The following is a 59,932-nucleotide window of genomic DNA, read 5'->3' as shown; positions in this document are numbered from 1 at the left end:
TAAATTGCTGTAAGAATGAATGGAAAAACATGCAAGTTATAACAGGGAGATGTTAACCACCCTACTCAGTCCGTGATTTTTTTTTTTTTTTTTTTGATTGAAGATCAGGTTATACGGAACAACTGCAGTGAAACTGAAGCCCTTAGCCATGGGAAACACTTGCTTTTTTTTTTTTTCCAGCTAATAAAATGAAGTCATTGCTTATAAAAAACAGCAAACATTTTACAGATGGATTTCAGGAATCTGACTGTCACCTCAAGAAAAGCAAAGCCTGCCCTGGCTGCAGAGGTACATGTGCCAAACAACAGCAAGAAGCCTGCATTTTTGAAAAATTCCCTGAATCAAAAGTTCATTTGTGCCATTTTGCAATGCCACCAAACTGCTCTTGATTTCCTTGCAACTTCCCCGCGGCTCTGCTGGCAGACAGGATGCCAAACTCTGGCAAAAGCACTGGCTTGTGTATGATCTTTTCATGTTAACCAGATTATATTTTTTTGTTATACGGGACCTGAAGCCCGGTGAAAGAAACACATGGGCTTCTCCAGCCTGCTCTGAACGGGGCTTACTGCAGGGTCTGATTCAGCCAGGAGCTTCCACCCTGATGTGTCAGTACGGATGAGTTCAATATTAACCCAGGTTGGATCCAGTAAGTCCCCAGGGTATGGATCCTTACTGTGACTAAAGCAAGGAGCAGGTACTTCATCTCTTCTTCCTAGCTCAGAGGCAAACACACCGCTATTTTGCCTCTTCTCCAACTTTCATTTTCCTACCTGTAAAGCAGGAATAACAAATGCACCTGTTTGAAATGGTGGAAGACACACGGCTGGAGGAGCTCTCTCTTCCCCACCCTGCAGAGCTCCCTCTCCGCAGGTTACCTGCTGGACCCCAAGCCCCCACTCTGGGTCTCCACCGTCCCTTCCCATCCATTTCTGCCCTCGCTGGTGCCACCATCCAAGCCAGGCTGAGCTGTGGACCCCGGGATGGAGGGGACCACAGTGACATCAGGCTGCTGGCAGGCAGGGAGCCTCCGGCACGCCGATGCCTCTCTCCCGTTACTCGCCCAGGGAAGGAATTTGGAGACAGCAACACATGGAGTATGTGGTGAGTATTTCCAGGGCCTGGAAAATGGGGGGGGAATGGATGGGGACACACGATGACACACACACCACTTCCCGCTTGCCCCAGCTGTGTGCTCAGAGGGGATTTGGAGGTTAAAAGGCAGTCGGAGATCCCCTTATTTGTACAGGAAATTTTAAACGTAGTCACTCTAATTAAAGGAAAAAAAAAATTTACGCAAAAAATCCCTGCCCCATGTTTAAATCAGCACAACTAAAAATGGGGGTTTGGGGGGCACTGTGAATTATTTCCACCCTCCACAGCCACAGTCTGGGGACATTTCCTCATCCCAGAGGGCAATGCTGTCTCTGCGCAGAAGTGCTGGCAGAAGCAATGTCACCTCACGGCCCACTCACTGCTGGACACGCGAGCGGTGCCAGGGACAGCCCTGCAGAAGAGACCAGCGACCTACCCGAGGTAGCCAGCTGCAGGGAGTAAATCTGTCCCACAATCCCTGAGTGCTTTACTACTTAAAGCACCTAAAACAGACTTAAAAAAAATAAAAAAAAAAAAAAAAAATCAATCACATTCATCAAACCCTTTCTGTTCTCTCCTGGAAATCTCCTGTATTTCGGTTCCACTATTGAACAAAAAGTCCCAATTATCCCAGCACCAGCCTCAAAAAAGTAAGGCACAAGTTTCACTTCTAGGCTGAGCCTTTGCAGCTCCCCACAGCCGCGGCAGGTTTAGTAACATCGCCTTGATGCAGACCCACACCACACCTCCAGGGGGGAAAAACCCACCCAGACAACTGCCATTGCTAACAAACCCTTCCAACTACTGTCCTCTCTGGCAGCAATTTCCCACAGGTTTTATACTATTAACCACAAAACAGAAGGAAAAAAACCCAAACCAACAAGAAAAGTGCATTTCTCACAGCCATCACTCCAAAAGAATTGCTAAAGCAGTCCTGGCAATATTTAGACCTGACCCGCAGTGAATGTGAGTCTTGAAGCTGCTTCACCGTAAGAGGATGAGACCTGCCGCCCCTGTGCAGCATCGGCAGCGCTGCCCCGAGCCAGCTGCAAGTTTCCCGGAAAGCAAAACCCTGCAGAAGTTCCCTGCTCCGCTGATACCCACGCACACCCCAAAACAACACAGTCCCTCCTCGGCATCCCTGTGAACCAAGCCCCAAAGGGGAACGAGCCACAGACCTCTGCGGAGCGGCGCGGCTTTCCTTGGAGTCAGCCAGGAGGTGCGACAAATCCAGCTACGTTCTTAAATTGTGGGAGAAGCAGCCCCGGCGCCTCGTCTGCTCCTCGGCGTGATTAGAGATTTCAATTCCCAGACGTCAGGAAGGATAAGGAAGGGGAGGGAGAGCAGGGGGAGAGGGACAGCGATTCCCCCACCTCCCTCTCACCACGCAGAGGAGAGCACTGCTTGGCCCCTACGTGCAGCTAAATAAAGCATGCACGAAAAGCAGTAGACTGCTTCTATGAAAAACAGTAAATGGCTTTTAGTGTTTTTGCTAACTAAATATATGTCTAGGAAGCTGCACGCTGATTTCCTAGAGCGCAGCAACAAGTCGCGGCTCCCGTCCACTGTCAGACTCCCAGGGATGAAGTCAGTCTGGCCCCATTCACATCCCATTAAATATTTTTGAGAGCCCGACGTTTGCACTGAAGGCAAATTGCGTTGCATTTGTTTAAGGAAATTAAGCACATCTGTAAGTTTTGCAAGGCCAGAGGCCGAATCGTGAACTGGAGCTCGACGGTGCTGCAGACTTCCCAGCTGTGGGATACAGCCCTGACCTCCACCGGCATGTGGTCCCCAGCCCCGGGAGTGCCTGGGAGAGCCGCCCAGCTCCGCGCCAAAACTTTTTCGGAAAGATTTTGTCCTCATTGCCAGGAATGGAACAACTGACAGTGGAATTTCTCATTACAAATGGAGGCCAGATTTTCAGCTGCATCTCCGGGGATTGTCAGCATCAGTCTCCCATTGCAACAGAGCGAGCTGCAAGAAACTCACAGTTGCTGTTCTATAGGAGACACAGGCACCTTTGAAAGCATCAGCTCAGATAGGTAAAAAAAAAAAACAACAACAAATCATAGTTTTTAAATATTTGTGCACACTAAAGAAACATTTGGTAGTTCATTGCCATTTTGCTTTATAATCTAGTAATTATTTAAAAGCATCACAATAAAGAGGCCAAAGGATAACACCAAAAGGAATCACTTAAATCTTGTTAAGACAAACACGGAGCATTTGGTAGCCTGTGGAGAGAGAGTTGTTGCTGCCTTACATGTAAATACCACAAATTACCTCTTCTGTCATTCCTACTGGATTTCAGTAGTTGCTCAGATTTGCTACAGTTTACTTTAAAACTGGGAGGAGGTGAGAAAGGAAAGAGCGCAGCATCCCCTGCACTTCACTTTCAGGGAATTCAGATCCAGAGCTAAAATTCGTGCTCTGTTTACGTCAGAAAAATCTGGAGCTGCTCCCAGTGCTTATGTTCAGGTTGTTGCTGTCTGACCTACCTTTCCCAAGGTGCCCACAAAATGCTGTGGTCTCCTGGCTTTGACTTCAGTTCAAGCTCAACACCCTGGATTAAACCTTGGGGCCACCACAGACACCCAAGCCCTCCCTGAACAGTAACACAAACCAGAATTTAAAAAGCAAAAAGGCAGATGGATGCTGCTTTGCTTGCGCACTGAATGGCTAGAAGTAACAACTGTGAGTATATTGACAAATGGCTTAAAAGATTGTCTGGTTTCACTTAGGGGCTGGAAGGACCTCAGTGGATTATCCATGCAAACATCTTGCTTGGACCATATTCCAGGAACGCTGTGCTCCAAGTAGTCCTATTACCTCTGCACCAGCGCTGGGGGAGCACATATCCCTTTATACCAAGGAAAAAAAAAGGCAGCCAGCAGTAATGCAACACCTAATACACAGCTGGCACCAGATTTTCCAAGAAAGTCAGCTCCCACTTTAACATTAACACAAATCAAAATTACTTTTTTTTTTGTTTGGGTTTTTTGGGGGGGTTTTTGGGTTTTTTTGGTTTTTTAAGACTTGGTTGGTGGCCAAAAGAGCTGCACTGAGGGACCTGCCCTAAGCAGGAGCGCTGGAAATCATCCTGCTGTATGCACAGCATTGCAGGCTGATCACAGGCAGGATGCTCTGTGAACTGGAAAGCAAGAAAGCTCCCCAGTTTCTTGTTGTTACCTGTTATTCTATATTTAGTTCACTTTCAGGGTAGTCTGCATATGAATATACTGCATTGCCTGCAAATGCAGTCATCCTGGGAGCAGCAGGACCCAGGGGGGCCGGATTTTGGTGGCTTTCACTCATTTCTGTTCCCTCCCAGAGTCAAACTCAGACTACGACACATTTCGCCTCGGGCAGGCACTGTTTAGGGTCTCTCCTTTCTCCCACTGCCTCCCGTCACTAGGTTGGTAGCAGCCTATGACGTCTGGGACCTCTGCCTGGCTCCATGCCGAGGTGAAGCTGGTTAATGAATTTAAGCATTATTAGGGGGTAGGAGCACAAAAAACGCCATCATGGAAGTCTCACCTTTTTAAGAAACAGCTGGGAAGAGCAACCAGTCCTGGCTGCGAGCGTGGCTAAGCCAAGAGAGTAGCAAGAGCCTTAGACTTTCTTTACAAGGAAGCATGCATCACTGTATTCATTTCCTTATTTTCTTGACAGAGTCGGTGGCACGGCTTGTTGGGCCATATGGAAAGCACATTGTGTTCTCGGTAGACTGCACAGACAACTCAGGGGAGCTCAGACACACTCACTTGCTTGGTATCAAACTTCTTGCTGCTTACCAGCTTGTACCACCTGCCTTGCAGCTTGGCTGGGCGAATGGCTTGTTCTAAGGCTTGGTTTCATGACGTGCTGAACTCTCCCACTGGCATTAGAAAGGAGCTGCAAGAGCTTAGACCCTCTCAAGATCAAGTAGAGCCAAATATTTCAACACCATCAAAATCCGAGACTTGTGCCTTAGAATGTATTTATTTGAAAATATATTAAGATGCCTGGCTAACATTTCACAGTGAATGGTCAGGCTTGGTCCCTCCCCACAGACCATCCTTGCTTAGCGGAGCGTCCTGCCTTTCCAAACAGCGTGGGATGAGACTCCTTCGCTCATTCAATGGCTTCCATGACTTCCATCATGAGAGTTCGTGGTCCTGTCATGATGAGGCTGCTGATGGTCTGATAGTCCAGATGCAAAACGTACATACCATTCACTGAGAAGACAAACTGGCACACCTGCAAGGAGAGGAAGGGCAGGTTACCTTCAGCCGATGTCTTCACGGCAACTTCTGCCTGTGGTTGACTAGAGCCAGAGGCCACAATGCAAATAACTTGCTACAAAATCCTGCAAACCCTAAAGCATTACCACTCCATAAGCTATACTAATAATCACTGTGCAATGATCACTATATCATAAAAAAGGGACCTAAGGGATTTAGACTGTGAGCTAACAGAGAAAAAAAAAAAAGACTCATTTACGAGCAGTGGTTCATTTCACGGATGGAAATGAAGCACAATATTAACATCTAGCAATTTGGTAGCAAATGAGATTAGGTAAGGAGAAATTAACTGGGCTCTTGAGTAAATGAAACAAATTCATCCATCCCCTTCCAATCCTGCCTGAAGCAAACAAGGAGTCACACTCTGCCTCTGAAGAATCCCAGTATTTCAAATATCCATGTGACTTTAGACTTATATCAGCTTGTAGAAATGACTCCCTCGCTGCTGGGGTTTTTACAGCGAACTGTGAAACTCAGCATTTCTTTCATTCACGCCTAAAAGTCTACACACAAAACCCATACATGCCTGGGTCTAAAATGAGTTTCAAGACCTCAGCTCATTTCACCTGAGCTGGAAATACTGGAAGTTACTTGATGAATCAAATCAAGGCATCAGTCTAAGGTTATTAAGCTTTCATGTACATGGAAAATAGTTCCACACAGAACTGCATTGTTAATAGCAGAGAAACACAAAACGCGTTACATCTCAGGAGCTGTTAGAGCAGGTGATTCAGGATAAAGCTCTGCTCCTTCCCTGCTTCACTGGGGTTATATACAGTTACTGGAGTTGAACTGGGAATTCTCTGCTTTGTTTTTAGCAGCTCAAACAGTTTCGACAGCTCCAAAGTCTACCACAGGGACAGCTTAGTTTTGACAGAGTTTTTTCAGTTTTAGCTGCCCGCAGCCCCTGTGCTGCCCTGGCAAAAGGCAAACCTGCCGCCATGCAGCCACACACGGTGCGCTTTGCCTGCGGAGAGCATCCCTCCCTCCGCCTCTCTCAGCACTGCCAGAGCTCCACGTGCCGACTCGATCAGCCCGATCTCCACTGCAGGAGGTGGGATTATCACGGAGGATGTGTTCAGCCCAAAAAGCTCAAGCAGGACGTAAGTCCTGCCTCCTGTTAAGTCACCACGAGTAAGAAGTACCTTCATCCCTGCAGCAGCAGCGGGTCCTCCTGGGTCCACTGCCTGGATGTGGCAAGGTCTTCCTCCTCGGACCACAAACCCCCAGCCCACCGCATCCCCCACAATCTACAAGCAGAAAAAAACCAGGTTTTAAAAACCAAGGAATGGGCTGGATAGAGGAGATGCAACAGTTCCTAGTGAGATGGAAAGCTCTGCTCATGATCCTAACCTGTCATGGGTGGGAGAGAAAGGGCTGTGTACCAAGTGAGACGCAGAACCACAGATTAATTGCTCTCTGCAAAGCTGCTTTCTGATTAATATGCCCTGCCAGCAAGTGCAGAAGAGTGAAGCACAGGCAGCATGAAGTTGAGGCGCAAGGCATGCACCAAGAGCGTGTTGAGAACATTTCCAGAGCACGCACACGGTGCCTTTTCCTTGGCACAGGAGAGCATTTCCAGGGTGGAGGTAGCCACTCTTAATTTTTCCCACTCTGATCTCAGTCTGTCAGAGCAGTTTGCTGTAATACTGTGGCCATCTGATGTGACTAAAAGAGAAAAGGAATTCCCAAAGGACTTTGCACATTACCCGTATAAATAAATAACAGCAACTGCACAGTTAAGCAGAAGGAGATGAGCCACGAAAGGGCCAGGCTGGCAGAGTTGAAGGGCAGGGCAAGAGCATTCAGGAGGAGAATGAACGGCACGTCCTCATACATGCCACGCTAGTCACCAGCTTTATTTTTCTTGCTCCTTCCTACCAATTTCTACAGCACAGTTAATTTGGGAACCTGATCCACAGCTCCTCTGTAACCTTACTTGCGTCAAACCAGTATGGCAAGACAGCCCTCATGCTTCCTAAACTGGCCACCGTGAGATTCTGTCTTTCAAATGCGGGCAGGAAAGAGAGCGGCCCTCGGATGCTCCCTGTTCAGTGCTGCTCCATCAGATGCTGATGGATCATATCAACATACCTGATCTGCCGCAGGAACCTGAAAGATGCACAAAGCCGTGCATAAAGGTGATATCTGTGTCACCGAGGATGAGCGTCAAAGTCTCCACTGTCACAAGACTTGACTGATTCTATCGTTTGTATGGAGCTAGATGAAACATAAATGGGAGTTTTTCTGTCCAGGAAACATTCTCTTTCCTGATCTACCCCTTTGATATACGTTAAACTAAAGCAGAGGCTGCGCACATTTTCACCCACAGGAATATCTGAAGACATCGACCCACTGAGACTCACCAAGAAAGAGCCGTGATAATATGACATGCAATCAAAGTTTCAACACAGAGAGGTCAGAGCAGCAGGCAGAAAGCTATCAAAGAGCAGTCAAAGAGCTCAGTACTGTTGGGTTAGCAATACCATTCGCAATGGTCACTTACAGTTAGCGTTTTCTTGATGTATGGGGCCCCAGGGGACAGGAGCTCTTCATTGGTGACGGGTCTTTTTAACACTAGAGCAGAAATTGACAGATCTTATCAGAATCAAGGGTTTCATACAGTAAAGTGCACAACGAGGCAGCCTGGGGATTACCATGGCCTGGAGAACAGATGTTAGAACCGGCCACAGTTACTGCACACAGAAATCTTTGCATTCATCTCCATGTTTTTCAAAACACTTGCACAACTTTTGAAATCAAGACTCAGAGGTGAGGCTGACCCTCTCCTCTTGCAAGTCACCAAGCTGACAGTGGATGGGTTTGGACCTGAGGCTTGAGCTAGCCTGTGCCCTGAAGGAATAGATGTATCATGTGCAACGACAGGGCAATGCAGAAGCCCAGACCTGATTTGGGGTTGCACTCAGCCACAGGAGGGAATACCAGCGTAGGAGTAGTGCTGAAGTAGGGGTTGGAGTTTCCAGCGAGGGAAGTGATGCTGCTCCTTCGAACCGCCGAGACAATTTTGATCTCCTTGTTGGTCTGGACTGAAAGAGGCAGAAATAACAATTACCTAAGGAAGGAACAGACTAGTTCAAAATAACAAACTTCCCCCACCAGCCTGACCCACATCTGAAAGGTAAACATGCACTGAAGATGGCATTTGAGCTTAGAAAGAATAAAACTAACTTCAAAGAAAGATCAAGGGCTGAGTTGATGGTAAGCTGAGTTATTTTCCTGGGATGGGGAGCTGTGATAGAGACTGCCACTGCATCATGACCTCCGCCACAAACCAGTGGGATGGGTGGTCACTTCATGGCATGCCTGGAGGAACACCCTACACTCTGCTGGAGCAACACCCTCAGCTCTGGGATACTCTGGTAATGTAATCCTTGCTTTTGCACCCCTCTACAAACACATCCACAGTTACCAGAGAGAAAGCTGGTGTTGCCGGGGTCCGGGTTGAGCTTGCGAAGACAGAAGGGGCTGTCTGGGCTCTCAGAGAGGGAGCGAGAAGAGTTCTCGTTGAGTAACTCTGTGAGACGGCGCCTCCTTCGAAAATTGATCCAGAATTGGTAGAGGATGTCACTGTCAAAGAAGTGATGCCTATTGGAGACTAGGAGAGAACAGGGGAGGAGGGAGAGGCTGAGGGGGTGCGAAAAATATATAGCAAATATACTGAGGGACCCAGATGAATTGCTTTTAATGCCTCTGTGTTCTACTGCAGTTTTTCTGACTATTTGAGAATGTTACCTGCAGGGAAGAAGGAACAGCAGGGCCACCTCCCCAAGAGATGCCATCTCCCAGGGGTGCACCATTGAGTCACAGCCCTCCACCTGCCCCTGTCCCAAGACAGTCGGAGGACTCCCTGCCTTCCGAATTGAAAGTAATTCCTGCAGATGGTTACGATCTCCAGCCAAGCAGAGCTGAACATTACATCCTCACAACCCAGCCCTCCAAACCCAGGGGTGGATCCCAGTCCTGCAGCCGGAGGCTTTGAAGAACTGAAGAGCAATAGCTCAGATTTCAACTCAAAGCCTTTGTGGGTGGTGGAAGATTGCTCCGATTTCAAAGGTCACCAGCTCCAAACATAGAACTAAAAGGCCCCATTGCCATCTCCAAGTGGGCACTTGACCAGCACTTGTTGCATGACATGAATGGTGATTTGTTCCTAGCACAGCCTTGACAACTACGCTCATCTCTTGCTTTCCATCCTGGCTGCAGCCGGACCCTCGCTCACCATGCTGAATGATCCCATGCTCCAGCAGCGCCCGTCCCAGCTCCACCGCTTCCTTTCGGTTCTCTGCTTCTCCCTCCTGAACGAGCCAGTCGATCATCTCGCAGCCCAGGAAAGTCCTCTGGTACTTCACCGAGTTCTCCTCTCTCACCTTCAGAATTGACTCATCCACGCTCACCAGCCTGGCACAGAGGTGGGACAAGGCTCCTGTGATGTTGCACAGCCCTGCCGTCCCATGCCGGAGCTGCAGCCAGCCGAAGCGAGGCCAAGAGAAGCGGGCAAAGTGTTACAGCCAAAACATTGCTGCCTGGGAGCAGTGGGAAGGGAGGTAGAAATGCAGAGCTGCAGTCAGGCAGCTTCGTAAATCTTCATCACAGCGGAGGAAGCAGCTTCAGCAAAACCAGTTCAGCTGCAACCTCAGCTAAAGCCTGCAGGGGAAAGCCAAGCAAGCAACCGAATGCACGCAACAAATGGCAGATAGTCCAAATTGATGGAGAAGGTGCGTTTCGGTAAACACATATTTCAGTTTGCAGCATATGCGAGAGCTAAATCCAGTGTCTCCACGAGAGGGTGCAGCAGGCTCAGCCCTGAGACGCGCTGGATGCTCTCCTCGGTCCCACAGCCACCACAGCCGAGCAGAAGCAAAGTACAAGGGATGCACATCTGCCAGAGGGTGACGGAGAGAGCCGAAATGACCGCCCTCCTGGCAGAAGCACTCGTCCCTCAGTGCCAGTTTGTGAATCTGATTGCCAGGGTTTGAGGATGGAGAAGATGTGAAGAGGCCGTTAAAGGAAACAGGTCCAGAGAGCAGTCTGTGGTTGAACCCAGTCTAACAAAATGCCTTGGGAGGTGCCTGGGAAGATGGCTGGGACTTAGAAACAGAAACAACCAACACAAAGAAAACTAAACACTTGGAGATGGAGGGAGTTTTCTTCACTGTCTGAGAATTAGTTTTTCCATTACAAATAGGCTAAGCGAGGTGCAGGGATTCAAGCCCATGAGGGCCCTGAAGATCCTATGCCCTGCGGATTCTGGTGGGACATAAGTCCTAATAGCGCTGGTGGAAGCAGCTCACGCAGGGAGGCTGGGGGAGTGCTGGGAACAGCCACTGGACGTGCCCATCCTGGGAGCACTCAAACTGCAGACCGGACCCTAGCGCTTCCCTGCACCGGATCCCAGAACCTGCGCTTGGGTTGGAGCCCTTGAAAGCATCCCTGAGTTCAGAGTACAGCTCCTGTCCCAGCCCCAAAGAGGCCGGTTGTCCTGCGGCTGTGACAGGGCTCAGGGAACAGCATTTCCCAACGCTACAGCATGGGGTACAGAGAAGGAAGGAAAAAGCCAGCTGTAGCTGCGGCTCCCAGCTGTAGAGCATCCTCAGCAAGCGCAGCCAACAAAGCACATTCCCAACGCCCCTTGCTGAGAGTTATTTTGCAGGGGAAGGACTCACGTACTTCTCATAAAGGCTCTGCCCTCTCATGAACACCTTCACGTCCTTACTGAGAGGGAAGGTCCCATCGTCCTTGCGGAAGCGGTACAGCAGCTTGGCGTCCTTGTAGTCCGAGTGCTCGTCGCAGACTGAAAGGAGTTCAGAGCAGGGACGTCAGTGCTGCAGGCATCTGTCAGTCCGTAAGGGACAGACAGAGCTGCACAGAGCACAGACTCAGCGGGGTGTTATCTCCAGGTTAAAAGCTATGGGAGCTGCGTGCGATGTCCTTCTCTATGCCCCTCATGCCATGGAGCAACCAGCATCCGAGCCTTCGGTCCCCAAATTAGGTGCTTACGAACGCCTGCAGCCGTTGGGAGAGGTCAGTCCCACTGAACGGACCTTGCGAAAGCTTGAGTTTGAGTCTACATTTTGATCCAGACACTAAAATATTCATTAGAACAAACAGCGATTTTTTTTTAATTTAAATGTTATTGTTCTCTTTTAATCTAAACCAAAACAAACTGCATTGTCTCAATCAGCTTTTTTTAGAAAGCTACTGCCACATGTAAGTAGGCTTGGAGGACAGGAGGAGAAAACCCCATACTGCATCCAAAACCCCATAAAATCACCTCTGTCTCTGTCAAAAATACTTGTAAGCTAAAATGTATAATGACACCAACTTTTCCATACCATTTTGTGCCAACCCTGCCCAACTCATTTGCATGGCAAACTGACCTCAAGAGAGAAATCTTTCTTCAAAGCTAGGTGCATACAACTGGAATAATCGAATCTATATGAAAAGCCTCAGTTTCATCTTGAGGATGAGCACACAATCTGTAAATGCATGGCTGTTAAGCGCATGCAACATGTAGCAGGTAAATATTTGGGATACAGTTTTGAGATAAACTCGCCTGCAACAGATTCCTAGACTACAAGTCAAAAAAAAACCAAAAAAAAAAAACCAAACCACCATACAAAAAACCAAAACCAAACACCAGCCCAAAAATCACAGTCCAGTTCTTAAATCAGTCAGCCTGCCTTTCTTCAGGTCCACTCATCTGAAGCAAAAAGTAGAAACTTCAGTTGTAAAAAAAACAAAACTAAAGAATATGCCTGGAAAACAGAGAAAATTAGTCAAAGGGAAAAAAAACCCACACAGATTTCCTCACTAAAGTAACATAATCCATTAGAGTGAAATTCAAAAGACATAAGGTATTTCTTGTGAAAATTTTAACACTTGTTCATTCTTCCGAGCAGACTGGCAAAACTTCATTCCTCTTTTGGTGAGCAGCTCAATGCTAAATACTGTCAGATGATCTGGAGTTCATCATTCCTCCCGAGCAGTCGTCTTGGTGTGAAATCAGGATGCTAAAGCCCATGACTCATCAAGCACGAAGGCAGGTCAAGAAGGTTGTTTTAAAAGGTGAAAGTTTGCATCTTAACAACTCCAAGGAGCAACGATTCAGATATCATCGCAATCAGGAATTAAACATAAAACCTTACAGGACTGCGCCCATAGAAAACCAAAGCATTTTTGCTATTTGAAGACCAATTTCAACGTGTTTCCAGCATGTAATAGAATAACAGCTCAAACCACATCAGACCATTAAGAGGCAGCACAGACAATGATCTTCATGAGATAATTATCGTTTTCTGGATCCCAGCGGAGAAGAGGGCAAACAGTTTAGACAGTCAATTGCAAAGCACTTAGCACAGTGCTGCGGTTAGCAGGCAGCCTCGTTTCCATAGGACTAACAAAAATTAAAGGTCATAAGGCAAGTTGGAAAGTCAACTTCTGTGTCCTGCCAGGAATTATCACAGAAGCAGGAGGGACGCGTCCTTGATAAGCAATCAAAACAGCACTGGTACCCAGTGCTGCACAGGTTTAATTCACTAATGGATTTATTTGAAACTATCGGCTGGAGAAATGGAAAATAATCAGTTTTAAGTGTTAATGGTTAACTGAGAACTCAAAGCTTCAGCTTTATGCTTTTGTGATAAAGCACAACAGCAAAGTTTATTTTTATTCAGGTAGCTTAACATAAAGGGCTTTAAGCTCAGCAAGTCGCAGGTGGCAACAGAGAGCGTTAGCATTGCAGTGGCCAGCGGCAGCTATTTCTGGACCCTAGAGAAGAGGGGGGGAAGAGAGGGCTGGATTCGGTCTGGTTGTCATCTGCTTCCATCTCCTCAGCTGCATCCTCTTGTGACAAAACTACCACCCAGCTCCCGGTTACCATAGCTCATGTCCCAAAGACTTGGAAGCAAGAGAGCTCCGCCAAGAGCCGGCAGCTCTGCCACAACCCTTCCCGCCGAGGGCCGTGGTCTCCCAGGCCTGTTTGATAATCCAGGACTTTCGTTCCTGATTGGGCCTGAAAAATCACACGGAGAGAAACAGCTCTTCGCCCATTTGAAGCATTTGTTTCCCGTTGTTATATCGGGACCAAGGGCTGGACCTCGGGGATCGCTCTGCAGCTCAGGGACAGGCACAGACCACAGTACCTGACCTGAGTTAGTCCAAAACTGCTGAAAATTCTGAATAATTTTTAGAAAGAACAAAGCCTGAATACTAAGAGCTGGGCTTGGGCACCAAGCTTCCCCCCCCGCCCCTTTTTTCTTTTTTTTTTTTTTCTTTTAACATGTTCCACAGAGAAGCCTTTGAAACGGCATCACACACTTAATTCCCAAGGCAGGCATTCCTACAGGATTGCTTCAGCCCCAGGTTTACAGGTACCAGATTACTTTTTGCTTTGAGCGGTGTGGACTCCACACCCCTACTTGTCCCACCCCAGCATGGATAAGGAAACTGAGGAACACTGGGCCCTTACGGTTAAAAAAATGAATTTCCCTGTAGATGTGAAGCGTGTGTTATCATTCAGCTCCCACTTCTGCACGACACAAACACAAGCTAGACCAGCTTCTGTAAAAATATCCACCACTGGCTGCTGATGCAATTGCTGTAGGGCAATACAGGTCAGGCGTTACTGAATTTGCTCTCAGGTAACAGGCACTTTCAGATGCTGTTTTACCAGCGCGCAGCCCAAGTCCCTTTTCTGTGGAGCAGGGAACTGGCACATCCCCCAAAGCGCTGCAGCTTCACACAGATCCAACCCCATACAGCCCCGTGCCTGCCCATCATCTCCCAGCTCCTCCAGGAGCCCTCACCCATAGGAGGGTGGTGAACAGGGACCTGACCACGCTTCCATATCCCGGGCTGACGGACACACGTGGTGACCAGATACACAGCCACCTCCCCGGGGAGACTCAGCGGGTAGCTGAGAAACCCACACACCGTGATGGATGATGTAATGGTCCATGAGCTTCTGCATGAGGCGGATGCCCGTCTCGCGGTCCGGTGCTTCTTTGTGGTCGATCAGCCAGTCTGTGAGCTCCTTCGCTACGAAGCAGTTTGGGTATGTTCGGAGGTGGTAACGTCTGTCCTTAATGAGCTTCCCATCGTGGAGGCGAAGCCTAGAGAGAAAGACAGCCATTGAGCATCGCTGGTGTTACAGGGGAATTTGGGTCTAAGAGCCCAGCGTCTGCCCAGCCTGGAGAAACTACTGATGATTTGGGATTTCTGGCAAGTACCCAGTGACTTACAAATTCAACCAAACCTCTTGGCTTTGCACGACTGCATCAGTCACTCCTGAAGAGCCTCTCCATCATCCTCTTCTCTCCTCCTATCACTATGCAGGTTATATAATTGCCTGCACCAGACTTAGTCTGAACCATACATGTCTTTTTGTTCTAAACAAGCCTCTAAAAAAAATACACAGCAGCTTACTGAAGCTTGTGAAGAAGGGTCAAAACACAGAAAAAAAAATAGTAGTGCATATATTTGTCATCTTGGCGCCATTCTGTGTCTAGTTCTCCTTCCCCATAACCATGAAAGCAGGAACGTAGCTGCCCCCAGGACAAAGTCTTAGTCATAGCTCAGGGCGGGAGCAGTGATGGGAGCACTCGTTTCTTCTGCGTGTGTCTAAGAGACGAGTGCCAGGTGGATCCCATGCACTACCTACTAATCCACGTACCCACTAATCCACAGCAACAGTGGACAACAGCCCTGACATTTTCTGGTTCAAACTGGGATAGACTGGGACGGAGTTTACCAAAACAACAACTGTCCTATCCTGCAAACCCTGATGTTATGGCTAGTCTGTGACTCCGACGGAAAGATATATATGGGTGAAGGTTACTCAGGTGAGTATGGCTCTGACTTTTAAAAGGACCTTAACAACTGAGCAACCACAAGGCACAGAGATCTTATGTGTTCAAGCCAAAGCCAACCCAACTTGGCAGGACATCTGTCCAGCAGCCAAACTTTTACCCTGTAGTCATGACTGTTCCCAAAATACTAACCCTGGAAAATGCCCAGTGCATGCAGCAGACTCAGAAAGGAGATATTAATTAAACATCTCCTCTGTAACTCCAGGATATTTCTGGTTTCAAATTATTCATTTCAATTCACAGTTTTGCCCTGGGCCTGTGTATTTCACAAAGGCATTAATCACTGCAGCCTTTCTTTATTTCATGCCTCAAGTTCTTTTGTTCTTTTTGAAGAAGCTATGTGTACAACACAGCATGTTGGACAACAGTTTCAGGCACCATACAAGAAGTTTTAAATATTCTAAAAATCTATCAGATAATAATGGATTATCCTATATTGTAGGATTTACAAATACTAGGGTCTCAAAAGTCTTAAGATAAAACCTTTTGTTGGATGAAGAATTAGTAATTGATTGTTGCAATCAATGCTGAAGCTACTACGAGCCAACATAATTCTTAACAGATATTTTCAAACCTTCCTGGTAACTAAAATATTAAACCAAAGATTTATGCAGAACCAGCTCCTGGCCTTGCCTTTGACAGGCCTCCCTCAGATAATAAGGTCTATATTCAGTATTTTACTCTCTTTACCTGGAAGGCTCATTCCCACAAGTGACCAGAGTCATTCTGCATATGGATTTTACCTGAAGAGAACAGTCCACAGACAGCTGCCTGCTATTTTTAGATTTTTTAGCTTTTTCCTTCCTTTATTTCACGGTCCACTGTCAAAATGCAATCAGACACAGTCAGCAGCAACTGCAGAGAGGTTCCCCACCCCGACATCCCTCTGCTATGGGAGAAGACAAGCAGTCATTTTTTATACGCTTTCTTTCCTTTGTAATCAGCATGTGGGATGCCACTGTAGAGGCATGTTTGGTAGAGATAAGAAATGTACCAAGAGTACCCTATTGCTATCAAGAGTTTGCAGGAGTCTATAAAGACTATATATGTATATACACACATACGTACAGATATATATACACACACATACACACACACAGACACACTTATCTTTACCCACAATAACACATAGACCATAATCACACAAGGCCTGAATGGAAACCGGTGGGGAGAATACTATTTCCCCTATAGGTCTTTTTTTATCACGTTTCAGAATACTGCAGAAAATGCACAGATCTTGGGGGGGGGGGGGGGGGGGGGGGGGGGGAAGAAAAGAAAAGAGATTTTCAGCAAACAATACCACTAAAACCTAGGATTTAAAAAAAAAAAAAAAAAAAAACCCACCAACCCAAAAAACCCCACTTATTCTGAAACTATTCTGTTGGGAACAATTGCCAGGACAGGAGTTAAGTGGTAGTTAAGCATCTCTGGAGCAGCACCTTCTTAGACCTTCATGGGCTGTTTTAAGTTTGTGACAAGTTTGCCCTCTTGCCCGCAGATCCAGGGCAGCAGAAGACGCACAGCTCGAGTGTCCTTGTGGTCTTTTCACTTTCCTCTTGTTTACTGTTTCCCATCAACCACGAGGAGACAAATTTTGTCCTTCAGACACGGGACGTAACACCAACTGTGTCTGTGAACCGCTCAGCTGACACCCTCTATAAACCAGTCCATGTATGATGTTGGAAAAACAAAGCCAGTGAAACTATGAGTGGTTTATAATCATGCTTCCAGATAAAAAAAATTTAAGGAAGGAAGTATAATGCAATATTATGAGTTTTCTAGATGCCAAAACCTACCCCGTGTATATATTACTTCTTCAAAAGGGGGGGGGGGAGGAAGGCAGAATAACGCAAGGATAAAATGCCTGCTGGAACACGAGGATCGACTCTTATGAAACACTCTTCGCTTGGCAGTCGGCACGCTGCTTTCACATGCATTTGCTTTGGGGAGGCTGCGTTGGGTAACCAGATTGTTTCTTTGTCAAGGTCGCTACAAAGACATGATTATTCATCTTGTGTAACCTTGTTGAAAGGGAGATCCGGAGCAGTGTAAATGGAAGAGAGAAAAAAAAAAACCACAACAAAATACAAACCTCTAGGGAATCAAGAGTTTAAGTCACTTCAGCTGTTACAAACACAACTTCCCTGCTCCTCCGGCAGGCCCGCATTTTCCCAGCCCTGTTACGGATGTCCACTGCTGGAGAGCAACCCAAGCAGCTCCCCTCTTGATTACTTCTGCGGGTTCACATTTCATGCAATTCCAGAACAGAGTCTGAATCAGGGGCATTTGCCGAAGCAAGGGGCTTTCTTGTATTGGAAAAAGTTGCTACTTTGACTGTGTGCCAGAGCAATCCCTGAAGCAATAACTATTCTGCACCAAGAACTCATACGTGCCTGCATGGAGCGGGAACATCTCCCTGCGGCACTCTCCATCACCTCCTACCCATATAAACAGACCTTGAGCATCTCAAATGCCAAGGTGGATCTTTCAAGGATATTAACTCCAGTTCACATTCCCATGGCAGTTAAGTACAAACAAATGGCCCTGGAAAGATGCGTCACCCAAAAGATCTTTTCTGTTCCTATCTTTACAGGAAAAAAAAACCACAAAACAAAACAAAACAAAAAAACCCAACAAACAAACAAACAACTAAGTGCTCAGTAAAAGGCAGCAACAGCCACAACAACGTATCTGCAAAATAGCTGCTGGAGAGGCACAGTCAGGCAAAATGACCACTGCAAACAGGCTCAGCAAAGCCCAGTTTGCTGCACTCCCAGTCTGCAAAAGAACCAGTACATTCTCAGGGAGAGGGGAAAGCTTTCCACCCCTGTGGCAGCCCAAAGAGGTACAGAGATGTTTTATTTTCCTACTTGTATTTAAATGTGTGTATAGGAAAACAAGACTTAAATCTCAAAAAGAAATCCCGGCAAGCACAAGTCTACTTCCCAGTCCTCACTTTCACCAGCGCTGAAAATTTAATAATAGGCTTTTTAAGGTCATTCTGATCATGTAGTCTCGTCTTCTGAATAACGTTCACCTGGTGACTGCCACATCTAGCAGGGTCCCATGATTCCTCCAGGAAGACATCCCCACTTCAAGAGATCCAAGTTCAACAGAGAACCACCAAACCTCCTGTGGACCCAAGATTTTTGGCCAGGAATACAAATTTTTGCATGTTCAGCTACCCACCCTTAAGTGAGACCAATTTCCAGAGCATCAAAGTATGAGCACTTCATTTAACAGCATCTCAGTTTGAGTATCCAAATAAAACACTCAGCACCTTCGAACACTTTGAACGGTAGCTGAAATCACAATTGTGTTCTTCATAGGAGAAAACCCTCCTTCTCCTCTCACTTTTTCCGCCCGAGACATAAATCTACCGAGTACATTTTATATTTAACAGTGATTAATGCAGCTTAACAGAGTTATCAGAGAACAGCTGGTTCACTTGACCATGAGCAATACCCAGAAGAGAGTGCACAAGGACTTTTCTATACTTGAGAAACTCAGATTACAGCAGGGTATGAATTCAAAGCACAGTAGCTGTTCCAGAACATCTCTGTGCAGATAAGCCATCTGTTGCAATTAGAAATGACTAATTGGGCCTCTTTTACGGAATGCCACCCAGGAACACGCAATGCCCAGTAAAACTAGTGTGATTTTCATGCAAGTTTATATGTCTGAAACCCAAGACCAAAATATCAGTGGAAATTATCATCTTCGTCTTTTTGATGGGGAGAAACTCAAGACCCAAAACTGCTCTTCCCTCTCCACGGACTAGAAAGCAGCATCCCCATGGAAGCGAAGGGACCCTGGCAGACAGACAGCCCAGAGTACAGCGTCCGCTCTCCCCTCGGTTCCTTTAGGATCTATTTTGTTCCTGGCCATCCCCATGAAGCATTCCTTCACCCCTCGCTTGTGCAGCTATTTCTGGCTGGGAAACGCATCCTGACACTGAACAGACTCATCCCTCCGGCCAAACCAAACTCAGAGGGATTTGCAAATTTGTTGGGAAGCCAAAGAACTGTAAAGATGGAACAAAGGTTTGTTTGATTAAATACAATAGCGGCAAGGCAGGGCAGGAAGTGGAGAACAGGGAAAAACAAATGTTTGAGATGTTATGTAGATACAACAGCGTTATTCGCTGATCGAGGTTTACAGAGTCAGGGCAGATCGCAAGGCTCCTTTACATGCTTCTTTATACCTTACCTGGGCAAAAGCGGACCTTTAGCCCTGCCCCGTCTGCTGTTGCCCGAGACATCATCCAGCCTCTCTGCCTCAGTTTCCCCATTGCTACCTATTGGACATCCAGGCCCCAGGAAGATTCATATCACTAACTCCTCATCTGCCAGGCTGCAAGATCCCTAAAACACAAGAGACAGACTCGAGCACTCAGTGTGCTCTGCTCTGCATCGCTCAGTTCTCCTTTCAGCCAGATGAGCTGCAGGGGAAGGAGGAGCCCAGTGGCAGTTCAGCGGTGTCCATCTCTTCACCCTCCTCCCCGGGTTTTACACCCCATGCTGGCCAGCAGCTCCTTCCAGTCTTTCTGCACTGGGAACAGGCTCCTGCCCAGACCAAAGCAGAAGGATGTGACCGCTCTGTGCCAAGCCACCTGCAAAAGGACCCACCTCTCCATCACTGTGAGCACTGGGGTCCTTCCTTGGCCTTTAGACCCATCACCCACAAAACACAGCTGAAGAAGAGAGCGGTCCTGCTGGATGAAATCCACCCGCTCTTCTCCATGCAACAAAAAGCTCGAGCCTTTCAAGAGCAGGTCAGGGGCGTGAAGCAGCCGAGGCCGCCCGGAGGCAGATCGGGTCTGCTCCCTGCTCTGCGGTGTTTGCAAAACAGCACGTGTCTCTCCCAGCATTGCTGTTTCAGCGTGTGCCAGCCTCCGAGGTGAGAGCTCTCACCTCTTCTCTCCACTTGTACCTGCTTCCTACCCCTTCCTATCACCCCTTCCAGCAGAGACAACCTGCATCAGGTTCACCCTTGGGTAGCAAACTGAAGAGGAGCAAACTGTTGAAGACTGCAACCTGCTGCAATGGGCTTGGTCTGAAAACTCTCAGATTTTGGGAGCTCCCTAACCAGGAAACTCCAGGGCACTCCAGCTATAGGGGAGAAACAAAACAAAACAAAAAAACTCAAAAAACAAAACACCCCACGATGAGTGCCCCCCCAAATACGTATATTTTGGGTTTTCTATTCAACTTTATCCCAGTCACACTAATGGAAAGATATTCTCTCCCTGCACAAACTTGGCCTCCCTTCAGGCTTTTAGCATCCTTTTGTAAAGGCTCAGGGTACATTCATGCTGACAATAAGGAGTGAAGTTTCCAGACAAATGTTGGGAGGAAAAAATGAGTTGGTATTATTGGTTTTCAGAAGAATGTAACATTTGTACTATGCCTTTACCTTGCCTATAAGAACTAGCATAGTGTGCAGTATACTAGAAGAGCTCTGTTCACAGACAGATTTATTGTATCCCCTTCTCCTCCTTACAGTCACAATCGCCAAATGGTCCAGGATCTGACATGCTCCTGTCCTGCAAAAGGCGCGAGGAAGCCCCATCATTCCCCTTGCACGCACACTGATCAGTTGTAACACATCTTGATTATTTTATTTTCTCTCTGAATACCTGACCCCCTCCTTTGGCCCAGACTATAGGACCCATTTTAAGCCTCAGTGACTCCAGAGGAATAAAATACTGGAAATATAAATAGGAATAAGCCTGCCCTGCCCACAAGATGGAAAAAGTCATAACTTTACGCCTCTTGCACTGAGTTATTGAAATGAGGTAAGCGACTCTTAGATCAGCTGCTGCTTTTCCCTATAAGAAAGTTCAGCTCGTTTTCAAAGCCTTGCTTACAACAGGGACTGCAAACACTGCAAAGGCAGAAAGGTTGAGGCAGCCTCCAGCCCCAACAGCGGCTCTCCCAGTTGCTACCTAAGGAAAAGATTTCATTTCTGGAGCTAGGACAGTAATAGTTGTCAAAGACAATAGACTGGAAGTGTGGCAAACCATCACTACATATTTAAAATCCAGCCACTTTGGACACTGGCTGTGTTTTCAAGATGGGGCCCTAATCCTTAGTTGGAAATTATCAATCCTTGATACAGTACAAATAATAAAGCTAAAGCTAACATGACTCACTGAGAACGGACAACATAGCGACACAGAGCTGATTTTAGGAATCTGATGCTAGCACACTTGGGTTCTGGGTTCTTTTACATTATTCAAAGATCTACTTCCTATTTTCCACCCACATTTCAAAACAAAAAACAGAACGGCTCCAGATACAAACAAGCAAACTCTGCTTCAGAGCTAGAAAAGCCTACAGTCACATACTCAGAAGCAAGGGGGGGGTTCTGACCCCAGATACACAAGGAACACCTTTTCTCAGCCACAGAGGTTTTCTTGCATAGGAGAACATATTTCTGTCTTCATAAGGAAAAAAAAAAAAAAAAAAAAAAAGAAGCTCAGAAGCTGCTCAAGAACTGGGACTACAAACCAGCAGAAGTTCCCAGAAGTGACTTTCAAGAGAGGGAAGATCCCACATGTTGCTGTGCAAAACAATTCGGGTGCATGGCACCCATGGGATCACCTCCCAAATCACTCCCGAAAGTCCGAACACCCCCAGAGGCGGTGCTGTCGCCATCCAGCCAGGGACCAGGGACCTTGGGGAGGCTGCTCAGTGTCACCACATCAGGCTCTGGGGTTAGGGGAGGATGCAAAGGGATTAAAAAAAACCTGTTGCCATCTAAAAACCACTTGCCAGTCCCCTAGCACCTGGAGGTGGAGGGCAGGAGATGCCCGGGGAGGAGCAGCAGGGCAAGGTAATGCAGGAAAGGACCTGGTTCACCACTGGTTTGGTGGGTGAAGGAAGGATCAGCAGGTGCTGGGGAGGGGGAGACACTAGTACCTGGGGGGAAAGCGCTTGCTCAAGGATAAAGCTTTGAGCCTCCTGCTAACGGGGTACAGTCCAGAGCCCCGGGGTACAGCCCTGCCCCAGCCTGGAGGAGGGCCCCATCACCTCCTACCTCAGTTGCTCTCCAGCAATCATCACCTCTGCCCTGTAGTGCTGCTCCGTGGCTTTCTTCTTCAGGCTGCTGCTCAGGCTCTCCATGCCAGGCTGGAGGCGGTGGGGAGATGCGCCCGGGGTAGCAGGGAGGGCCGGGGGGCCCCGCACATCCCATGGGATGCGGGTTGAGGAGATGCTCGCCCGCAGCGCGGTCCCCAGCCCGGCTGGCAAGGTGCAGGTAGGCAGCCTGAAGTTGCTGGCTCCAGCTCCCCGCCTCTCCTTCCCTCTCTGTAGTCCCTGGAGGAGGAGCCTGCTGCAATCGGATCCTGGCTTTGCTGGTTTCTCACCGCTCGTCTCCAGCCAGGCTTCGGCTGAGAGCCGGGAAGGTGGCAGGTCTGCTTCCCAGCGGGCTGGGGACAGCCTGCTTTCTGCTTGCTGTGTGTAGATGACTCCAGCAGGCTCCGGCCATACACAGGCTGTAGGATGAGTGGTTCGATCAGCCATAAGATGGGCGAAGCACCTCCTTCCTAATGCTGTAACTTTCCTATGAAGGGTTCAAGATGTGCCATTCCCCAATGCAAGCCACATGGCTTGTTCTCATCCTCTTCCCTACGGGCTTTCCACCTCTCCCCAGCGTGGGCTGCATCCAACACCATGGCCAACACTTGCTAAAAAGTGGGCTCAGAGCAGCTTGAGCCCTTCCTCATCATAGCAGCCATCACAGAGGTTGGATGGAGAAGCACAGGCTGTAATTACAGCACGAGCTGGCACTGATGAGTCTGGGACTCTTGCTGGTGCCAGGCTGTTTGCCTGTGTGATGCTGCTAGCTTCAACCACTAAAATCTACCTCCAGGCACTGGTACCTGCCTCGGCTGCTACCAGTCATTTCCATTATTGGAGATATTTTCTGCAGGCCAGCGCTGACCTGGCAGTGATAGTGCTCAGCAAAGAAATAGGCAGAGGAACTGGGGTGTGGAGATGGTTAATCACATCCATCATTACCATTGGATGCATGTGCAATTATATTTCCATTAGTTAAAGTAGGAGTGAAAAATACTGGCTGGCATAAAGGACCAAACCTCAGAAATGCAGAAGAGGGGAGAAGCCTACCAAAAGAGAATGTGGAGAAGATAGGGGTGAGGGAAGGGAAGGGAATTGTATCAGCTAAGGAGATTCTGCTTCAACCTGAAGCCTAATAAAGCAGCAGTAAACAAAATGCTGTCTTTAATTAGATCATCTTTAGCAGCAGTTCATCAGCGAGCAGCTAGTTAGCCAATATCCCCATCAGCACAAGCAGACCCTTCCAGGCTTACATTCTCCCTGCACCATAACATCGCTAAATCAAACAAGCTCAGGTTAGCGTTTCAAGAAGCGTAGCACACAGAGGCCAGGGCCAAGGTCCGAAATCAAAGGGAAGCCTGTGTGCCTCCTGCCCCGGAGGAGCAGCGGGCTGGCCCGTGGGACCACGCCGTCTTGGCAGTCCCGAACGAGCTCAGTGTCCTAAAACACCGCTCGCTGCCTGTGGTTGTAGGACGGCAGGCGAAAGGAGGAGGACCAGCTTTTACAGACTGCCTGCCGTCCTGGCTAAGCTGGCCCTGGGCTGTCTGTGCCTCCAGTGTCCTCCTTACCGTTTGTGACCTCTCTCCCAAAAGCAAATCATTGAAACGCTTTTGTCACCAAGTCCTAAGAAGTGAGATTTTAGATGGTGACAGCTGGGCTCCTGGACTCCTAAGAGGGGGATGCTGAAACATTTCAGAGGGGAAAGCAGAAGCCTTGCAAGCTCTTCAGAGTCCAGGCTGGGGTGCAGAGCCCAGTAACGCCCAGCTGTTGATACGGTCAATGACAAATACTGCTAATTATTGCCAAGTCAGGAGGGGATTTTCATATCATCCCAGGAGAGACCCAGCTCTTGCATCTGCTCTTCTGCAGGTGCCAAAGCACATCTTTACAAGGGCTAAGTACACACCATGCAGCTTGTTCCTCGGGGTGCAGTTTACAGAATCGCTTTGCTGAGGGCTGTCGGTGCTGTTGATCTCCCGTCTGGCAGCCACCTTCTCCCTGCTTGGATGGCTGCGAACTTGGTTGACTTCATCTGATGCCCTCTAGGTTTTCTGCCCCGTAACAGAGCCCTACATCAGGCTTTCACCAATTTGCACGAGTTGTCCCACCACGTCCATATCGTTTCTGTTGATCAGGATGCGAGCACAGGCCATCCCACAGAGGGTACCGTTGCCCACCCGGATGGGACAGGCACCTGACACCATGAGAGACGTCAGTACTCCTGTGCAAGCATTCAGGGTGGGCATTGCCCATCTCCAGATAGCCAAGGACAAAGCATAGTCTGAGCAGAGGGAGAGAAAGTGGGAGAAAATGTTTCTGCACATGCAGAGAAGGGGGCAGAGCAAGAAGGAACGGGTGACACGGTAAAGGCACCGCTGTAGCTGAAGGTACGCTGGTCTTCCTCTAGCCAGCATCACCGCTGGCTCTCTGCTGATGAAGGAGCAGCAGAGGTGTAGCTAGTGGGGCTGAATAAATCTCAGTCTCAGTGCTCCTGTCCAAGTCAAACAGCCACTGCAGCCCGGCTGCGTGGAGAGCAGCAGCGATGGGCTGCGCCAACAAGGCTCCTTCTATCCAGGCTCTCCTGGAGCATACTCTCTCCCATGTCCTGCTGATCACACCATGCCATAAATGCAGGAAAACAGGCTCCCCTTGTGCGCACAGGCAGGCTCAGACGGCAGCCCTGGGCCAGCTCTCAGAACGTCTCCTGGAGTCCGCTCCGACGTCGCTGATGCTGGTGTGTCTGTGCCAGTCTCAGCAAAAGGGCCTTTAAGGAGCTCCCGGGGCAGGCAGGGCTTGTCCCTGTCCACCGCTGCAGCATCCTTCATTCCTAATGTGAATGTGTGCCGTGGGGGGAGCTCCCCCAAACCTGCCCATCCCATCGCTCCCCCAAACCTGCCCATCCCATCGCTCCCCCCATCACAGCACAGGCAGCCGGCTCCCGCACCCTACCTGCACACAGCAGGGCCCTGTGTTCATCCTCAAAGCTGAAGTCTGACTCTCATCCATCATTCCCCAGGCCATCCAACCTGCAGAGCCACCACAGACCCTGTCCTTTCTCCTAGCCCGTGGCTAGTTTGGAGTTTGCCAAACAACAGCACCTGTAGGCAGGTGCTTTCCTGCACCCACTGAGCGCGCAGGGCTGCTTTCAATGCTAGAAGTAATAGCACAGGGCTAAAAGCAGAATGCTCTAAGGTTAATGTCACCTCATTACCAGCATAACGGGTTGAGAGGACTCGCCTGCTGCTCTGGCCGATCCCATGACCATGTCCTCTCACTGTGGAGGTGCAGAAGAGACCTGGGGTTCCCCCTTTGCTTTCTGTCTCGGTGAGGTATTCTTCACTTCAACTAAGGAGAAACTGCTGCTGTTTTATTCATTGGATATTAAATGCCTTCCTAAAAAAAAAAAAAAAGGAAAAAAAGAGAGAGAGAGACTATTTCAAGTGAAGCTCCAAGCCTGAGAGTGAATATTTTGCTGTTATAGTAACAAGGTAAAGGATTTCAGCTCTTGCCAGCTTCTTTCATGAAAAACACAGGAGGAAAAAAGCTTATTGCTTCCATAAATAACCTTGTAAAAAGTACCCTTTAGACATTAATGCTTCTACTTAAGCCACAAAAACAAGGAAGAGAAGCTGCTAAAAATGTATTATCTCTATTATCTCACCTTCCCAAGCCCTGAGAGTATTTGGTCAAGAGAGCAGAGGGAGGGCAGAGCAGCTGGCGACATCCACGTCTGCCGAGGATGGGGGAGCCGTGCTCGGAAAGCTGCCCATAGGGATGACAGGCAGCTAGATGGACTAAAACTTCTCATGAGAGGACAGAGGACCACTGTAAAAGTACAACTGTTACAGAGAAGGTGACTATGGGGTAGTTGTTCTCCCAACAAGGACCAGGGCCAAGCTCATGAAATGAGTCAGCAGGCTTGAGACAAACTATAGGATTTTTTTTTTCCCCTTCACCAGCATAAAATTAAATTGTGCAATTTATCACCACTGGATATTAAGCCTCAAAATCTAAATTGATTAAAAAAGGGATTAGGTAAATTTATGCAGCACAGGTCTTGGTATTGAACATGGCAATCCAGATGCTTACTTCTGTCTTCATTGCTGGAAGCTGCAAGAATATGTTAGTGGAGAGGTTACTCACTGTTTCTTATCCTCTTTCCCTGGCATCTGCTGCTGGTCCACATCAGAGCAAGGATCCAGGCCTGGAGGAACTTTTGCTCTCCATCAGCACAGCAGCCTGAATGTCACAACCCTGGGGTTTTTATGCTGGCATTTAGGGGGAAGAGCATCTCATCAATTCAGGAGAAAAGGAATGTTAAACCAAAGCCAGGCGTGCCCCACGCTCACAGCACCGAGTTCTTATTTAACCTCAGGAGTGCCCTTTGCAGATTTGACACCTTTCCCCCCAAAGCAGTTTGTGTCACTGAAGGGAATACACACCGAGCAAGTTGCTGTTAACTCCATCCTGGAGGTGACAGCGTTTCAGGGCTGGGAAGAACAATCCCTAGATATGTCTCCCCCCTCCCCATACATGCAGGGATTCATTAGATGTAATTAGTTATCAGCTGGATCTACAGATGAAAAGTGCTATTCATAGTACGGCTTTGGAGTCCAAGGCTACAATGAATATGCATACAGCACCGCAGAGTCACTTCATCTAGGTCTCCTCTCCAGAGGAACTGTAGCGTCTGAATTTTTCTGTTTCAATAGATTAGTAAGTAGTTTGACTCATTAAGTGTTCAGAAAAGAGAGAGGATCCTCTGGGTACAGCCAGGTATCTTGGTTTTCAGCTCCCAACTTTGTTACAACGTCAAATAGAAGGTTTGGCACCCATTGATTTTTTCTAATTTTTTTTTTTCCCTTCTTTTTCCCAAGCAGGGCTGAGGAAAACACAGGAGGCAATTAGATGAGTTTGGTTTTAAATTATAAATGCACAAGTTGTGAAAAGATAAAAAACTATTTGTAAAGCACTCCTTTTCTGCAGCAGCAAGTCAGGAGTGAGCACAGAGCACACCACGAGCTGTCGCAGTCATCCTTGTCAATGACTGCAAAGTCTGCCTTAGTCCTTTGCCTAAATTTTGTCCTCCCCATGGCAGCTCAGGCTCTGCCTTTCAAGCTGGCAGAGCAGGAGAGCCTGGCAGCAGACTGAGATTCAGATTTTTTCCTGCTCCGAGCTGGCACATACGATGCCAGCAGTCTGCAGCTGGCAATCAGCCATCGCTTCTCACCCCACACACGGATTTTGATTCAGCTTAGGGGAAGGAAAAAAAAAAAAAAAAAAAAAAAAAAAAAAAGAGTTCACGGCCAACATCAGCACAATAAAATCCCTGATTTTTTCAGGGCCTGTGTTTCCTCTGAGCGAGAAAGAGCTCCCCACGCCAGCTGACAGTGAGCTGTTCTTGTCAGAGACCATTTTCCCGGGGGAAAACTCCTTGTCCGCAGCAAGGTGTGTTCACCTGGGCTGGAGCCCGGCCAGCTGGGCCGGGCAGCAGAGAGCAGAGCATTGTCTGGGAGCCAGGCTCTCCCTGCTGCTTTCAGAAAAGAAGTTTATATTGGGCTGTAAAGCTCGCAATCCACTCCTGAGGCTATTTGCTGCTGAAGTCATTGATGTCAGTGCCACAACAAATTCTGGAGGTCACCTCACAGCAAACGCCTCAATAGAAAAACAGCTCAAATAGCAGGTCAGCAATACGGGGGGCATCCTGCGTGGAGATCTCTCATCAGCACTGTGGTGGTTTAACCCCAGTCAGCAACTCAGCACCATGCAGCCGTTTCCCCCTCCCCCTCCCAGTGGGGTGAGGAGGAGGAAAGCAAAGGAAAAAAAAAAGTAAAACTCGTGGGTTGAGATAAGAACAGTTTAATAACTAAAGTAAAATATAATACTAACAATAGTAATAATGAAATATAATAATAATAGTAATGAAAAGGAATGCAACAAAAAAAGGGGGGGGGGGGGGGAAACAGTGATGCACAATGCAATTGCTCACCACCCACTGACCGATGCCCAGTTAGTTCCCGAACCGCGATCCGCGCCGCCCGGCCAACTCCTCCCAGTTTATATACTGGGCATGACGTTCCATGGTATGGAATACCCCTTTGGCTAGTTCGAGTCAGCTGCCCCGGCTCTGCTCCCTCCCAGCTTCTTGCTCACCTGCTTGCTGGCAGAGCATGGGAAACTGAAAAGTCCTTGGCTTAAGATAAGCGCTACTTAGCAACAACTAAAACATCAGAGTGTTATCAACATCATTGCCACACCAAATCCAAAACACAGCACTGTACCAGCTACTAAAAAGAAAGTTAACTCTGTCCCAGCCGAAACCAGGACAAGCACCCAGGGGAATGGTCTCGTAGCCATTAAAGCCAGCCTTGAGATTGCTGTGCACCAGGGAAGTGTGTTGCACCATGGAGACTCCTTCGTTCCTGTGTTGGAAGCTGATAACAAGACTGGACAGCACCGTCCTTAGAGCCCGAGAAGTTTGGGAAGATTTATTACCTTCTAGTGGCAGAAAATGAGCACGTTATTCAGCAATTTCTCATTAGCCAGTTATAAATCTAAGCTGGAGCTCTCATGTCATTGAGTGTCCTTCGTTTTGTTCCAGAAAATAAATTCAGATGTTAGAGCAATATATATTGCTTCTTTCTACAGAAAAGAAGGACTGCTAAGCCCAAGCAATCAAATATAAGTCCAAATAATCTGACCGGCTTCAAAATAGCAAATTGGGGGATATTTATTTCCCTTACAATTTTAAACAATTACAGCTCAGTCATGGTTCTCCAAAACTACAAAGAATAGAACTTTAGCTTGGGGGGGGGGGGGGGGGGGGGGAAATCACACACCCTGAAAAATGAAATTCTCCCACAATTGCATTGTTTCAGGACCTGCAGCTTTAACGAAAACACCACCAAACACTTACCTTCATAATGAACTAATAAAAGTTTTCATTGGAAAAAAAAGCAAACAAGGAACAAAGAACAACAGCAAAAGAAACACTCTTATGCAACAAGCCATGGAACCTGCGTCATCTTCACTTCCCCATTCCTCAACAGCTATTAGAAGAAACATTAAAAACTTTCAGTAGTCCTTAACTTTCAGCTCCCATACCAGTGCTTGGGTGTGAGACTTCGGAGCAGGCCAGATGAGTTTAACTCCCTCCATTCACCCTAAGGGTGAGGCTCTTCAACATGTTTTTTAAAGATCAAACTCAGGAGTTGCAGACCACTGACGGGGACATGGATTCTTCCCAGTCCCTACTCTGGGGCTCTGCGAGATGCACCTCTGCGGCTCCAGCTCCACAAAAGCCTCCCAGGGAGGAGCAGCGTGGAAAGCCGCACTCACAGCTCTCCAGCACGGTCTGGAAACCCTAGCCTGGGTCAGGGCCATGTCAGATGCCGCACAGTACATGTGGTGCCCAATTCTAGACTCACATTTCTCCCAGAGAAGAAACCCCCAAGCTTCAGAGGTGGGAAAGTCTCCAGTCTCATGCTGTCATGGGAACGTGCTAATTACGTTACAATTAGCCTTCACTGAACACAGCCAAAGGAACGGCTCCTGGCAGGGTAAGTGTAATCCTATCACGATCCATTAAAGAGGACTGCTGGCTAGCGCTGTGCCACACCTGTGTCAGGAGTGATGGAGAGCACAGCCCTGTCCTGGCTCCGTACCATGAGTCTGCTTCTTCCTCGTCATAAAGAAAGGGCTGTTACACTGGTTTAACAGCAAAGGGCGAGGATAACAGGGGTTAACGTAACAGCCTAGAACCTGGTATTTGTTACAGCCTGAGTTTTAAACTGCCTCCATCCAGCTTGGTGCACTCAGCCAGAGAGAAGGGAGAGCCAAAATCGTAAGGTAGCAAGTAAAATCGAAGGAGTATGTGTGTGGGGGTGAGGGAGAGGAATTCGCATCGTGTAGGCTTAATGCAGCATCAAAGCCAAAGGCAGAGGACAGGATGGGGCTGCAGATAAGCAGATACACGAGCAGGAACACATTTCTAACCCTGCATCCAGCTATACAAACCTCATTTAAGCTACGTTCCTTCAACAGCCATGCACAGCAACACAATCCCCTCTAGAGGAAGGAAGGAGAAGTGAGGCTCTTCACCAGCAGCGTCCCTCTGACCACAAGCTCCAAAAGTAGCATCTTCCACCTGAGCTGGTACATTGCCCCCGTCCTTCATCACAACCACTGCAAGAGAGGGTTTGCACTGGGACTGATCCGGAGGAGTTTCAGCCCAAGGAATTCACCCTGCAGAGCCTAGCTTGTGTTAAGACTACACAAGCAAATGGACAACAGCCCAAGGAAGATTTACTGGTCCTGAGCTGGTGCCATGCAGCAACTACTCACAGCACGAGTGCTTCCCACTGGCACTGATGCTCAGACATAATTCATCTGAACATGTCAGCTTCCGTTTTCTTGTCACACCTCCTGCTCCACTGGCAGCGGCGACCAAGTACGGCTGAGCTCTTTCACCTCCGACGCCCCGTGGTTTCTGGAAGGAGATGGGTCGTGAATGGAGACAGGCAGGTGAACCTCTGGACTCCACCACCGGCAGAGCCCAGGGTACGCGAGGCCTTTTGCAGATGGCAAAGCGCCCTTCATCACCACCACCACAGAGAGGACAGGCATTTAACAGACGTGGAGACAGCTAAGTCTATCCTGCAGAGGTTTAATTTAACTAGCTGGGATATCACTAGCAGCCTAGGTTACACAAGAAGTATTTATTCTACTACTTTGATATGCTTTGTGCTCCGTACCAAGCTCTATGACCAGCTTAGAGGCACATCTTGGTGTGGGCAAGAAGTTTAAGAGCCTTGCAAGCAGTCTTAGATTCAGATTCTCTCTATTCTTGCCTGTACTGCAGTAACACTGGGGAGTCTAAGCTGAAAGGTTAAGCCCTGCCTAGGCAGACTAAATTTGTAATTCAAGTCCAGTGTATTGCATTGAGATACATCCCAAAAGTGAGAGCTGATGGCTGGAGTCAATGGGAAATTTGTGAACACAGAGTTAAAATAGCAATTCGCTCTTGAACTGTAACAAGCTTCTATGCAATAACAAACTCGGAAAGGATTCTGTAAAGAAGAAAATTCCTACTTTGACCTTGATCAAAACAGCCTTTATATAGTCTGGGACATCAATTTACATATATTAACCATCCATGTCAGCAGAGTAGGAAAAAAAATGTATATACAAGTGGTTTTTGCCGTAGGTAGTCAAACACTGATATATTTAAGGCAACGTGAGCAATCCAGTGAAGAACTGCTGATATTAAGCAGTAGCACTTCAATCAGAAGTGACGAAAATTTTTTTCATAAAGACACACTCCAGCCTTTCTGTATTTCCTGGCAGAAGCTGATTTATCTATTGTAAAATTCAACAGCCTCAGCAATGCTGAACAGCCTCTCAGAGGGAGCATGCTTTGGCAGAGCTTAAAGGGAAAGACAAAAACCCGTTTACAAACTGTGAAGAGCTGATAGCACTGGATTTTCCTGCTTGAGCAGCGATCACGATCCTGGTGAGGTACAACACAACTGTATTCTTGCCAGCCCTTGTAACCAGCCCTGCCAGAGAGACTCGGTCTCTCCCACTTTCCCTCAGTGACTGCAAGTACAAGTAGGCTTCTCCTAGGAGGTCTTTTCAGTATTTAGTTCATCTCTTCCATTTTTAGCCAGTTTAAACATTGCCATTGTGGCAGTGTTGGTGAAATTCAGAGATCAGAGGCAAAGCATCATTTGAGGATAGAAAACCACAGCGGTTTCATCTCACCTAAACCAAACATCAGCGACTTGCTCAGAAGGGGAGGCTAACCTTTCTTTTCCTGCGTTACTGATGAGATGCAGCTTCTTGCTGACAGAGCACAAACAGCTGGAGCCAGGACACCCAGCCAACGTGCCTTGGCCTCCTTGCAAATTAGCGACTGAACAGACGATGAATGATCGCGCTGCACGTACGTGAGAGCTTTGGGTTTTACAGCTTCTCAAGAGGACAACCCAGCTCCACTTCGCTTTCTTTACGGGACTTTCAGTGTTCACCCAATGGCCGCATCCTGCAAACCTTTGTCAAAGCAGCGGAGAGGTGAGCAGACTTCACCCTGTCCTGATGCCCGTTTTGTACTGGGGTACCTGCGTACTGGTCTAAGCCCGTGGAGTTTGGAGAAGTTAATGGTGGTCAGCCAGCTCCTGAGAAAGTCAAAAGCGTGTTGCAAAAGGCAGAGTGCCTGTTGATGAACCTACTGGAACAGGTAAAGTGCACAAGAAGAGAAACCAGGACACATCCCTGCTGCCTGCTCGGACACCTCAGAGGGCACAGAGGTTTGGTTCCTTAAAATCAGTGAGCTGTGAACCCCAGGAAACCCAGGTAGTCATCTTCTGAGCCTGCATCAGCTATGAGAGCACACACAAACAACTGTAATGGCAAAACAGCCTAAACTGAACTTGCTGGTGTTACTGGGATCAGAGCGCAAAGACGACAGCTGTGAAGGGACAAAGAGACATTTACCCAGCTGAAGTGAGCTGGACATGGTAACTGTAGTAGTGATCTATTCTCCCTCAAGTCAATGACTATGGTATTTTCTGGTCTACAGACTCCACTTGTTCCATCAGCTTTTGCTGATTCTGCTCAGCTTGCAATTCAGAATACACATTACTGCTTTCCATGGTATTTTGTACACTTCTAGGTCATTGGCCTTCATATGCTGTCAGAACAGAGCACCAAAAACCTCCCTCCAGAACCAGCATACCCTGTTTACTTCAAGTAATCCCAGCTGAAAACTCTGCACCCAACTCGCAGAGCGGCCCTTAACGCAGGACGTTATGGCAAGAATGGACACAGCGTATCAGTGGAGTAATACCAGCGACATTACCCAACCCAAATGTCCACTTCTTTGTGTAAAAATCAATAAAATTACTCCTACAAGGCAAGCAGGATTCAGTCCTGCTGACCAAGAACATAATAAAAGGTATTTTAACTTTACATAAAGCTCAGCGCAGTCATCAATTATCTGGAGTACTCACGTGGCTCTTTGGCTGACGAAGGGAACTGGAATCTGAATGTGAAGCGTCGCCACCAGCTGAAGGATTCATTAGAGGAATCTCACTTCTTGGAAAGGAAAACTGCTTTAAAAAGTTACCTTTTTCTCCTGTGCTAAGTGCCTTTGTAGACAAGCTAATAAAAATCTCAGAGTGCATAAATCTATTTGCAACTACTTTAATTTCTATTTTATAGTTCTCTTTAAATAAAGGAGGCAACCAATGTTGTCTTGAAAACGTTCCTAATTCAAACAGCTCTTATATTAGCATTTAAGGTTAGACTATGAAACTCCAACGAAATACTAGGATGACAGACCTGGTTTTGGCTCTGTCGTCAACACTGGCAGCTGCCTTTCTCCCTCATTACTGGCAGCGAAGAATATGCACGACACCAGCACCTCAGGACATACATTCATGCTGTTAACGTCAGTTACTCTCCTCCAACAAGACAACTTCATACTCATACGGTAACAATACTTTCCTACTTTCTTAATTCTGAAGCATCCCATTTTGAGTTTACTCTGTGATGCTAACCATACTAACTTACTTCATTCAAAAGGCCACATAAGCTATACCAATGCCCATGGGTTTAAAATTAACTGAAGTCTCCTGAAAAAGGGCTAAACACCATTCTGCTCCGTATCTCTTTGCTTTATTAGAATGCTCTTTAAAAGATGACACTGCAGTTCAAGTCCGGTACCACTCTACAGAACAATGAATAGTGTTCACTGAAATTGCCATTCCTGTGAACTTCACAAAAAACACATCAGGAAAGTTAAAGATACAGTACTCCATACTGACCAAGCTTCTGCTGGCATGAAAATGAAAGAGGGCTCTACAACTAGAGGTCACTCGGCCATTACAATCAAACTCTAATAATGGACATCAAAATGTTTCTTGATTTCTGTTTAAATCACTGATTGCTCAAGCCTTTCTTCACAGGGTTACTGAAATGTAATATTCCCACAGTAAGGTGAGAACTGAAATACCTTGGTAGACTGCTATTCTCCAAGAGGACCACTGTATCTTTAAATGTATCCTGGATTAAACAACAAAGGTTTTACCTACACTTGTTAAATTATTGCACAGATCATTACATTGATAAATACACTATGAACCCATGGAATGCTACACAGTCTGGCCTGGAAAATAAAAGCAGCAGCAGCATCCTTGAGGTCTCAACTATGAAGGAGAGCTGGCCAAGCACTTCTTGAAATGTTATAATTATTCACAGGTTTCAAGACACAAGTGAAACATTTTAAAATAATCCCTAAATCCTAGGATTAGGTTCCTGGCTCAGGAACATTCTCTAAGACTTTCACTCTTTCGCAAGTGGCACTTCGTTTGAACGTCTTGAAGTTTTCCTTATTTCAGACTACCTGTAGGAATCCAGCTGCTCTGTATTTTCCAAAATTGAAGCCATACAGAGCAATAAGCCAGTCTGAAACACTAGGAAATTTAAGCCAAACACTGCAATGTCCAATTGTTGCAGTAGTCACTTCACATTCTGCGCGCTCTCCTGGCAATTTGCTTGTACGACTTTAAACTGTTAATACACGGTGTGGGATTGAAAGGAAAGCGGAGCCCTCTTCATCCACCAAACAGGTGAAGCACACAGTGACACCAAAGCCTTGCCAAGCCACTTGCTCACTCAGATTCAATGGTTGCATCTTCACTTAAGGTAGGTGGCCTCGGCTCCAGCAGGCTGCACTCAATGCCTCTGTTTACAGCGCTCAGGATCAGGCCAAAAAAAAGAGGATTTGGGGAGAGGAGAGGGGGAAAAAAAAAAAAAACCAAAGTCTAATTCATAAACACTCGCCCCACACATACACCTTGATTGCATGCATTCCACCAAACTGCAGAAAATTCCCAGCCATCTACACTAAAAAAAAAAAAAAAAAAAAGTAAAATCCAATAAAACAGAGGCTTTGCAAAAGAAAATGCCCTCATTTCATCCTCTCCTCTGGAAGACATGGTAAAATGTTCAGGTTCAGACAAGTCATAAAAAAAAAAATACCAATTTGCCTGTCAAACTGAGACCAGCTGGTATACCAGTTTTGTGGCTGCAGTTACACTTTCTGCCATTATATTGGTTTTTAGTATCTTCCAGTAACACCTTTCTGGGAGTTGTAGCATTTTGTTGCATCTCTACAGCACTGCAAAAAGAGAGACGGCAACTGTTCTGTCACTGTCTCCTCAACTGGCAGAAAAATCATTACCCAAAGCTTCTGCCTGAGTAGGGCTCTGGCTGTTTAGTTTAATTTAGAACATAAAGTCTCAAGAGATACAAAAATAAAACCAGAAGAACAAAACAAATGGCTCATGCCAATTGTAGCTGCAAGTGATTCATAAATAAACCGGTTTTCTCCTAGGCAAACCACACAGCTGAGGAGAACGTACGCATACACATCACAATACTGTTGATTGAATGGACTGAAATAAAGCTTATCCTGCTACAAGCTATTTCAGGAGGTTTATGAAAGAGAAACTGTAATAAATTGGTACAGAGGAAGCTGAATCAGCTTCACATCACTCCAGACAGACACCAGCAGTCAGACAGTGCAACCCATCGGATGCATTTTGCCGTCACCGCTACCGCAACACTTCACAAAGACTAACCGTTAGTCAAGGACTGGGCAGTGCCACTTCACATACATTACACAGCACCGCCTTCAAAGTACATGCATTACAGTTTCATACCGGGCAGCAGACAAATGACAAGTAGGCAACAGAGGTGTATGCATAAAAATACAAAGTTACATTTGACATGCAATTAAGCTATGACAAAGGTATATTTGGAACTGGAGAAAAAGCAGAACAAAATCCTTGTTTTATAGTCCGGCTGTAAACTTCTGCCAGTGGTACCACAAGCAGCACTGTAAACCGAGATCTCTCGTGCCTTCCGCACTTCCAAAGGGTCAGCGTGTCAGCAGGAACGCCTCGGGCCCCTCGCATGGCCCAGCCTAGAGTAGTGCTTGGGTCGTGAGCAGCACTGGGTCCTGCTGCACCAGCTTCAGAGACCGTGCCATCAGGAGAAGCAAGGGTGAAAAAAAAAAAAGAAATCCCAACTCTTGCAGGACAGGGCTAGAGAAGACTAGAAAAATATTTTGTTCACCATCTGAAAGATCCTACTAATAGAAATACAGAATCAGGCTATAAATAGAGCTACTTCTACTTAGACTTAAGCCTTTAAAATCTGCTACTTTTGAGGCGATTCATGATTTTCCTTCCTTTTTAACCTCTTGATATTACTATAAGCTCAAAAGACCTCTGTGAAGAGAAAAAGAAATGAAGCATTATTTAAGGTAACTTTGACAACTTAGGTTGGTTGTTTGCTTGAACAAATTAACTAATTTTAAAAAGAAAAGGGTTTTTAGGTGTTAAGATTTACAGGGTTCACAGTAAAGAACTCCATGCTGGTAGTAAAGCAGACTACGTAACGACATCATGATTTCAAGTTTTCAAGCGAGCTGATTGTTTTCGGGCTGAGTGTACGTTTTCCACCCACCCTCAAAAATAAAATGGGATACATAGGACACCTTTGTCGTTAAAGTCACAATCCTTTTGTAGAGGTTATGGTTTGTGTCACACAAAGCAATTTGTTGGGTCAAAACTGAGAAATAACTGAATCTTCTATTCCATTCCTTAATGCTGACAAGGAGTTTCTAAAGTTTCCAAAATAGTGTTTCTTTAACAAGATCCAGGAAGAAAATGTGGAGAAATACATGATAGAAACAGAGATACAGTTTGACATATTAATTTGGAAAACATCTGCTTAATTTAAATTTTACTATTAAATCCAGACATCTACTTATCTTAAAAGGGGCTTGCTGCCAGCCTCTCTTCAATGTTCTCATATTTTCCACTCATCTTTTCTTACTGGAATCTTTTTTACAAATTTGTTTCACTGCCAAGTTGCCAGACAGATGTCCAAAAGGCCATAAGCAGCACAAAGATTTCATTTTTATCAGAATAGATAAAATAAATGGGTACAAGGAAGAAAGAGAAAAACCAGGCTATATAAAATACTCAAACAGGGAGAAGGGCATAGGTAAGGAAGGAGAACACCACAGCTTTGCATTTTTTCTGTGTAGGAGAGCTGCACTGTGCAAACTCTTAATCCATTGAGCAAGCAGGGCAAGTAGAGCCACTCTGGATATCCCTTGAGAGCTCAGGTCAAAACTATGAGTTTACACAAATAATTATCTAGCTCTAGATTCCTTATTAATTCTAAGGGGAGAAAATAAGTTTTAGAAGACTAAAAAAAAAAAATCTCAAAGTTGAAAAACAGCTCCAATAAAAAGTATCTTAAAGACCATATTGAATTGCCAGACTTAATATGGTCAGAGCAATCCGTAAGGCATTTGAACTATATCTATTCAACTGAAGTTTGCTTATTTAACGGCTATCTTTTCAAGACACACCCTGTCCTTTGTTTGCACTAAACACCTCAGGTCATCTCAAATTATATGAGGACTGGATGAATACCTATTAACCTACACATGCAAGGTTGTGCCATGAGTGTGCTTGCATCAATTTTTTTTACTTTGAACATCCGTGTTAGGAAAGTCACTGTACCCAGCTTCAATAGTGCAAGGAGAATATATTGATCACTATGCTTAAAAAAGGGAGAGCCACCTTTATGTAATAAAAGATTCAGATGCCACTTTTTTTTTTTTCCTAAACTGGGATAGAAGAAAGGAGAATGAATGGGAAGCACAAAAGTAACAGATCAGTAAGGTCAACCAAGATACTCCAGTTGCGCATAAAACTTTCTCCCCTCAATCAGCCAGCATAGCCTCCCTTTCCTAGCTGTGCAAAACAGGGTTAACAGAGTTCTACCAGTTCTGGTTATCCCACCCATCATCAGCTGAAGATGCCTTTTTTGTTGCCTTAGGAGGTTTTTTGGTCTTGCTCTCCCCTCCTGTGTTTTCCCAGTTGGTCTCCCAATTTTCCCAACTGTCGCTGTTACTGTTCTTGTTGTTGGAGACTGTTCCTGAGCCCCACACGTCCCAGCTATCGGAGCTCTTCTTCTCTGTGGAATTGTCCACATAGGTCCAGCTCTCACTGCTTGGAGATTTATGAGCTTTTGGTGGATCTGAGTTGCCAAAGGTCTCCCAGAAGCTTTGATCTACAGCATTGTTCTGGTAGCCCTCCCCTCCACTGTTCTGGTAGCTGTCTCCCTCAGCTGGTCTTTTATGGGGGGAGAAAAGAAAAGCAGGTAGAAATAAATTAGTTATAACAAACATAACAATAAAAATGAATGACCACAAACAAGGACAACTGTAACGCTACTGCCCTTTGCTTAAACAAAAACTGAGGACGAAGTCAGAACTAAATATATTGCTCTGAATGGCATAAGCTTATATTCTAATTCACAGATTTTTGTTAACAGCCTTAAGTACTAATAGGCCCAGGGCGAGGGGATATGCATTTGGAATAATTTTAAAACCAAGGTGCCGTGCACTATTTTGTTCTCAGTTTAACAACTGTCATAAACAAATAGTAAGATTGAATTCCTCCTGTATTACATACAGGAGGACTACTAGCAAAGACAGAATAATTTCTTCATATTTAAAAATTACCTGCTACTACTATACTGCAGAGGACATACAGGAGATAAAATTATATGTTTAGAGAGACACAGAAAATATTAACAAAAAATACCTTTCAGAATTATCATCTGGTTTGCCAGAAAAAAAAGTGGTGACGTCTCGCCATCCCTTACTTCCAACTCCCTGAACCTAGAGAAAAAAAAAAAAAAGACACTCCATTCATTTGGACTGAACCAACACCTCTTCCAAGTCCAACAGCAAAAGCCACAACACATTCCTCCACTTGCTCAGATAAAGAGAACACATTTCATCAGAAAATTTTCACTCACAATTTATTAATATTTTTGATGGGCAGTTACATGGTTGATGTAAAGAACACACATTTGACAGCATCGTGCTGCTGGAATATGTGAAAAGTAGGTCATGTTTAGCTTTTTCACCCATCATTGTCAATAACAGCTTTTGAATTCTCTCCTAGACTTCCTTGACAAAAATGCTGGAATTACTCCTTACGTAAAATTAAACTTAATGACAGCACTGATGTTTTGATGTTACGATTCATGTAACTAGTATTTATATTTCTACTGTTCTACAAAACTACTTTCACTCCGTTTCAGTAGTATTATTTCACTGCCCGTGTAAAACAGGCCAAAAGTTGAGTTCTAGAATAAACATGACTGCTAGGAGAATCCTTTTGGGGCCATAACGGACTGGTGTCAGATTAGAAACACAAATTCCGAAGTGACACCCATGGAAGTTACTCTTCTAAGTCACAGATACGGAGGATGAACCCCAGAATTCAGACTTAAAGTTGCCAGGCTCTAAACAGAACAGGTAACATCGCTTATTTTATTCAAATATTCCCAACATTTAAGGCACTAAGCTGGTACATGATAGAGCTTCCAGCGCTGACTTTCACAGTGCTAGAAAGACAGACCCTCCCAGGTAACACCATACAAGTTACTAAAATAGGTATTAGATTGTGCAGGACTTCTGTACTTCGCAGTTGTAGACAGCACTTACCACATTACCAAGCAATGACAGCAAAAGAAGACAAAGAAAAAAGGTACAGAACATTAGTAAGTTTAACCGTACCAATGTAACGCAAGCTGTCTCCATATTCTCTAGCAGGTATTTTCTTCTTGTGTTTGGGACACCGGCTGTCTTATAACTCTACATCACGCCCTCAGTGAAACCATTATGAGGACTACATCATACCTATACAGCTTTTTAAAGCCCCAACAGAAGTACTGCATACTGAAAATGACACTTTCAAAATTTCTGTATTCAACGCAAGAAGAGACTAAAGCTGCATAGTGGTTTTGTTTCACTACAAACTCTTCACAAGAATATGGAGACTGGCTTACTGTTTGGCCTCCTTAAAGGCAGGCAGGCCATTTCATACCTTGCTGGCCAACTGTGATACCCCCACGGTGACCTCCTCAAATATTTTCCCCTCTTTCACCTATGTGAATCAAAGTATTGGTAATTAGTCATAAAACAAAGTATTATTGAAACCTTAAGACAAGCTTACTTGTGCTTAACAGGTAAAAACAAAAAGTGTTAAAAAAAAACAACCCCAACTGAAAGTGAATCAAAATATACTTAAGTCAAAACTAACAAAGTTAAGAAAATGACATATAAAGTCCATTGATCTATAATGGAGTGAACCCCACTCCTTTGAAGTTTGTGGGAATTTTCTGCAGATATACATACAGTTTGAGGAAGGTATCATTACCCTAATGCTGAGCATAAAAACACCAGTACAAAAAAAAAAATCTGCAAACGTGACATTTTATAAATATATTTTACTATATAAAAAGATTTGGCTTGGAGAGATTAAAAACTTATCAGATTAATTTTATTCTCTTTTATACATGCTTATTTAAATATTAAAAAGGCTTTGAACTTTGGTCAGCCAGAATATAATTGGTGCCTTTCACCAATTAATAAATGGCAGCTGTTCCAAAGCAAGTGACTTATATAACCATATATGTGCCAGGCAGTGATCACTGAATACTTACTTCAGAAAGTAACACTTACTTAGAACTAACAGCACAACATCCTAAGGGAAATAGACCTTTTTTTTTTTCTTTTTTTAAAATACAGAATGTAACATTCCTCATTAAATTGTCCTACAAAATAAAAATCAGCTCAAGGAAATGCACCCTAAAAACAATCCTGAAAATAATGCATCTAAGCACTCTGAAATAAGTTGTGGATAATTCTAGGGAATAGAAAACCAATTAGAGTCTTCTCCTGTGATTTGAAATGCTATATAAAGAACGTTGAATTAATAAAGATAATGCAAGAGAAATTATTTTGTAATGTGATTAAACCATTCTTTTTAAATTGAAAATTTATCCATATCCCAAAGTGGTGGCACTGCTTCTCTTACGAGAGCAAAATTAGTCTGCTTTGTCAAAACCAATATATTTTGGGAAAAGGTACGTAGGTAAGTAGAGCACCACATTCTAGAGAAGACTTCAAAATTTTGGAGCTGATCCAAAATTCTAGAAGCACGGAACAAATGCATGCCAAATGGGAAAGACGTAAAAGTACTTTTTTTTTTTAAACATATGAAGCAGGAAGGCAACATTTGACACTAGGGAGAATCTTTGACTACAATTTGTAGTATCAGTGATCACTAGTCACTTACGAGGACTGCCTTGCTTGTTTATATGCCCACTAGTGACTGTCTGTATTTACTCAGGTCAGCACATGCGCTTTCTTCCAACTGCTGTTGGAAGTGCCGTTAGCCACATGTATTTGGTCACTAACAATTGTACAGGGAAGATGAAAATCTGCTTCAAACTAGTTTCCTAGAAACAACACAGCAACTAGAACAGCTCATCAAAATGTTACTTTAGACCACGCTTTGTGCATCAATGCATGCAAAACTTGGTATTAACTGACTACCAGAATATTCTGAATGAATACCAAATAAAGGTTGCAAGAACATGTTACTTCTATTGATAAATTGTCCGCATTCATCTTAAACATATACTTTGCCCCAAATTCTGCTGCCCCCGATGAGGCAGCAGATGAACTACAGTGGCTCAAAGATGCTTAGCTGAATTAAAACAATGCTGGCAGGCAGATGGGTAAAACACTATGAACTTAACACTCACAGATACTACTATTAATAATTTTTTTTAATAACCGATTTTTATATCCAGTTAGGGTGCATTTTCATCTTGTCCCATCTTCCATTATTGAAAGCATGACATTTATAAAATAGTATCTAACGGGGAAGAATGTAACAGACTGTTGTGGACATGGGAAAGATTGGTGGAGAGAAATTACGCTCATTAACCTTTCTTTGGTAACACACTAGCTTTGAATTTGATGTTTCCCCTTTGCTACTGTGCTAGTATATGAAAAAACAGAAGGATGCACTGACAAACTAGGCAGTTGCGGCAGGAGGAAACAATCACTCCCTAAGTCAGCATAACCATGTTCTGCAAGTAATTTACTAGGTCCAAAGTTACCTTTTCCTGTGCAGGTTTGAGAACATTTTCATTTAATGTCTGACCTAACTCTGATGCCTATTTAAAAGCAAAACAAAAACAAAGTCAGTTATATTTTCCTTTTAAAAAAAAAAAAAACAAACCCCCAAAAACCCACAGCCAACATCTTCTGCAGGCTAATTTCTCAGCAGTATCTCCAAAAACACGTGAAGCCTTAAGCTTTGATTCATACAAGCAGAATGAGCTGAAAAGCACACACAGTACAGTGCTGCAGAAAACATTAAAAGAAAATAAATTAAAAACAGATACACATGGCAATAGGTTGTTGGAGATGCGCAGAGTCCAAGCAAAGTCTGACCTTGCACTGGAAGCAGAAGCAATGGTTCAACCAGCAACAGCCTAGAAGATGGGCCCCTTGCTAATGCCTGTAGCTGAGTATTTGGAAGAACTGACCTCATCCACCCTTATTTTTCCTTACTAGTGGAATTTCTTGTACAATTAGATCTTTTTGGCCAATTTTTCACCAATTCTTCTGTCTTGTAGCAGTGCAATTGTCATCTATTAATAACAACGCAATTGTTTCTAAGCAATACACAAGAGGCAAAGCTGTGACAGAAGATTTTTGTAATCTTTTTAACAGCTCCAGGTTTGCAGGAAGAGAAAACAATGACCTTCAGAAATCTATTGCAATCCAGAACAAGTACAAGGATATTGTACTTCAGAGGCATCTTACAAAAATGTAAGCCTACAGTGTAAGTCACAAAATTACTTTCATAAGACGATAGTGACACAGACAGCAGGGTTTGCAAATGTTTCATTTGAAATCATTCCTTTCCCTACTACCATAATAAGCCTTTGATTGATTTAAACTTTTCTTCAGAATTGCTGTATTATACTGATTACCTTCTGAATTAGCCCAATTAATCCAAAAGGGCCAATCTGCTTGTGAGACAAACATTATTCCTAAACATTAGCAGAGTCTAATGAAGTTTCATTTCCTAAGGGTTTATATCTTATCACTAACATTGGTTAGGGTGTGAGCCTTCATTCATATTCTTCCTGGGGATGGAGCACCTTGAGCATCTTTCCTCCACAGATTCCCAGGTGTCTAAAAAGCTTTTCCCTTAGCCACAGCACTACTAGGATCTCCCCTCTACCCAGCCACCATTATCTCCAATACTTCTACTCCTTACCAGTTCAAAAGTTATTTGAGAAGACAAAGGCAAAAGGTAACCCCATTTCCACCTAGTAAGAAACGTGAATGCAAGTCACATAAGGCTTGTTTCCATTGGAAGTGAGGCTAGGAAGTGTTTAAGAAAAACAAGAAAGGGGATTTTTCATCTTTGAAAAAGTCCTTCGGAGTCTATTAAACCTGGCAAACTGTTTCTGTTACATACTAAAGAGTGTAATACACTAAGGCTAACAGTTCAGGCATGCTAAGTGAAGTCATTGCTAGAATCAGGAAGAATTCTCATATTATCCCATTTACTCAACCACGTAATTTTGTAAATATGGAAAGGAAAGGTTTGGGTACAATTGTGTTTCCATTTGAATTGCTTCTTCATCTTTACTATTGTTGAATGTAGGATAGTATCCTAACCACCACTACTACATAATGGGGCATTTATTAAAGAGTCTGCCTTCAAACAACACCCCAGGGTAGTTCTTGGTATGCTGCATTCCTGGATCAGACATGCAAACAGAAATCCTGAAATCATCTGTGTTTATGAAGAGCATGGACAAAAGTACAGTATGTTTTCTGACAGTGCGGAGTTTGGATATCTCTATCCAATTTAACCTATTTTAAATAGGCTTGAAGAAACATTACTGTATGAAACACACAACGTTATTCTAAACAGATTTGACTTAAGGCAAAAAAAGACAAGACAGCTCAAGAGCAAATGCACATATTCAGCACGAACAGCGACAAGGAGTCCATGCACAAGAATATATGTGAGGGCGTTACCGGCTCTGGCTGCTGCTTGTAGCCCCAAAACTTTACCCAGACAGCAAAAGAGAAAGAGCAAGGAAGGTAGAGGCAGCTTTTAGCAAAAAATCGGCAGCATTTTTTCAGGCAAGTTAAGTAGCATGAACCTTTTTCAACTTCAACATCTACTGACAAGACAAACAGTGAATATGTTTGGTCACTGGACACCAAATATACTTTTAAACAATATATTACATCAAAAAGATGTTAAATCTGTTCTACAGAGCAAAAGATCAGATGTTTCAGGAACAAAATTTAAGCTTCAGTAACACATCTTAAACTCTAGAGCACCATGTTGCTGTGGTCCTTGTCAGTAGATGCGATGAGCTTTTACACTTAATATTATATTTATGTTTGCTAATAATACTAAAGAAAGAACATTTCTCTAAAAGGGAAACCACCGGAAGGAGTGAAAGAGGAAGACTTGTAGAACACTTAGTTTTTCCTCACTTAAGCCAAGCAGCAAATACTTTAAAGCTTCCAAGTATCAAGTTTGGGTGCTTTAACAAGACATTTTTGTTGCAAAACATGCACAAGTTTGGCTTGCTATTTGGAGTATTAATACCCTGCTGCATACATCGGTCTGAACACCAACACCTGCAGTTTCGCATTTGTTCTGAGCAATAGCATCCTATGCATATCAGAAAGCATGCCAGGCTAATGCTATACATACAGGAAGAGTTATAGTTCAAAGTAAAACTCCCTATACCATATCTATTAATATATGTAAGCCCTCTCACTCAGAACTTTGGCACATTAAGAATCCTATTCTTTTATACATTTTTACACTTGAATTTAAAACTTTTCCACGCAAACGGATCTTGCTTATGTCAGAGCTCTGTGTAATTCAGGTCTGACTGTCTCTGTTTTAAACCCAGTTTGAAAGAGGAAATGCTTTTGTAATTGCTACCTTTTAAATACACACACGCAAGTTAATTTAATAATATTAAGCAGTTCACATTTGTAATATCTTATTAGGCTTTAGCAATGGAAAGATGGCTTGCATTATAACCTATCACCAAGAAAACTACTTCAAGATAGACCACGTTTAAAGTTCACAAAAATAAAATAAGGGTATTTTAAGTTTGCAAACATGCATGAATTAAAGCATTTCATTCTACTGCCTCTCCAATACACCCAAAAGTTATACACAGCAGAGTATCACTGCTTATTTCTTGCTTAATTTGATCACTGCAGTTGATTGCAATTCCCATGGAAATAAAAGCTAGAACCTAAAAATTACTGTGCACTATGAAGGAAAAACACACTGGTCTGTGGATGATCTAGTCTAAATCAATAGGTGCAGGCAAATACATGACATTTAAAGCCAATTACAGTCAATAAGACAGAGCTAAATCTATAATCACCTTTTGACTTGCTTGAGATCCAAATCTGGTAGCCTGTGAAAAGAAGCAAATACATTCAAGTTTACTAGGAATAAAACCTTTCATTTTTAAATAGACACATTTAGAAATGCTGCATGATCCTCTCCAAGATGAACGGACCTTTGCCAGAATTTTACAGTGAATGGAGAATATCCATATCACCACCTCCGGCATTCCGGATTGCTCTGGGGAAGCACCAGTCTTTCTCAACTTACAACAGGGTGAAGAAAGCGTCTTCAATATAGACTACACCTTGGTGGGCCAATGAGGACGAGTATGAATATTTTTGTCTCTCATAATGTCACCCAAAGTAAGAGATAACTGTTATGCTCATAAACTGTTTAAACTTAAGAGATAACTGTCACACTCATAACAGTTTGGAAGAATACTAAATGAAACTGAAAAAAAGTTGTAATGCATTATTTTCACAGAAATATTTAATCTCTTTCCACCATCATCTATGTAACATGTAATAAATTTTTATTTCCTCTGGTTTTATTCTACAGTTAGTTGAATGACTGTCACCTAAGTGCGCAAATTTGCGGAACATGCAGAGCGTGAAGACCATGCCGCAGTTTTTCCCAAAGCACAACCTCTAGGCACAACCTCTGCCCAACAAGCTTTCTATTTAAACTGACAAAAATGCTGTAGTTAGAGAGAAGTCAAAGGAAGGAAAAAATATAAAACCATCAGCAGTTTGTAATTTGGTATTAAATTCCTGCTGAAGAATGCAATTTGGCCTTACTTGGCATAGACCGAAATTTCCGCTTTATAATAAAAATTTTTGCTGAGTTCTTTCTTGATGCTTACATCCAGTGGACAAATTTACAAAAATGTCCATCCAGAAACATAAGAAATAGTTAAGGCAGAGATCTGCATTCAATATGCATCTATTTTATACGCCGTAGGCAAAGATACACAAAGAGCAGAATTTAGTTTGTCTTGGTAATACTTTTAAAGATACATTACTATTAGAACACTAACAGAATCTCTGAGTTTGCAAGAATTACACTGAAATACATTTTGTTTACTTACACCCTCTTTAGCAGCTGAGGCAATTTTGCTTGCTCCAGTCGTAAAACTGCTCCATCCCTTTAAAGAAAGTGAGAATGTCATAAGCTATGTGTGAACAATAGTGAATAACCAAGCGTTCAGTATTGCATGTTAAATTAAGTCAAAATGTTCTCCAATACAGCTTGTCCTGTAGTCATAAGAACTACTCGCTAGCAGGAGCAAAAATTATAGTCTCTCACTTAACTGTAATATAGCAATGAACTTCCATTACTTGTGTCAAAACAGCTTCAATGTGGACAAACCTGAGCGCTTCAGATGTTAGTCTACTAAAAATGGCTACATGAAAAAAATTCCCCCCCCTGCCCCAGAAAAAAAGAAAAGACATTAAAACCTTAGTAAACAGACATTGGCTCTTCAACAAGCAAGCACGGGTTGGAAAAAAAATAATTAAAAAAAAAAAAAAAAAGAAAAAAATCAAGATGCAGCTAAAATGTATGCCTGGAAAAAGCTGAAGAGAAAACAAGAATCAGTGGTCTAAAACATGAGGCAGCAATTCATAAAATACCTATTCAGCAATTTTCTGTTTCATAATAAAGCTTCAACCTGCTTGTTTCCTGCAAATTTTATCTTTAAAAACAAAAGAAACAAAGCTTTATTTTGCCTCATTGGTTCTTGGAAGATCTGAAAACCATTGGCCATTTCCTAAAAGACTTTTCTGTAATGAATCAGAAAGGCTTCTTCTAACTACTGATTGTCAGATACCAATTAAGAAACCAGCTAAAAGAAAGCGGAGCAGGAGAGTGATTCTAATGTTTTGTTTTGTTTTTTTAACAAAATCATTAAAAATCACTTCACAACTGGTTAGATTTCAGTTCTTGTTAGTAACTCATTCATCCAGAATCTGCCCAGTAAAACAAGTGGAAAAAAACCCCACCATACTTGAATGGATAAAAAACAGAAACAAACTTTAACACATCTGTGGTTCTCCTTCCATATAATAATGAATGAAGAAACAGATATAAGTTTTTTTCTTTGCAGATCATCACCACCTAATTTTAAGCTGTGCTACAGAATCTTTTAAACACAGCGCTATGAATGCAAGGTTAATATCCATGTCTACCACTGCCTTTTATCAATTTGATTTCCGTCAAAGTGTAGATGCTTTGTTTGAAATGTGGATGTTTTGGTAACATGTTACCTTTTGGGTAGATTTCCATACAAAGGCTGTAAATAGTAGAATCTTTTTCTCATTACCCCTTCTATTTAATTTGACCACACCACATATTAAGGTTGAGGGAACATCTTTTAAAAAAAAGCAGAAAAAAGATTTTTTGCCTATTCTTTTGAAGTCTCTTTATTAATTGCCCTTCTTGTCCTATGCTGAAACACTGAAAGATAATTATGTCACCAATTGCAAAAAAGGCAAAGTGATGCATCTCGTAGTTTTTATATTAAGCAGAGTCTCAAGGGACTCAAGACAAACCTAAACTGCAGTTACATCTGTTCTTTACAGAATGAGTTGGATAGTGTAGTCAGTGTGAATTCTACAGAAAATGCTCCCTCTGATATGTAACAGCAGAAAATAATGTATATACATAAACGTAGCACGTGTAGGGAAAAACAATCATCCGCAGTGGAAGGAAAATTGGTTTCCTCACCAGGATGAATATACATGCAAATATTCAGTCTCACTATAATAAACGACTTAAAATTGCACTGTAGTATGTATCTGTGGTCACAAGAGGGCATTTTAATAAAAAGTTTCAATGAGATCATGTATTCAAATAATGGTTGACAGTAACTTGGACAACAGTGTCATCTCTCCTGTGCTGTCTTAGCACATCTGCAATACATTATAGATGTGGTTTCTAATCTGAACACTCTGGCCTACAATCTATGACATACCTAGAAAATATTCAGCAGACCTATACTAAGCATCCTGTGGGATCACCTGGAATACTGTTCAAAGGCTCAGGCATTACCTTTTTCTATTATGTTCTAGTGAAATTATTATATTTAAAAACAAAAAAACCCAAACAATGGAACCTGGTATGGATATGTAGACCAATGAGGCTCTACAGAAGACTACTGGCCACTAACCCTGGTAGAAAACCTTACTGTATTTCAAAGTGACTCCAAATCCCAAATATTGTTCAGCACTGTTACTTTGCAGACTATCAAAGCACCAATATGTCCCTGACTGCTTCCAACTTTATTCCCATTTTCCTTCAACAATGCATCTTTCACTGTCTCTACTTTAATAATGACAACTGTTCAACCATATGCTGTTATCTCTTCACACCCTGTCACAAGTATTTCAAATGTTTTCATCACTGCTCAGGGCTTCTGGCACCCATGTACACACAGATTTCCGTTGTTTTCCATGGAACATACCTAATATGATTAATCTACTTAGAGCATTACCAGCCTAACTGCTATGCCCAACAGGTAATTACTTTTTTTTTCCTCCAAGCCGTGCTGAGTATTAGTTCTTAATCCATTGCTATATCCTAATTTCCTTATTTCTATGAACTGATACCAGACATAATTCGTAAGTTTTGCTCAAGTTTCTCCCTTCATCTTGCCTTTTGAAGTCCACCAGTACCTTCTTCACTCTTTGAGAATACAACCAATACTCTACATCTCTCTGAATCTACCTGCAGCCTTTAGTTTCTCTTCTCCATTCATACTCTCCCATAACAGGGGACAAAATAGAAGAAAATAGTAATCCACGTCACAGAAAGCTTCAAGCAATTCCTTACCGAGTACAATGAAGACATAGCATTATTCAGGAAGTCATCCTCTTTTTTCGGAGGGTTTACTGTGTTTCCAAACCCCACATAGCGATTCTCTTGGCCACTACCATAAGAAAAAGAATAAATAGTATCTGTATTAGCATGCATTCATTAAAACCATTAAACAAAAACTAAAAAGCATGAAAGAATGACAATTGTTTAACAGACTTTAAAATACACCTGGAAAAAAGTTCTAAAGCACCTAGCACCCAAAATACAAAACCACTCAGTTCATAAAGACTTAACACCAACAAGGATCCACAGGTGAATCCTTGCAAATTAAAGTGTCCCCTCTGCAAGCTAATGTGGTCTTAATGATTCTCCAGGTTTAACAGATCATCGATATCAGAAGTCTGAGTAAATCCTAATAAAGTGATACATGAAAATGGGAAAAGCAAAGAAAGAAGAAAACAGTGTTAGCTTTATAAATACCCCTGTTTAACTCAAATCACTGTAAGATACTATATACACTAAAAATTCCCCAGTTTGGAGCCCACCACAGTAACATTTTCAGTTACAAGCTCTTTCTTCATGCTATTCAAACATTTTTGTTATACAAATGCATTAAGAGGCACTTTCCTTCATCTTATCCTTTATCACATATTATCAACACATTCTAATAGTAAACAAGATGTAACTGTTAACTACTGAATCAGAATCACAGCTGTGTAGCTGTAGTATAACATCCAAGTCTTTGTTATGCTAGAGGGCCAGGCACTCAAAACGTTAATAAATATTGCATTACCCTTGGTAGGAGCTGACATCATCATTTAACCAGTCTTCAAAAGCCTTGTCAGAAGAGGCAGTTGCAGTCTGAGACTGTCCAGCAGAACTACTGAAATGAAAGATTTACAAATCAAACCGCGTGAAGCAAAACCCACTAGCTCAGCAGTGCAGCTTGACATATATCATCATAATACAGGTGCAAAATTGATTATTTCTTTCATCTGTCAAGTAGGGAACTCTAATGCAACCACTAAAAGCCACTGGAGTATTGAATGAATACAGCAACAGTAGGCCCAGACACAGACAGTGCTACTCAGACTACAGCTAACCCCTGAACTTGCTGGATGATGGCCAGGCATGAAGTGCCTGTTCATGATTTACAACTGCTTTTTCAGTTAACTTGATTCTTTAGTGGAAAAAATAACAAACACTATATGCAAAAGCAGAAAAACAAAACTGCTGCGGTCCAGCTTTGATGCTGCCGTTAGTAATTAGCACCATAAGGAAAAAGTCTGTTTCTTCTTCCCTGGCATTCAATCACGAACTGGAACAGCACTGCAGTTAAGGTAAGGCTGTGACACACTATGCGTCATTTGACACAGTGACTAGTCTCAGGTGCATTACAAGTCAAGATAAAAACAGCATGGCTTGTCCTCTGCTCTTGCTCACTTGTCTGCCATGGTTTAAGGTTCAGGTGGAGGACGTGGGAATTATTACAGAAATTAAAGCCCTGCTACTTCATATTCCTTAACTTCAGCAAAATAAATGCTTGTTCAGACACCGCCATCAACAAAATAAAACCAGCAGACATTCAAACATCAGGTTTTGATCCTGCTGTAGCTGTATCAACATTAGATAACAAGAATACATACCGATGAGTGGAAGAGAGAGACATTTTAGGCTGAGGTGGGGTCCAGTTCCTGGCAGGAGAAGTTTCAATGGACCACTCCTTGCCTTCAGCTACTGTAGCTACCTAGAAGAGGTTGGAAAATAATCAACAATGCTAGGTCAAAGTTTTCATACAAGTCATATGCTGGTCCTGTAAAGTGAGGACAAGTCACTTTTCCAATTTGCTGCCAGCTGCACCGATCAACTAATTTGTTTTCACAAGAAACCGATTTTTTTCTGCATCTCAGGCTAGTAATGTTGAATTGACCACTGATTTTGTTTCAGGCAACTGATTTTAGGCAACTTCTTCAAACAGGCAACTTTGGTTTGAAGAGGAAAGACTAGATTAATAAAGAGATGTAGGCACTAATCACAGAATAATGGAGGAACAGAAAGAGGTGGATTTATACTCTAGCATAGGGCGGCTAAAACACATACATAGAATTTAAATGTTCTCTCTGCCTCCTTCAAACAAAGGACCTGAACTTCATCTCTTCACCCCATACCGCTCCTCCAATCCAAGTCATAACTTCAGCAAGTTAACATAAAATTTCCAAAGGCCTTGGCACAGAAACTCTACAGTTCCCCATTTCACATACTAAAAGGCCTACAGCTCAGAACTTAAGAATTCTTTGCTTTCATCAAGATACTCCACTTCAGCCAACCGTCTCCTATTCCTAGCAACTTCTAAAGATGCAAAGAGACAACACAGACAACAAACTTCAAAGCTGCATGGATATCCCAGTGAGCACAGAATGTACCTTCTTACCACTTCCATGGCAGGGTCAGCATCAAAATACAGTATCTTTGTAAGTCTCTAAGCTCACGAGTTCAAGCTGTTTGTCATTTCATTTTTGGAAATTCCAGACCTCCATGAAATGATAACGCCATTACAATTACTAATTTATTTGTTTATAGGCCTGCCAGTGTTTGGCAAATTAATTTACCATTCTGTTACTACATACACAAAAGATTTATCAACAATCACTTCGGATAAAACTGTACTGCTGAAATAGTAAACTGTCTACTGTAGATTGGAACAGCTCCACTGACGAACTAGTTGGAACAAACTGCAGCAGTGAAAATCTGAGCCACCTCAGCTAAATGCAGAAAAGAAAGTTTCTCAAGAAAATTCTTACAAGAGTTGGGAAGAAGCACTCTAAGACTTATCCCTTTCAAGAACCATTGCAGAGATTCAAAAGGTTGCTACTTTCCCTCCTCGCCCTTCAAAAACAAGTGCTTACAAAGTACTTTGACATTTTCAGATAGCAGGGGATGAGGGGACACACACAACTGAACTTACCTGATCTCTAAAAAGAGCTGCAGCTTTGCTGTTGTACTTCTCTTGCATTGACCAGCAGGGATCATAGTCACCTTGAGACTCCAAGAACTCTCGAAATTTGCTATTACCTCCAGCCTTCATTTTCTCCAGCTCAATGTCCTTCCATTTGTCCATGGTTACAGAACGTACAAAACTGAAAAGCAGTTTTTAAAAAAAAAATTAAAATCACAGCTTGTTATAATCTCCTGCTGTATCAGCAGGGACAAAAAAAAAAAAAAAAGCTTATTACCACCTATCTCAAAAAGCTTGGAGTATAAACATGTTAGAGAACACTCTCCCAAGTATAGAAAGATAGATCATCATAAGAAGGTGGTCAGATCCTCAGCAAAATAAGCTAAAATCATGCTATTTATTGGCACTTAAAGGAGACAGTCAAGAGAAGGCAAGTGACAGAAAAAGCAGCTTTCTTCAAGTCCAGAAATCAATCTAACCCACTATATACAAGAACCTTTTCCCATACTTCTTCACTCTGCAATTTTCTTTTCCTGTCTATTTTCACAGTTACACTTAAGTGACCTGCAAGGACACCTCCTGTCCCACTCCATGCTTCTGCTCGTAACGACCATCAGGTACTGACAGCTCAACTGTTTAATATAGCCTACCTCATAACATGACCTCATCCCAGGGCATTTATGACTACAGTTAGCATCTCAACTCTGCTTTGAGCCATAAATTCTTGCTACTGCTCATTAAACTATTTAAAAAACCAAAACAAATAAACAAACAAAAAAACCACCACAAAAAACCCAAACAGTGCCCTGTTGTTAAATACAAGGTCACAGAGGGGAAAAGTGAGACATCAGCCTCGAAGGCTCTTTAAGACTTGTATCTTGACCGATTTCTTTCTTTTTGTCCCTAAAGAAACACCCTTCATCATATCCTCATCTCAGTAATTTCATTTTTTCTTTTATGTAACATACGGAATACTTCCAAATTCTCATTTCCTATGCGATTTCTACTCACTAATGAGCTTCAAATCACCCCTTGAAAAGCAAAGCACGTACTTCTGAACGGCCTCCTTGCTTTGGTGATTTCCCTCCTGGACTTTCTCTCCCTTTCTCATTTGAGTAACTATCCCATGCTCTGCCCCTATTATACATACACACACTGTGAGTCTCCAGAACACAGAGCAGTTCTTATTCCATAGATTCCCATCTCGGTTGAGTACGTTTCTTGGGAAAAACAAAAACTATCATTTATATTACCAAAAAAAAAAATCTCCTGAACAGAATAAAACTGTTTTATACACTTGCATACACGACAGAAACATTCTGTAAGCATACTGTGACTTTTTTTGCTCAACTCTCAAGCTGCTCTAGCACTACTTCAGTTTTAATCGATAAAGATTATACAAGATTAAAACAATAGAGTACAAGGACTAGCGCAGTATTACCAAACACCACTGCACAACCTCAAGATGTAGCTAGAGACATTGCTTTCTAGAACTGGGCATAACGTAGCTGCACTGGCGCAGCACACACCCCAACTAATTACAGACAAGACACAGAGAGTAAAGCTCACTTTGGAGAGGAGCATGAAGCAAAACTGCCAGTGAAATGTTGGAACTGAGACATTCTATACACTTCTGAAACAATACGTTCTGTTCACAGCCATAACGCGCCCTGAGGTAACCCAACTCAGTCCATCGTCTGCTTGAAAGGCTGACCTGAGGTGAACTCCCAAGCCTCGGTGTTTTCCTGAGCACTCAAGGCAGATCCAAATTCCATAGGTCACACTCACCCACTGGGGGTTAAACGCACCACATTCAAAACAGACCTGCGAGAGAAAAACAATTATCTCTAACACTCAGCCATCACTTGTCCATGTGAAGTATTCACAGTACAGCTCAAAAAGTCAAATCATGAAAACGTTACAGACAGAAAATAATTTCAGAAGGGAGAGTTCTTAGTGTTTGGAAACACCTTCCCTGACAGCATAAGCTTCCTTCAAATATTTAATTATGCTGCATGGAAAGAAATACTCATTAACTTGTCTGACTTGGATTATAAAAATTACTGTACTGACTACCAAAAACCAGTGAAGAAATACAGATGAGCAAATTGAAATTAATGAGCAGAGAATTCAACTTGATTTCATTTCCATATTGTCTTGAAGGAGGAGAAAGTAAGCAAACTGAATTCTTGAGGTTTCCTTGGCAAAATAAAGATGCAACATTTAAAGTTTGGAACGTTTATTCAGTCATACTACAGTTTGGCAGTAAACGATAGCAGATCTAAACAGAGGTTTTTCTTAAAAATAGCTTTATTGCTCATACAGTGCAACAACTTAGGTTCTTATGATTGGAATCACCATTCAAGGTTTAATGCATCGATATAAATAAAACTGAACGTGTCCATGGGCTATCACATTTAAGGTAGCGTATAATCAAGCGACTTGAAATAGACCATTTTAATTAAGCTGTGCCCAAGATATCACTTGTTTAACAGACTCCAGGGGTTACAGCATTACTAGAACTTCTGAAAGACTTGTGCCAAATATGCAGCAATGTATTATAATATATATATAAATAAAAGTTAATGGAACTAACTGAAATATGAGATAGCCAAATGTATATGTTACAATTAGTTAGCCATACTAGTGCTATAAAGACAATAGCTGTAGTAGACTGCAACATGCACCTGGAGTAGGTAAAAAGAAAATTCAGTTCTACAAAACTCATCTAAAGAAGATTATAATTTTCTCACATTGTTCTCATCTTGTGCTCTGACTTCCTTGAGAACTTTCCTTGTTCTTGGACTTGCCATGATTCTACAAAGGGAGAAAAAGAAAAACAAAAAACTAAGTTATATTCAAGGATTTGATATTGGTAAGATGTTCAGTACCTTACAAGCATACCTCCGTGAAAAAGCTTGCAATCTAAACCACTGAATCACAACCAATTGCAGGGGAAAAACAAACAAACAAAACAAAACACCATAAACCCCACAACCTTACTTTTCCATTTACTTTGTACATTTTGGGCGATTTAGTCATCTTCATTCGTTCATTGGAAAGGTGTAATTCAGCCATAGCCGAAAAGGGGGCGAGGGGTGATAAACACGGAAACTCTGCTATGGCATATGTTGTATCACAACAGACTCTTACTTGATGCTGCTCCCAGACCCATTCGCTACCCTTTCTGAAAGCACTTTATAATCATGCATGGTTACACAGGATCACATGCATACAACTAAACAGACCTAAGGACAAAGGAGCAGAAGCTCTTACACTTAAGAGTGCTGAACACATTGCTAAAGAGAGCGCTTTACTAGAAGATACAAAAAAATTGTGATTTTCCAGAAATATTGAGTTTGCCTGTCAATTGAATTCTAAGAAAATAAGGCAGTTATTGGGACCTTTTACGCAAAATAGAATTCTAATTCCGATAGTCATGTCTCACGGGCAGACTGCATCATCTTACTCTAATTTTTACGAAGCATGACATGCAGCAGCAGGGAGCAGTGTCAAGCTACAGATAAAATTCACATTAAGAAAAAAAAATGTGAGTCACACACCGTATACAACCTGGAAAAACTGAAAGTACACAAAACACTCATGAATGAAAGAAATACAGTGTAGGGTGCAGCATAAGACTGCAACTCAGATAAAAAAAGAATTCACATTTCCAACTAATTTGGTAATACAATATTTAAATTAATTTTAAATAAATAGCATCTCTTCTTCCTTTTTACTTCCAGTGCATCCTTTCATTTCTACTCCAGAAAACGAACTTCTAAGACATAATAGAAGACAGAGAAGTCACCAGGCTGACTAGAAACTGCACCAACTACTAACTGTCAAGCTTATTCGTCAGTCAAGATACGGAGCAAAAACATAGCAGGTCGACGTTTTCATCAAATACTGGTCTGAGAGGCAGAAACGCCTTTATGCAAGTCTTTGACACTTGTTCACTGTGCTATTTGACTAAACAGTCGTAAATCCTTAAATTATCAATAGGATTAACAATCTTGCAATAATTTTAGAGGTTAAATGATTAAGCGTTACATACAATTGCTGCAACTCAGTAGAGGATGGAGGGAGAACACATCTTTAATTAGAAAAGGAAGGCTATTTTAAAAAGAAAAATGCTACAGGTAAGAAAACATTAAATTTGTATGAATGTGACAACACCAGTTTCTTAGACAGCTCTAAAGCACAACAGCCTTCCTGTGAACTGCAACCACAGCGGTACAATAAACACAATTACAGGCACCACCAGCTAAGACAACATGATTCAGAAAAAAATAAGCTCAACATTGCACCTATGTATTATCACTGTTAAAAGCGGAAGTTATTTGTGGCAGAACTCACTGCCTTTTATCTAACGCACTTATTCCTTCGTAAACATCTTGTTGACAAATACTTAATTCTGTGTAGTTTGAGGGACAGCGTTTTCACTGACGTTTAGAATATGCTACCTTTCAATCTTAATTAATTTGTATTAGACAAAAACAGATAAGTTGTGGAAAAAAAAGTGGGTTTGACTGAAAAGGTTACTGTAATTAACAGTGAGTAAAATCCTCCAGTCATCCTGCATCAAATTAAAACTGAACAGAATTATTTTTATCAATAATCACATGGAAATTGTGTAACTTTCAGGAAAGGGAAACAAAAGTGTGGCAAGCGACCCCTTGTATAATGAAACACATGTTCTCCAATAGCATTCCAATAACAACGTTTAATTTTACATAACGTACTCATGTGCATGTGAGGAGGGAGGTAGCACTACACATAAAACGTGTTTGCTCATATCTTAAACACATCTACATGAATCGAAGTCCACGTCTTCAATTCCACTATTTGTCACTGGCAAGATAAGGGAAAATTATTCCTCTGCCATACAGAAATTAAGTAAATAACTTAGCAGTAATGGCCAGACAGACAATTGTGCATACTTTGGGCCCTTCTCTTTGCCATTTTTGTCATATTCTCTTTGCATGTCAACTCCCCTTCCTCAGGGCTGTATTTCCCCAGCGACTTCTTGTACATTGCCGACAAGTTACAAGGTCCCTCTCTTTGGCTGGCCGCTCGTTCCCCTTACCGCTATCCTTTACCATTTTTTCCTCCTTTTTCCCAGGCTTTCATTCAGAATAATAAACAGAGGCAGACTATACGCAAAGGTCTTCCAGCCTCAGTGGCAAACAATCATTGCTGGAGCTGAACAGGAAAGCCTTTTCCCACTCCAATTCTGCACGAGCCAGGAATTTTCTATAGAGCAGAAAGAGACGTCCATCCTACAACAGCCAATATCCACACCATTTCAGTGTTTACATACAGTACAAGTTTCAGATCTCCGACTCCAAGCTGACAGAGGAAGCAATTGCCTTTGGGTCTGCCATAATTGCTTTTTTTGATAAAAACTTTTTAAAAGAAAGACTTTGGCCAACTGCAATCTGAACACATGCCCATTGCAAAAACACCGAGTTCCCTGACCGAACCACCACGTCTGTCTGGTGGGAAGGCAAAGCTTCATCCAGACCACGGCATCCAAGGAAAGGAGGCAGTAACTGAGGCCACCAGCTTCTCACCTTTCTCTCCTCCACCAAATCATTTGGAAATGAAGGAACGGGGGACAAGGAAAAAGACTCCCACTCTAAGCTTTCTAATAGGTAACGTCTTTAGAGATGCCTACTCTATTTTCAACTGTATTTGCCCACAAAGTTGTAAGCGATCAAATTATCATTGTTTACCACCCAAAAGCTGAGCCCTAGTATAGCCCACATAGCCACTGGGCTGTTTAAGTTTCAGGAGTAAACACTGCAGTAACAACTGTGCAGACACCTTAAATAAATATGCATTGTGTTGAACTGATGTAAATGGACAGGAGCAGTAAAGAAAATGTTTAGTTTAGGAATAAGTTTTCATTGAAGAATATAAATATTTTGGACTAAGGGTTCCAAGGTGGAAATAGACAGCTTCACACAGATCAATTTCCCTCTTATTTCCCAAACAATGTGTTTCCAGAGCAAAAACTAGACATGCATGATATGAGTTCCCATGTTAGGAATCTTTAGCTTGCTAAAAGCAACCAAAAAGGCAGAAGTGGCACTAGACACTTTTAAGTGGAAATGAGCTATAGTAGGACTTTGCTCCTCTGATGCAGCAGCAAATTCACACAGCCAACCCGTAAAGAGCTCTGCAATTCAGTATATAAAGATTAAGCGGGTGACGTGGCCTGCGTGACTTCACGGTCCTGAAGGCTCCCTATGGGTCTCACCAGGGCAAAAAGGCCACAGAAGCCCTGTCAGCTGAGAAAACACTTTGAATCAAACGCTGCCACCCATCTCCACGGAGCAGGCAAGTTTCACTTTCAAATATGTATCAGAGACTGGTGCATACTTTTAAAGTCGTGCAGTTTTGCATACTCAGAAGCGCAGCCGCCTTACCAAGAGCTTCACAGGGGACGCGAGGAGGGCAATTTCTTCACGCACACCTGCGATACCTGGATCCAAGCTGAGTCCTGGAGGCCTCCCTCAGAACATGGCCGGGTTCCCGGCGAGCACACCGGCCTCTCCTTTCTAGGAAAAATAAAAAGACAGATAAAATAGGGGGGAAGGAAAGCCCGTCGTGAGGAGAAGTTCAGGTCTCCTCCCCGCCACGCCAGCCAGGCACTAGCACCTCCTGCATTCCCCTAGAGACCGTCCTGTGTGACAGCCCGGGGCGGGGGGGGGGCGCCAGGCCCAAGCGGGGCCGGCGCTGAGGCACCGCCAGCTCGGCCTGCCCGCCCCACCGAGCTGTGACCGACGGTGGAAGCGAACCACCCCGAGAGAGAGCAAGCCGAAAGCCCGACGGGGGAAGGAAGATGAAGGGGCCGAGTAAACGCACCACCGGTCCTGACGCGGCGGCACCGCCGGTCCCGATCCCTGCCGGCGCCTCAACGGCGCAGTCGCCGGTCCCGCCACGATCGGCGACGTTGCAAGGCCGCGAGGCATTGTGGGTAAGCCGCCTTAACCCGCTGCGGCCCGGGCGGGGGGGGGGGGGCCGGGGTGTCGGTCGAGGCCCCGGGGCCGGGACCCCGGCCCCGGGGCCTCGACCGACACCCCGGCCCCTTCCATGAGACAGTCTTGAAGGTATTCAGGGAAGAAATACGCAGATTGTTGAATTATCAAACTTTTTGGGGTTTGTTTTTTTTTTAAGGAAGAAATGGATTTGTTTCAACCAAGCAAAACCGACATGAAGCTTTACTTCTGGGTGCGCTCCACTCGCTTCAGTTCCAGACTGGGGAAAAAAAAAAAAAACCAACGAAAACCCAAACCCCCAACACTCGGTGGTTTAGCTCTGAGGGGAAGTTGACCGTAAAGTGGAATTATATCGAATTACGGGCTCTTTTTCAGTTATTTCTGTGAGCTGAGGCAGGGTTTGCAGCCGAGGCCGTGCATTGCTGCTAGGCCCGGAGAGC

General features: G+C 43.8%; 2 protein-coding genes across 4 annotated transcripts; both read right to left on the bottom strand.

Annotated features, from left to right (window-relative positions):
* Positions 1-5,068: 5,068 nt before the first annotated feature.
* LOC127023449 (DEP domain-containing mTOR-interacting protein-like) lies at positions 5,069-22,490 on the bottom strand. The gene is made up of 9 exons (XM_050907564.1): positions 22,307-22,490; positions 14,331-14,509; positions 11,067-11,190; positions 9,619-9,797; positions 8,809-8,994; positions 8,285-8,425; positions 7,885-7,955; positions 6,524-6,628; positions 5,069-5,334 (listed from the first exon to the last, which is right to left on the bottom strand). Exons 1-9 carry the CDS (start codon positions 22,390-22,392, stop codon positions 5,209-5,211), a joined length of 1,197 nt encoding a protein of 398 aa, XP_050763521.1. The 5' UTR covers positions 22,393-22,490; the 3' UTR covers positions 5,069-5,208.
* Positions 22,491-35,926: 13,436 nt separating this feature from the next.
* On the bottom strand, positions 35,927-59,407 carry ARFGAP1 (ADP ribosylation factor GTPase activating protein 1). 3 transcript variants are annotated; one of them, XM_050907466.1, is made up of 14 exons: positions 59,359-59,407; positions 58,920-59,051; positions 55,239-55,302; positions 54,200-54,309; positions 52,495-52,666; positions 51,176-51,276; positions 50,323-50,412; positions 49,545-49,641; positions 46,804-46,860; positions 45,751-45,783; positions 42,418-42,474; positions 40,332-40,391; positions 39,039-39,115; positions 35,927-38,564 (listed from the first exon to the last, which is right to left on the bottom strand). In XM_050907466.1, exons 3-14 carry the CDS (start codon positions 55,296-55,298, stop codon positions 38,210-38,212), a joined length of 1,269 nt encoding a protein of 422 aa, XP_050763423.1. In that variant the 5' UTR covers positions 55,299-55,302; positions 58,920-59,051; positions 59,359-59,407; the 3' UTR covers positions 35,927-38,209. The 3 variants fall into 3 exon arrangements, with proteins under 3 accessions (XP_050763423.1, XP_050763424.1, XP_050763425.1); XM_050907467.1 differs by having other exon boundaries at positions 50,323-50,409; XM_050907468.1 differs by lacking the exon at positions 42,418-42,474.
* Between the last annotated feature and the right edge of the window lie 525 nt (positions 59,408-59,932).

The sequence above is a fragment of the Gymnogyps californianus genome, chromosome 17, assembly GCF_018139145.2.
Source record: "Gymnogyps californianus isolate 813 chromosome 17, ASM1813914v2, whole genome shotgun sequence".
Taxonomy (NCBI): Eukaryota; Metazoa; Chordata; class Aves; order Accipitriformes; family Cathartidae; genus Gymnogyps; species Gymnogyps californianus.
Note: the sequence above shows the minus strand (reverse complement) of the source record. Positions and strands in the feature narration are given on the sequence as shown.

What these genes read in the sequence shown, in the direction of transcription:
- LOC127023449 (XM_050907564.1), bottom strand. Translation starts at nt 22,392, where the DNA reads ATGGAGAGCCTGAGCAGCAGCCTGAAGAAGAAAGCCACGGAGCAGCAC. An exon ending in CAACACCAGCTTTCTCTCTG is followed by an intron (nt 8,426 to 8,808) that starts GTAACTGTGGAT and finishes TGCCTCTTTCAG; the next exon opens with TCCAGACCAACAAGGAGATC. An exon ending in ACATCAAGAAAACGCTAACT is followed by an intron (nt 6,629 to 7,884) that starts GTAAGTGACCAT and finishes TTCTGCTTGTAG; the next exon opens with ATTGTGGGGGATGCGGTGGG.
- ARFGAP1 (XM_050907466.1), bottom strand. Translation starts at nt 55,298, where the DNA reads ATGGCAAGTCCAAGAACAAGGAAAGTTCTCAAGGAAGTCAGAGCACAA. An exon ending in TCTCTCTCTTCCACTCATCG is followed by an intron (nt 50,413 to 51,175) that starts GTATGTATTCTT and finishes CTTTCATTTCAG; the next exon opens with TAGTTCTGCTGGACAGTCTC. An exon ending in TATCACAGTTGGCCAGCAAG is followed by an intron (nt 39,116 to 40,331) that starts GTATGAAATGGC and finishes TTTTTTCTCTAG; the next exon opens with GTTCAGGGAGTTGGAAGTAA.